Below are 72,089 nucleotides of genomic sequence, written 5' to 3'. Positions count from 1 at the left end.
TCACTGCTTGATATTTTCCATCTCTCTGGATTGAAGGATGAACTTTTTTTCACTCGAGCCCCAAATGTGCTTCGGAGGTATGTTCTACTCTCGTGCAAAGAGGGCTTTGGTGGGATGCCATTACTCCATTTGTAAGATGCAAAGCACCAGTATTATTTGTTTCTGTTTTCCCGTTATCTCTTTTCAAGGTAAATTGTCAGGAAAAGACATTACAGAAAATTAATTGTTTACATTTTAGCAGATGCTCTTATTCAGAGCGACTTACAGTTAGTGAGTGCATACATTTTCATACTGGCCCCCCGTGGGAATCGAACCCACAACCCTGGCGTTGCAAACGCCATGCTCTACCAACTGAGCTACACAGGACTATTTAATTGAAGGGATTTTCTTAAACTCCTACAATTAGATGTTACTATTGTGAAATGTAAACTAATCTGAGTGCCCTCATTTGCTTTTTTGTTCACAGTACTATGTTTGCTGTGGTTTATTTCCTGAACGAAGATGACAGTTTAGCTGTCATCTCAAAAACCTGGTGCACCAAGGACAAATGTTATTGGCCTCCATACAAGAGTCAAGAGAGTTTTTATTATTTTATTTTTTCACCTTTATTTAACCAGGTAAGCCAGTTGAGAACAAGTTCTCATTTACAACTGCGACCTGGCCAAGATAAAGCAAAGCAGTGCGATAAAAACAACAACACAGAGTTACATATGGGGTAAAACAAAACATAAAGTCAAAAATACAACAGAAAATATATATACAGTGTGTGCAAATGTAGCAAGTTATGGAGGTAAGGCAATAAATAGGCCATAGGGCAAAATAATTACAATTAGTATTAACACTGGAATGATAGATGTGCAAGTGATGATGTGCAAATAGAGATACTGGGGTGCAAATGAGCAAAATAAATAACAATATGGGGATGAGGTAGTTGGGTGGGCTAATTTCAGATGGGCTGTGTACAGGTGCAGTGATCGGTAAGGTGCTCTGACAACTGATGCTTAAAGTTAGTGAGGGAGATGAGAGTCTCCAGCTTCAGAGATTTGTGCAGTTCGTTCCAGTCATTGGCAGCAGAGAACTGGAAGGAAAGGCGGCCAAAGGAGGTGTTGGCTTTGGGGATGACCAGTGAGATATACCTGCTGGAGCGCATACTACGAGTGGGTGTTGCTATGGTGACCAATGAGCTAAGATAAGGCAGGGATTTGCCTAGCAGTGATTTATAGATGGCCTAGAGCCAGTGGGTTTGGCGACAAATATGTAGTGAGGACCAGCCAACAAGAGCGTACAGGTCACAGTGGTGGGTAGTATATGGGGCTTTGGTGACAAAACGGATGGCACTGTGATAGACTACATCCAATTTGCTGAGTAGAGTGTTGGAGGCTATTTTGTAAATGACATCGCCGAAGTCAAGGATCGGTAGGATAGTCAGTTTAACGAGGGCATGTTTGGCAGCATGAGTGAAGGAGGCTTTGTTGTGAAATAGGAAGCCGATTCTAGATTTAACTTTGGATTGGAGATGCTTAATGTGAGTCTGGAAGGAGAGTTTACAGTCTAACCAGACAACATGGTATTAGTAGTTGTCCACATACTATAGGTCAGACCCGTCGAGAGCAGTGATTCTAGTCGGGTGGGTGGGTGCCAGCAGCGTTCGATTGAAGAGCATGCATTTAGTTTTACTAGTGTTTAAGAGCAGTTGGAGGCTACAGAAGGAGTGTTGTATGGTATTGAAGCTCGTTTGGAGGTTTGTTAACACAGTGTCCAATGAAGGGCCAGATGTATACAAAATGGTGTCGTCTGCGTAGAGGTGGATCTGAGAGTCACCAGCAGCAAGAGCGACATCATTGATATACACAGAAAAAAGAGTCGGCCCAAGAATTGAACCCTGTGGCACCCCCATAGAGACTGCCATAGATCCAGACAACAGGCCCTCCGATTTGACACATTGAACTCTATCTGAGAAGTAGTTGGTGAACCAGGCGAGGCAGTCATTTGAGAAACCAAGGCTATTTAGTCTGCCAATAAGAATGCGGTGGTTGACAGAGTCGAAAGCCTTGGCCAGGTCGATGAAGACGGCTGCACAGTACTGTCTATTATCGATCACGGTTATAATATCGTTTAGGACCTTGAGCGTGGCTGAGGTGCACCCATGACCAGCTCGTAAACCGGATTGCATAGAGGAGAAGGTACGGTGGGATTCGAAATGGTCGGTGATCTGTTTGTTAACTTGGCTTTCAAAAACTTTCGAAAGGCAGGGCAGGATGGATATAGGTCTGTAACAGTTTGGATCTAGAGTGTCACCCCTTTCCAATCTCTGCGGATCTCAGACGTTACGAAAGAGAGGTTGAACAGGCTAGTAATAGGGGTTGCGACAATTTCGGCGGCTATTTTTAGAAAGAAAGGGTCCAGATTGTCTAGCCCAGATGATTTGTAAGGGTCCAGATTAAGGAAGGCAGTGATGTCGCACGAACGGCCGGACATTGATACATGGGAGGTGTATTCAATTCAATTACTGAAGGCAAAGAGTAAGTACTTTAACTGAATATTAAGATACTAAATGTCTCATTTGCAGACATTTACAGATGAACTGATAAGCTCCTGTTTCGTGATGTTTTCAGATTCATATGAGAAAGCCCATGAGTGCTTGGTTCGGGCAGAAAAAGGCTCAAGCCTGGAAACAGTGCCAGAGTCTCACCAAAGAAAGAGAAAGTAAGATTTAGAGTTTGAAATAAAAGGAATCTAAACACTACACTACTACTCTGAAAACTTCATGCTTGCTGTCATTCCTAGGCGAAATCCTAAATTTGATCTGAACAGGTCCTCAGTCCTCTTCGTCACAGGGGCCAGCTGCTCACCAGTCTGAAGGTACCAGATCTTGCCCATTATATTATCTGAGGTGTAAAGGGAGAAATGCTCTACAATGTTAATCTTTAAAAAATAAAAAAAATAAAAAAATCTTCTGTCAGCAAGTTACCACAGGTGTGTTTCACTATAATTATTGCTTTCATGCAACGATGTTCAACACAAATAATTTGTTAGATTTAATTCAAACAAATTTTAACAAGTAAGATATAGAAATAACGGAGAAATGTGACAGAAAATGTAACGTTAATTGTCTTGTTCACTCCATGTGTTCTCTTGTGAAACACGTCAGTTGACTGATTAAGATTGCATGTGCTTCATTCCTCCAGCAGTAGCTAACTTCCGCTATTTTAGCGCTAGTAATGCTACTACATACGGCCAGTTGCAGTTTGTGGGAAACATTGTTGCAAAGGGGGTTTCCCTTTGCCTTTGCGAAAGTGGTTTCCCTTTGGGAATATCTAGCCAAGTCACTGAATCTGAATACTTTTCTGGATACTTTTCCCCAGTTGAGATGTGGGCGCTACTTACTTTAACTGAAATTCTACATTTGTGTATTGTGCTCAATTTGCAACAGAATCATCACGACCCTGTTCCCGTGCCTCTTCTTCATAAGATTTTCTGGCACCAGTCCACGGTAATTTAAAGTATTCCACTGTACACTTGTTACTGCATACAGCCTATTAGAAAAGCAAAGTCTGGCTACTACCAGCAGCAATTCTGTAAAGATAAATTCAAATAAAAATAAGACGTATTCTTATTAGCTGCATTCTTAGGTAGTTATTTTGAAAATTCTCATCTCAAACAGCTCAATCCTCTTCATCACTGGGCCCTGCTGCTCGTCAGTCTGAAGGTAACTGCAATATGTGCTACTTAGTTGTAGTGTGAGGGGCTCCATAATTACATAAAGTGGAATGTTATACAATGTTGATCTTAAATTTTATTTTATTTTTTTACTGTAAATGACACTGGCTTACACTGGCTTACAGTGTCAGCATTGGTTGTGCATGTTTGGCCCATGCGTTCCATAACTCAGAATCAAACCTGTTTTCATAGAGCTTTTATCTTGTCATTCGAAAGGAATAGGTTTCCAAAGTTTATTACTTGCCCACTGTCATATGTTAAGATTTCGACCGGCTGATTCTTCAGCACCTGAGGAAATTGGCAGAGGATGTCAGAGAGTTGCAATACCAGACCACAGTAAACAGGAACCTCTTAATGCAACTGACCAATGGGTCTCATGGGGACATGGTTCTGCCAGAGGACATTGTGCTTCCTCTGAAGGACAGGCTGATGCTGGAGGAGCTTGAACATCGGCTTGCTGGGAATGAGGAGCTTCAGGAGAAATTGATAATTGGCAAGAACATGGTATCACACTACATACAGTTAACACCAGAGGTTTTTGGACAACGACACTTTTTATCATCCTTAGGGCTCTGTCTATGGGATTAAATTAAGCGCAGACTCTTGGGGGTATTGTACATGTTAAGTAATTGGGTGCGTATGAAGTCTGTGACTCGGAAGAGCTCCCTACTGCTTTTCTTTGGAGGGACTTTAGACCTGTAGTTTCTGTATGGTTCACTGCTCTATAGACCACTAACTATGGAACATTTATTTTACAGGTGAGGTTTTTGGCTGCTAAAGGGGGCAAGTCCGTCAAAGACTCAGTAAGGAGGATGTTTGCCTGCCTTTTCTCCAACGACCTGTCCAGGCTTTGTAACTGGACCGGCTTGGGACATAAGATCTCTTTCAGGCAGTTAGCTTTAAAAAGCATTGTTCACAGTAAGTTTTTATTAGTCTATGAATTCACTTTCTGGTAATATAGATATCTTTGATTAAACCTGGAGACAGTTTTGAATTTGAAGCGTGATGTGTTTAAATAGTTCTTGACCTTGTTCGTTCATGAAAAACAAATATTGATAAGTGTCACGATCGTCATTTGAAGAAACGGGCCAATGCGCAGCGTGGAATGCGAACATCTTTTATTTATCTTTCACCACACTAACAAAAACAACAAAACGATACGTGAAGCCCTTGGGTACATACACAAACCAACACGGAACAAGATACCACACCACACAAATGCCAAACGACTACCTAAGTATGGTTCCCAATCAGAGACAACAAGCAACAGCTGATTCACGTTGCCTCTGATTGAGAACCACCCCGGCCAACATAGAAACACATCCACTAGATCCTGAACATAGAAACACAAAACATAGACTCTACACACCCTGGCTCAACATAACAGAGTCCCCAGAGCCAGGGCGTGACAATAAGAATTGTTCTGTGGTTTCAGGAGTGATAAGAAAGAACCCCTCTACAAAAGAGGCAACAGAGGGGAACCTCCATGAGGTGGTCACAACATTTCTGAAGGGAGCAGCTGACAGAGAAGGGGGTAGGAAAGAAAGACAGGCCAAATGTTCTGTTTGTCTGTGTATATTGTATTGTACTGTACATACTCATTATTTTCTGTAATAACAATTTGAAAGCCTAAATCTATATATTTATTTTATTATTATTACTAATTGTATAATACTTACACATTTTTTAAATAAAATTTATAAAATGCTCATTCATTGTTACCATGTATTCAACGTATGTTTTTTTGTATTGTAATGTGTTTTACAATAAATTTGCAACGATTATTGAGAGTGGTGTACATTATTTTGGATTCATTACTGTGTGGAAAGAAACTGATAATATGAACGGTGGACCGATCGTGGACCGCCAACAAATACTTACAGTGGGGAAAAAAAGTATTTAGTCAGCCACCAATTGTGCAAGTTCTCCCACTTAAAAAGATGAGAGAGGCCTGTAATTTTCATCATAGGTACACGTCAACTATGACAGACAAAATGAGGGGAAAAAATCCAGAAAATCACATTGTAGGATTTTTTATGAATTGATTTGCAAATTATGGTGGGAAATAAGTATTTGGTCAATAACAAAAGTTTCTCAATACTTTGTTATATACCCTTTGTTGGCAATGACACAAGTCAAACGTTTTCTGTAAGTCTTCACAAGGTTTTCACACACTGTTGCTGGTATTTTGGCCCATTCCTCCATGCAGATCTCCTCTAGAGCAGTGATGTTTTGGGGCTGTCGCTGGGCAACACGGACTTTCAACTCCCTCCAAAGATTTTCTATGGGGTTGAGATCTGGAGACTGGCTAGGCCACTCCAGGACCTTGAAATGCTTCTTACGAAGCCACTCCTTCGTTGCCCGGGCGGTGTGTTTGGGATCATTGTCATGCTGAAAGACCCAGCCACGTTTCATCTTCAATGCCCTTGCTGATGGAAGGAGGTTTTCACTCAAAATCTCACGATACATGGCCCCATTCATTCTTTCCTTTACACGGATCAGTCGTCCTGGTCCCTTTGCAGAAAAAACAGCCCCAAAGCATGATGTTTCCACCCCCATGCTTCACAGTAGGTATGGTGTTCTTTGGATGCAACTCAGCATTCTTTGTCCTCCAAACACGACGAGTTGAGTTTTACCAAAAAGTTATATTTTGGTTTCATCTGACCATATGACATTCTCCCAATCCTCTTCTGGATCATCCAAATGCACTCTAGCAAACTTCAGACGGGCCTGGACATGTACTGGCTTAAGCAGGGGGACACGTCTTGCGCTGCAGGATTTGAGTCCCTGGCGGCGTAGTGTGTTACTGATGGTAGGCTTTGTTACTTTGGTCCCAGCTCTCTGCAGGTCATTCACTAGGTCCCCCGTGTGGTTCTGGGATTTTGCTCACCGTTCTTGTGATCATTTTGACCCCACGGGGTGAGATCTTGCGTGGAGCCCCAGATCGAGGGAGATTATCAGTGGTCTTGTATGTCTTCCATTTCCTAATAATTGCTCCCACAGTTGATTTCTTCAAACCAAGCTGCTTACCTATTGCAGATTCAGTCTTCACAGCCTGGTGCAGATCTACAATTTTGTTTCTGGTGTCCTTTGACAGCTCTTTGGTCTTGGCCATAGTGGAGTTTGGAGTGTGACTGTTTGAGGTTGTGGACAGGTGTCTTTTATACTGATAACAAGTTCAAACAGGTGCAATTAATACAGGTAACGAGTGGAGGACAGAGGAGCCTCTTAAAGAAGAAGTTACAGGTCTGTGAGAGCCAGAAATCTTGCTTGTTTGTAGGTGACCAAATACTTATTTTCCACCATAATTTGCAAATAAATTCATTAAAAATCCTACAATGTGATTTTCTGGAAATTTTTTCTCTCAATTTGTCTGTCATAGTTGACGTGTACCTATGATGAAAATTACAGGCCTCTCTCATATTTTTAAGTGGGAGAACTTGCACAATTGGTGGCTGACTAAATACTTTTTTCCCCCACTGTATTATGAACCAGCGGCCCAGTAGCGGACCTCTGTCGGAAAAGTGGCGGCTGCCGCTGGTGGTCCGCTGGAAAAACGATGAGCAAAACGCCACCGGTGGACCGCTACTGGCCTGCTGGCCATTTGTTTGCTGGGTAGTTTGAAGATGTAATCCGGAGACAGGTGTTTTATACAACAGCCTTCTTCTGTGTGTTCTCTTTCATTATTTGCAATCAAACGCCAGAATTTTCTCCATCTCCTTAGCTATCATGCTCTGCTTCCACCGGGCATTCCACTGATTTTAAAACTCAGTCCTCCAGAAAGTGGAGAACATTGGCAACACTTATGCAGTTCTTCGTGATGTCTTTCAAAAAAGCTATGTTAGAAAGGATTACCTATACATACTGAGCAGCTCATGTTAGACAGAAGCCTGCTACAATCTGAACTCTCTCTCGGCATGTCCAGCCCATCCATTATCTCAGCCAATCATGGCTAGCGGGAAGGTTCCTATCTTTTCCCGTGGATAAACCAACTAGGCTCGTAATTTAAATTTTTGATTTGTATTTACAGATGGCATACAAATTTATTATTAAGGCACATGAAAGTTCACATGTTTCAGAAGGCATTTGTGCCAAAAAATGCATTTTGAGAAAAATAAATGTTTACGTTCAAATGCCTCTCCTGTGAAGTAGTGACGCGCGACATACAAGTCCCATTTATAAACCATGATTCAACCAAGCTTACAATTTGGCAAGCACAAATGACAATTTCACAATTTTAACCATAACTGTTTATTAATGTGTCTAAAAAATTTTTATTGATGGTTAAAGCAATTGACCCATTGTCAAATACACCGTTAAATGATTTAAGATGTGGATTTTTTTGTTGATGTGAACCGTTTGTGAACCCGTTTTTGCCATTGCGCTCATTCGCTTCCATAAATTTGAAACAAAAGCTTGGCCTGGGAATCAGAATCCAGAGCCCTTTACAGGCTCTTTGCAGAACATTACTTGCGTATTTAGTCAACAGTACCCACTATTTCTGGTGCAGCCGGAAGTCGTCGCTCAGTGCGTAGAAATGGCGGTGTTTTTCTCTCGGTGCTTTCAGGAGTTGCCGAAGTTGACCACAGAATTGCCCGGGCCACAATGTCAGTGCCGAAAAACAAATTGGAGAAGGGCTTTAAATTCTACGTGTTGTCCTATTTAACCGATTATGAAGATATGTATACTCATCATTAATAGCAAACTAGTTAGCTAGCTAGGCTAGCTCAGTACTTGCCAGTGATAGCGTTAGCCAGCTTGCTAAACTAGTAAACAAAACAACCAAAGTGAACTTACTACCTGGCAATCTAAGCAGAGTTGTGTCAATGAGGAGATTGGTTCTCAGTTGGCAAACACATATCACAGGGTTTGTGCAGGCTGAAATATGGTGTGTTGGGATGCTATCAGCAGTGGTGTAAACTAAAGTACCAGTACTTAAAGAGGCACCCCAGGATCTTAAGCACAACAAATGTGTAACATATACTGTAGTATGAACTGGATTCGTAACAACATATCATAGGAATTGCACACAAAATAATTGATGACGTAGTACACCATTTTCACACTTATCAAGACAACATCCCTGGTCATCCCTACTGCCTCTGACCTGGCAGACTCAAATGCTTTGTGTGTAAATTATGTTGGAGTGTGCCCCTGACTATCCATAATATTTGTTTTATTATTATTGTGCTGTCTGGTTTTCTTAAAATAAGTAATGTGAAATTATTTATACTTTTACTGTTGATACTTACAGTACCAGTCAAAAGTTTGGACACACCTACTCATTCAAGGGTTTTTCTTTATTTTTACTATTTTCTACATTGTAGAACTATGAAATAAGACACATGGAATCATGTAGTAACCAAAAAAGTGTGTTATTTCATAGTTTTGATGTCTTCATTATTATTCTACAATGTAAAAATAAAGAAAAACCATTGAATGAGTAGGTGTGTCCAAACTTTTGACTGGTAGTGTAAGTATATTTAAAACCAAATACTTTCAGACTTTTACTCAAGGAGTATTTTGGGTACTTTTTCCACCACTGGTTATTGGTACACTATAATTACAAGTAAGTACCCCTCAAGATAAACTTAATTATAACTAGCTAAATCCTGTGTAACACCTAGTAATTATATTGTACTTGCTCAGATATTACATGTACTCTGTGGTGTACTCGTGTATTTATTCTCCCACTTGGATCTCGCTTCCACAAGCTTTAAATTGAGGGAAAGGTTGTCAGTATGGGTAATGTACTGTATAAGTACACATTAGTTTAGTTACAAGTAAGTACTCCTCAAGATACACTTCATTTTAACTAGCTAAATCCTGTGTAACAATTAGTAATTACATTGTACTTAGGTAAACATTACATGTGCTTTGAAACAGTGTCTTATTCTTCATCTGGGATGACACTCCTATTCCATCTGTTTTTGTAAACTCAACCAAGTTAACCCAGATGGTACGCTTTATTTTAGGTGCAAGTGCTAGCAACAACGTTGCTAGCAACAACGTTGACTGGAGATATATTTTGAACAGTGCACATTCATGATTAATTAGAGCCTATTGAACATAAACTATAATCTCTCAGACACCCAGCACATCCACTAGGGATCCCAACCTTTGTCACATTTGTTAATGACTCGGATGCAGCTGAGAAGAAGCAAAACACTAAGTTGGTGAATTTAGTGGAAACCTGCACATTTGTAACAAGCATTACATTTACATTTTAGTCATTTAGCAGACGCTCTTATCCAGAGCGACATACATTTTTTGTTGAATTTAGTGGAAACCTGCACATTTGTAACAAGCATTACATTTACATTTTACATTTTAGTCATTTAGCAGACACTCTTATCCAGAGCGAATACATATTTATTTTTTTATACTGCCCCCCCGAACCCACAACCCTGGCGTTGCAAACGCCATGCTCTATCAACTGAGCTACATCCCTGCCGGCCATTCCCTCCCCTACCCTGGACGACGCTGGGCCAATTGTGCGCCGCCCATGAGTCTCCCGGTCGCGGCCGGCTGCGACAGAGCCTGGATTCGAACCAGGATCTCTAGTGGCACAGTTAGCACTGCGATGCAGTGCCTTAGACCACTGCGCCACTCAGAAAACATAGCATGTTAAGCATGTTAACAAGCATTTGTTGTTATACGTCTGTAATTACAGACCGCAATTACAACCAGGTACATGTTATTACATTGTTACTATAAGTCGTTACAGTTAACTACAGTATTGTTACAGTGTAATTACAATAAGGACCCCTTAAAAGGAAGTGTTACCATGTTTTGCATTTACTTTCCGAACCTAAATATGCTGCACTTTCCGCAAATTCTAAAACATTGTCTTCTCTGAAAAAAATTACAACTACAGTAGGACTACTTACAGTGGTAGCCTACACACGTCAATGCAAAATATAAACTGTCTGTTCACCTGTTAAATTCTACTGTATGTTATAAACCACGCTCCCTTTTGGATGCATAGAGCAAAAACTTGAAATTATAATAGCCTATCTAATAGGCCCAATTAAATGAGAGCGCATGGTAATTTGTTTTTTGGCTACTTCGGGAATATGAACTCATCATGGCCAGAAAAGGTGCAATGGTTATGATATACAGTGGGGAGAACAAGTATTTGATACACTGCCGATTTTGCAGGTTTTCCTACTTACAAAGCATGTAGAGGTCTGTAATGTTTATCATAGGTACACTTCAACTGTGAGAGACGGAATCTAAAACAAAAATCCATAAAATCACATTGTATGATTTTTAAGTAATTAATTTGCATTTTATTGCATGACATAAGTATTTGATACATCAGAAAAGCAGAACTTAATATTTGGTACAGAAACCTTTGTTTGCAATTACAGAGATCATACGTTTCCTGTAGGTCTTGACCAGGTTTGCACACACTGCAGCAGGGATTTTGGCCCACTCCTCCATACAGACCTTCTCCAGATCCTTAAGTTTTTGGGGCTGTCGCTGGGCAATACGGACTTTCAGCTCCCTCCAAAGATTTTCTATTGGGTTCAGGTCTGGAGACTGGCTAGGCCACTCCAGGACCTTGAGATGCCTCTTACAGAGCCACTCCTTAGTTGCCCTGGCTGTGTGTTTCGGGTCGTTGTCATGCTGGAAGACCCAGCCACGACCCATCTTCAATGGTCTTACTGAGGGAAGGAGGTTGTTGGCAAAGATCTCGCGATACATGGCCCCATCCATCCTCCCCTCAATACGGTTCAGTCGTCCTGTCCCCTTTGCAGAAAAGCATCCCCAAAGAATGATGTTTCCACCTCCATGCTTCACGGTTGGGATGGTGTTCTTGGGGTTGTACTCATCCTTCTTCTTCCTCCAAACAAGGCGAGTGGAGTTTAGACCAAAAAGCTCTATTTTTGTCTCATCAGACCACATGACCTTCTCCCATTCCTCCTCTGGATCATCCAGATGGTCATTGGCAAACTTCAGACGGGCCTGGACATGCGCTGGCTTGAGCAGAGGGACCTTGCGTGCGCTGCAGGATTATAATCCATGATGGCGTAGTGTGTTACTAATGGTTTTCTTTGAGACTGTGGACCCAGCTCTCTTCAGGTCATTGACCAGGTCCTGCTGTGTAGTTCTGGGCTGATCCCTCACCTTCCTCATGATCATTGATGCCCCACGAGGTGAGATCTTGCATGGAGCCCCAGACCGAGGGTGATTGACCGTCATCTTGAACTTCTTCCGTTTTCTAATAATTGCGCCAACAGTTGTTGCCTTCTCACCAAGCTGCTTGCCTATTATCCTGTAGCCCATCCCAGCCTTGTGCAGGTCTACAATTGTATCCCTGATATCATTACACACCTCTCTGGTCTTGGCCATTGTGGAGAGGTTGGAGTCTGTTTGATTGAGTGTGTGGACAGGTGTCTTTTATACAGGTAACGAGTTCAAACAGGTGCAGTTAATACAGGTAATAAGTGGAGAACAGGAGGGCTTCTTAAAGAAAAACTAACAGGTCTGTGAGAGACGGAATTCTTACTGGTTGGTAGGTGATCAAATACTTATGTAATGCAATAAAATGCAAATTAATTATTTAAAAATCATACAATGTGATTTTCTGGATTTTTGTTTTAGATTCCATCTCTCACAGTTGAAGTGTACCTATGATAAAAAATTACAGACCTCTACATGCTTTGTAAGTATGAAAACCTGCAAAATCGGCAGTGTATCAAATACTTGTTCTCCCCACTGTATATGCGTAATCAGGTGCTTGTCCTTACTCAAGATTGACAGCAGCGCTCCAAACAAAAGACAATGAATAAATTGACAACTCATAAATGGAATGAAATAAACCAAAAAGTGTAGCATAGGTAAGGCTTAAACAATGTGTCCACTCCTACAATGACAACTGTAAGACTGTAATAATAATATATTGAATGCATTAACAGAAATTACCGTAACCAAACAAACATTGTAGATTGGAAATGATGGGATCGATTGTTCTCCCCACTGTATGTATTATGTTTATAAATGAAATATTGTCTACTGAATAAATTTGTGTGAAGGAAATGTTATGTTTGTTTGTATCAGATCGTACACAGATCGCATGTTTAGCATAAATGCTGCTTTTCTAATAACCAACTCGGTTGGGTTCATGCAAGTGACTGATTGATTGTGCACGGGAGGAATCCTCACTATCACTGTATAAGCAATTTGGCAGTATGCCTAGAACATTACTCTGGGAATCAAAAGGAGTATCTCAGTTTCAAGGTCTCAGCTTTGAGAGAAGAAGCCTCGTCAGTCACATGCAGGAACCAACATTAATAATTAATAATGTAAACCATGCTTATATGACTTGTATGTGTAGCAGTATATTAGGACTGAAAGAGAATGCCCTTTTCAGAGTTTTCATCAAGCTTGGATTGAATTTGTGAACCTCTCCGACCGTGATAATTAAGATTGATTAATTTACATTGAGTTCGAGTCCTTAGTGGTGAATTTCCACAACATTTGACATTACATTATTCAGACGTAGCCTACAAATGTCAATGGCAAAGGTGAACCGTCTGTTCTATTGTTAAACTGCACTTGGATCGGATCGCATAGTGCAAAATACTTTAAATAGCTTATCTATTTACTACTGTGAAGTGGGTTCAATTAAATGATAGATAGGCTACCATTCATCCGATTCATCCTAACTTGTAGGCCTACAGGCTATTTCGCGAGTATGAAACCATCACATTCAGAAAAGGGGAGGAATTTATTCTGCAATGATCAGGGAAATTAAATAAATAATCGGAAAAAGATGTATAATTATTTTAGAATGCAACGATTTAAAAAAAATATTTTGCTCTTCTCACTTGCTACTTGTTCCCCATTTGCACAAGGCTACTAAGCTACTTTTGCGTTCTTGCAATGCAATACTTCAACCAGTAGAAACTGTGTGTACGCATGGTCTAAAGTTTGCGATAGAATAAGCACATTCTCATGTCAAATTCAGTTTTAATAAATGCCTACTTTTACCTACAAAAATGATGCACGCAACTTGCTCAATTTCCACATTATTTATTACAAGATTAAGTTGAGGTTTGGGTTTAGTGAATGATTTGTCCCAAATTCAATGCTTTTAGTTTTAGAAATATTTAGGACTAACTTATTTCTTACCACCCACTCTGAAACTAACTGCAGCTCTTTGTTAAGTGTTGCAGTCATTTCAGTCACTGTAGTAGCTGACATGTATAGTGTTGAGTCATCCGCATACATAGACACACTGGCTTTACTCAAAGCCAGTGGCATGTCGTTAGTAAAGACACATAACACATACGTTTTTCCAGCAGCAGACTATGATCGATAATGTCAAAAGCCTTTGCATGTGACAAATAAACTTTGATTTTATTTGATATAGTGTGTGTTTACCAGAGACGGTAATGTGAAGAACAACATGTCCTGCACCAGAGTCAAATTAGGATATAACGTTAGGCCAACGAGACAGTGTCCATGTTCTAAAATTCTCAGGTCGAATGCCCTGCTTTTATTTTGTCACACTCACAACCGTAAGCTATTTTCTGTAATTAGCTCGCCAATAACTTGTAAATAATGATCTTGTTCTGTTAATACAAATTAATACAAATTAATACAAATTAGCTAAAGTTAAGATGTTGTCAGCTATATGATATGGTCATTATTTGATTTGGCTAGCCAGCTAACTTAAAGTTAGCTAGCTAGCTAACAAGCTCGAAATGAACCAAAACATTGTTTAGAAAGTTGCTTTTAGTTGCCTGGTTTGCTAGATTGACATATACTAAATTCATTTTTAAACGGATGGGGTTATTGGTGTTGAAATACCCCAGTTATACTATTTTGGACCACCAGGCTGCTTATGTCATGCAGCCTGTCGTTTTTGTGTTTATACTTTTTCATAATGACAACGACAAGTTTGATATCGGACGACAATAGAATGTTAATGAAGTCACTGCGACAACTGTATACAGACATGTCAATAGATGTAGTATAAACCAGCCATTAGTCTTGAAATCTTTGGTTGTTTAGTACACTGCTGTACTCACTCTGTTTAGCACATAGCCTCACATGTGAATCCTTAAAGAGATGGATGGGGCTAAGGCTTAAGAGGGTGTGAACAATGTTGAATGGGTGTAGACAAAGAAGAGCTTTCCAGTCGGTGTATCAAAACATTCAAAAGCCATTTTCTTAAAAGTGGGGTTACTAGTTTATCAACTTTCAAAGCAGAATTACGTTCCCATTGTTCCTCAACTGTAGTGTACCATTTTCTGAGTCTCTACTTTTATACACTGTAAAAAAACTATTTCAAATGTTGCTACATAAGACCAAATTGAGCCGGTTGGTCACATATGTAAGTGTTTAATGTTGAAGTCAGAGTCCTGTGCTTTTGTGTATTTTTCAGGGACATTGTAGCTCAGAATCGACTGGCTGTCATTGACTGCGCTTGGGCTAAACTCAAGGAGACGCCCTTCATCAAGATGATAGGTAATCATCCTCAGTTGCAGCCAACCTAGTGAACTACGGCAAGCCCTGAAAGCTGTCTTGTGTGGAGGCTTTTGCTGCACATTCTGCATTGTAGGTAAGGCTTGAGCTATTCTGCAGTTAATTCAAAACCTGTGGTATCGTATCGCATGAACCATTACATTTACCTGGATAGAAGATTTTACGCAAAGATGCTCATCTATACAAATGAATTGTTTTACCATCAGATTACCTTAGTAGTGGTAAATGTTGGCAGCGTTATGATCAATCAGGAATTAGCATGTCTGAAATGCAGGCTTTTGGGACATGGCCGTGATTCTGCTGAGGAAGTTTAAGTGGGGGACAATGTTTCTGGATCTGAACAAGACTCTGCTGGAGTGCTATGCAATTTGTCAGTCAGAGGAGGAGCTGCTGGCTGTGGAGAAAGCGTACCTCAATACCCCTCCTGAAGAAGAGGAGTTTAGTAAGTTACTGTAAGAGAAGTTTTGGGCCAAATCACAGGAAATCTCTTGCTCTCATCTGAAGGCACCTGTTGACTCGTCTTAGGTTGAGAGGTGATCGGTTAACCATACAAGGGTTTAAGAAAACCGTGATATGCCTTTAGAGCGAAGAGCACTATAGCTTTAATATATTTTACTTTGAGTGGAAATAATTAATGTTTGTGTATTTCTAAAGTTCTAATTCAATGTCTTTGCAGAGCCATTCGATGTTGACTGCATAAATCTCAACAGACCCCGTCGGTAATAAGACATGTTGCTTTGTATTACATTGAAAATCATTAATATGTTTAATTGTCTCACATTTGTTGTGACAACTATGTTGGGAAATTGTATTACATACAGTGGCGGCTCCTCAGAGGAGGAAGGGGAGGACCATCCTACTCAGTGAATTTCATAAAAATAAAAATAGTGAAACATTTAACGTTTTTATTTTTAGATAAAACTATACGAAACACTTCACATGTCACCAAATAACTGATTAAAACACACTGTTTTGCAATGAAGGTCTACAGTAGCCTCAGAAGCACCCTCTAGGATAGCAACATGGTGTACTCGGAGGACAGCTATTTTTCGTCCTCCTCTGGGTACATTGAGTTCAATACAAAACCTAGGAGGCTCATGGTTCTCACCCCCTTCCATAGACTTACACAGTAATTATGACGACTTCCGGAGGACGTCCTCCAACCTGCCAGAGCTTTCGCAGCATTAACTGACATGTTGTCCAATCAAAGAATCAGAGAATGAATCTAGTACTGAAAGCATAAGCTAGCTAGCACTGCAGTGCATAACGTGTGCTGAGTAGTTGACTCCGAGAGAAAGACAATAGTTGAACAGTTTTGAACAAAATAATTTATTCAAGAAATGTAGGAGAAGCAGCAGAGAGAGAGAGAGCTATATTTACTTGTATTTTTTCTTCTTAGTTTACCTTTCACTTACATAGCCAGCTAATGCAGCTAATTTATCCTCCTCAACAACCTGACTCAAAGAGAGGAATGCTAGCTATTTATGTTAGCTAGCTGGCTACGGCTATCCAACACCGCAACTCTTCCAAGTCAAGGTAAGCTTTTGGTTTGATTAATTTATTGCCACTGGGGCCCGCTGGTGTAACTGCTAAGCTGCTTGCTGTACATTGTACACAAGGATTGGATTGTGGGTTGACTAACACATTAGTTCTAGTAGCTATGTTGACTATGACGTTAGCTAATATGATGACAATGATATAGGCTGTGTAGTGGTTATGGTATGAAGGTTTGGCTTGGAGAGGTTTTTTCTCCTGGTCACAGACAGCTGTTGTGTTTTGCGCTGAAGTCCACAAGCGAAGGGAAACGGTGAGAGGAGGAGAGCATGTAGATGCAGGAAGGAATTATACAATGAGCAACGTGATGATGCTGTATGTGGCTGCTATGAAGGTGAACTGTGTGTGAGGGTGATCAACGGTGTAGTCATTCCGCCGATTCTGTTGCAAAACATTTCTTAAACGGAACAAAACAGGGATGGACCTACCTGATTTTGTCCAACAGAAACTCTTGTTTTAGTTGCAAAACTGAACTTTTTGCTGGGTGAATGGAATATGCATGACAATCATCCAATATGCTGTAATACATATATATAAGGCCATGCTCATTTTAAAAAAGGTCCTCCCTAATCTTAAACGGCACCCACCGCCACTGATTACATATCATCTTTGTTTAGTATACTTGGGACTTTGAGGAGAATGGCAAGACTGATTCACTACGTGAAAGTCAAGATATTGAGGTAATTTGTTTACTTCACATTGTCTGTACACACTCTTAATTCAGTAAAAGTGAATTCATGATTATTACATTGAATTAAATGTAATGCAATAAGGCATCTTAATCCATAGTTATGTAAGTGAAAAGACTGAAGATATGAACAACAAAAGCAGCAGAGATGGGTATCATGCAGCATTCACGTGCTAGTCGGAACTAGGAAACTGACATTTCAGACTTGCTACCTGGTTGTAGTTATACACGTGCCGCGTTCAACCATTTAGCAAGTCGGAAATGTCAGAGTTTCCTAGTTCCGACTAGCTTGTGAATGTGGCATTAATGACAGGCATCAATAGCAAAAATAATAGATTTAGTATGAAAATGAATGTGTGTGGATGATAGAAAATATATTTGAACATGGGATGTACTTGGACCCATGTTAGCTGCTCCTGTAGACTTCCAGTCATAACGCTAGTTAGCAATGGATCCAGAAACTCCATTCAACTCCCTTCAAACTGCACACAGAAATGGTATCCATGAGTTCATCTGACTCTGGGTAAGTAACAAAAAAGGCTTCATTGCCAAAATGTCATCACTTTAAGGTAAATGTTTGAAAGAGAAGATCATGACATGGAGTATCTACAGTGTGAAGAGTATACAGTATCGGCCTATTATTCTTGAAACATAAAAAAAAAATTATGCTGAGTGTACAAAGCATTAAGGACACCTGCTCTTTCCATGACATAGACTGACCACGTGAATCCAGGTGAAAGCTATAATCCCTTATTGATGTCACTTGTTAAATCCACCTCAATCTGTGTAGGCGAAGGGGAGGAGACAGCCTTGAGACAATTGAGTCATGGAGGGTGAATGGGCAAGATAAAATATTGAAATGCAACACTGCTGGGTTTTTCACGCTCAACAATTTCCCATGTGCATCAAGAATGGTCCACCACCCAAAGGACATCCAGCCAACTTGACACAACTGTGGGAAGCATTGGAGTCAACATGGGCTAGAATCCCTGTGGAACGCTTTCGACACCTTGTAGAGTCCATGAGCCGATGAATTGAGGCTGAGGCTGCAAAAGCTGGGGTGCAACTCAATATTAGGAAGGTGTTCCATATGTTTGGTATACTCAGTGTATGTCTGTGTTGCCTGCCAACATGGAACAACAATTAAGACACAATCATGGCAGAGGACAAAATAATAGTTATGCAAAGGCGTTTGAAATAGGGGTTGGATGACATTTATGACCTTTCCTAAAACGACCGTCACGGTCTTCATTTTTATAAAGTTCCTTTGAAACGCGAAGGGGGCAGATACAGGAAGTAGATCCTCTCCTGTCTTTGCGAGGTTAGTTATAAACATATTTGGTAACATCAGAGTTTTCAAACCCAGGCGCAAAATCGATATATTTCCAGGAACGCGTCGTGAAGCAGACTCGACAAACCAGCCCGGGGGACCAATCGCCTTGCAATGGGAGAAGTGAAACTTCGTCCTTCGTTGTTAATGTTATCGAATTCTAAAGGCAAAACCTAGATTCGAGAAAATATCTTAAGCAGCTGAACCTGTCATCACTACAACGTCGTGAGAGTCACAAACTGTCACGTTTGAATTTTTGACAATAAATAAACTTTATATCGACGGCCTGCAGAGGCGCAGTTCGGCGCGACACGACCTTTAGACCCGATGACGTTTTTCTGCGCATGAGCAATGCTAGCTAACGTCGCAATGACATCGTCTACAAGTGTGATCGGGGATTTCTATTAGAGAAGCAGTTTCTGCATATCTTCATACTGTACTGTCTTTGGTAACATTGTTGTGGAACGACGTCACAGCTGGAAAATGAAGGCGCAGAGGCAGCCATTGCTGGAGGTTCTGTAATCATTTTATTCCAAATAAATACTCGAGGTAAACTTCCATGGCAAGAGCCACAAGTCAGATTGTGAGTATTGCAACGTTCATCCAAATGTCGATTCGAAGCCGTTGCCCAATATGTATTGTATGGCGGCAGTTTGACAACATTTTCGATGTGTTACTGTTAGGCCCTCATTTCAAACAGCGGTAAGAGGTCCTCTCTGACTGACTAACGCATTAGCTACGCGCAGTCAGTCGATGAAGCTATCTAGCATGCTAGCTCGCTAACGTGAGTTGAAATTCCTGGTAATTAATTAACTAGCTAATGTAACGTTAACTAACTAGCCAGCAAGCCAACTTGGCGGTTACGCCTTTTGTAGTTAAAAGTTTCTAGCTAGCAAAGGACGTTACGTTAACTGGCTAACTGTAATCGTCAGTGAAAGGGATTGCGAACAAATTAATGTATTCATTAACGTTATTTACATTACAAACTAGCTCACTAGCTATGTATTTGGCTAGTAAATTCATATCTAGGTAGCTACTGTTAGTACTGTACATAGCTCTGGTACTAAATTATTACTATGAGGATTTATGGGTAAATTAGCTAACGTTAGCTGTGTCAACTTGCAATCATCAACTTGCAGTCATCATTAGCTACTGTAGCAAGTTAACTTGTTGTTGAATACCTGAAGCGTCAGCTCTAGAATTAGCTGAGGATGCTAACAAGATAACGTTAGTTGGTAGCAGACTGCTGAGACTTTCCCGTGAAGTTGCATCCCTAGCTAGCTACATGTCCTAATCAACATTATGTAACGTAAGCAAACTAACGTTAGCTAGTTTACCGATAACAATTACTCATGGATTAGGACCAATCTGGCCACACCTTGTGCCACAATTGTGGATCGCCGTTGACTACCGTTGGCTAGCTCGAGATTTCACCTGACCGTGTTTGACAAACAATCCAGTTTCCTAAACTGGCTAGCTAGCTACAAAACAAACGTTCGCTAGGTAGCTACCTAGCTTCTCATTTCCCAGGCCTAGGATGGTAGCCTGCTAACGTTAGCTAACTAACTCAGTTTAATATTTTGGCAGTGGATTCAGAATCTAAAGCTTTTCTTTTGGCCGGTGGTAGGTGTTTAAATCGTGCTTGTATGTTTAATGTCCTTTTAAGCGGGACTGGCTTGCTAATAATTCATGACGCTTGCTGCTCACTAAACGAAACCACCTTTTTTTGCGTTGGCGTCCTTGCTCACATTCACAAGCTGTTAGCCAATGCATATTTCCTTGTTAACATTCGTTAACGACATGATGCCATCTAGTTACTTGCTAACGAAAATGCACCACATAATGTATTTTTGTTTACCAGTCAATCAACTGTGTTAATATTGTCTGTAATTTAACTTAAGTATTGGGTGTCTGATTGGAGGACGTAAATGGGATTTTTCATCCAGGGAAAGGGTTGGGTCAGGAGTTTTTCCATCTACTTCACGTTGTCTTGTCCACAAGATTAATCTCCACCCCAAGTTATTAAATTGCTCCATAGTGAACACAAGGTATGAGGTCACTTACTGATCATGATGACTTAAATAGCTAGATGATTCAAGGCTGAATGCCCACATTGTTAAATGAATACGTTGACGTTTTGCCTCATCCTCAACTAAGCATATATTGTCTGGAGTGGAACATGCCCTAGGTTGTACATAGAACAACATCATATTTAGTTAGGTTAAAGATATGCCCAAGCCCCACAAAGCTATTCTTTCCCCTCAACTTCCCATCTCAATTCTCAAAACATGGGCTGCTCTCTACCTGTGCTCTTACTTGGGCTGGGAGCCCTGCCAGCTATCTTCAAGAGGGAGTCAGTGATTTGTTTGTTTTCAAACACCTACCAGACATACAAATTTGAGAAACAATATGAAGGATGACTCAAAGGTGCTAAGGGAATCGTATCCCCTGGCATTTCTGATTTAAAATAGTTTAGACTCTATATGAGAGAGAAGGGAGGGGGGGGTTACCTAGTCAGTGGCACAACTGAATGCATTCAACCGAAATGACTTCCGCATTTCCTACACGTGTAGCTTGAGTTAGCCTTCCTCCTCATGGGGCCCTCAGTCCCTCCAGAGAGCAGCACTTGAGCTTTTTGTTCACACCTAAATTCTTAAAGGACTGTCTGTGACTGAACATGGCATAGCCTATGTGTTTACTCAATGTTTTGTCACAAAGTACCCAGAGTTTAGGGACAGAGTAATGCCAGAATGACAACCTACTGTTAACTGAAGACAAGACATTAGAAATAACTGAGAATGATTGAGCAAAAAACTTTGGCCCAAGTCTAGACAAATAATTATGCCCAGTACGTTCCTCCACCTGTTCACCCCTCTCTCATTTTGTAGTAGTAACATCACCTAATGCCCCCCCCCCCCTCTCTCACATACAGTATGATGTTGTGCCCATTCAATCCAGCGTGGTCATCTGTTCCTGCCCACATCCATCAATGGTAAGAAATCAGCCCGACTCCTGCTCGCCACTTGCCATCCCAGGCGCAAGTAGCAGCCACTATCCCAGCATGGAGGGCCCCACCTCCGAGTCCAGGGCCACGGGCAAACCTGCCAGCCTGGGTGCCGAGCTCCGGGCACAGCAGGCCCCTCAGCCCCGCAAGAAGAGGCCAGAGGACTTCAAATTCGGCAAGATACTGGGAGAGGGCTCCTTCTCAACCGTAAGTAGCCAGCATTCCATTTCACTTACGAATTAGCCCTAGATAAGTGTTGTTGCATGTAAGCATTCTTGTGGTCATATATTCCAGTGACTCATCTTCAATTCATGCTAGTTGATCAGGAATGACTGAGTAGTTTCAATGGATTTTAAGTTAACCTGGCACCTAATTTACTATGGGGATGAAGTGGTCTACTGCGTGAGTTTTAGAAATATATTTTCTTCAAACTATGTACAGTGCATTCGGAAAGTATTCAGATCCCTTGACTTTTTCTACATTTTGTTACATTACAGCCTTATTCTGAAATGGATTAAACTATTTTTTTCCCTCATCAATCTACACACACGATAATGACAAGCGAAAACAGGTTTTTTGACTTTTTTGCAAATGTATTAAAAATACTAAACAGAAATACCTTATTTACATAAGTATTCAGACCCTTTGCTATGAGACTCGAAATTGAGCTCAGGTGCATCCTGTTTCCATTGAGATGTTTCTACAACTTGATTGGAATCCACCTGCGGTAAATTCAATTGATTGGACATGTATTGGAAAGGTACACACCTGTCTATGTAAGGTCCCATAGTTGACAGTGCATGTCAGAGCAAAAACCAAGCCATGAGATTGAAGGAATTGTCCATAGAGCTCAGAGACAGAATTGTGTCGTGGCACAGATCTGGGGAAGGGTACCAAAACATTTCTGCAGCATTGAAGGTCTCCAAGAACACAGTGGTCTTCATCATTCTTAAATGGAAGAAGTTTGGAACCACCAAGACTCTTCTTAGAGCTGGCCACCCGGCCAAACTGAGCAATCGGGGGAGAAGGGCCTTGGTCAGGAAGGTGACCAAGAACCCGATGGTCACTCTGACAGAGTTCCTCTGTGGAGATGAGAGAACCTTCCAGAAGGACAACCATCTCTGCAGCAATCCACCAATCAGGCCTTTATGGTAGAGTGGCCAGACGGAAGCCACTCCTCAGTAAAAGGCACATGACAGCCCACTTGGAGTTTGCCAAAAGGGACCTAAAGGACTCTCAGACCATGAGAAACAAGATTCTCTGGCCTGATGAAACCAAAATTGAGCTCTTTGGCCTGAATGCCAAGTGTCACGTCTGGAGGAAACCTGGCACCATCCCTACGGTGAAGCATGGTGGTGGCAGCATCATGCTGTGGGGATGTTTTTCAGCGGCAAGGACTGGGAGACTAGACAGGATCGAGGGAAAGATTAACGGAGCAAAGTACAGAGAGATCCTTGATGAAAACCTGCTCCAGAGCTCTCGGGACCTCAGACTGGGGCGAAGGTTCACCTTCCAACAGGACAACGACCCTAAGCACACAGCCAAGACAACGCAGGAGTGGCTTGGGGACAAGTCTCTGAATGTCCTTGAGTGGCCCAGCCAGAGCCCGGACTTGAAACTGATCGAACATCTCTGGAGAGACCTGAAAATAGCTGTGCAGCGACGCTCCCCATCCAACCTGACAGAGCTTGAGAAGATCTGCAGAGAAGAATGGGAGAAACTCCCCAAATACAGCTGTGCCAAGCTTGTAGCGTCATACCTAAGAAGACTTGAGGCTGTAATCGCTGCCAAAGGTGCTTTAACAAAGTACTGAGTAAAAGGTCTGAATACTTATGTAAATGTGACATTTAAATTAGTATTTTTTTAAATTTAATGTGCAAAGATTTCTAAACCTGTTTTTGCTCTGTCATTATGGGGTGTTGTGTGTAGATTGGTGGTGGGGGAGGGGGGGGAGTAATTAATCAATTTTAGAATAAGGCTGTAACAAAATGTAGAAAAAGTCAAGGGTCTGAATACTTACCGAATGCACTGTCTTTTTTTCTATAGGTTGTCCTTGCAAGAGAACACGCAACGGCAAAAGAATATGCAAGTAAGTTCTAATTTAGGCATTAGGTTAGAACTTGGCTTCCATGGATCATACTTGTTGCTCTTCAATGTTTAAAAAAAATGTTGTTTACGGATTGTCATAAGTGCAAAGTTGCTGTTTATCACATTTGATCTTTTACCCTTAACTCTACTTGTAATTTTTCTCTCTTCCAGTAAAAATTTTGGAGAAGCGGCATATTATGAAGGAGAACAAGGCTCAGTATGTGAAAAGAGAAAGGGATGTAATGTCGAACCTAGATCATCCATTCTTCGTCAAACTGTACTTTACATTTCAAGATGATGAGAAGTTGTGTATCCTTTAAAAACAGACCATGATGACTTGGAGCCTGACTGTATCACCAACTTGTTTAGCAACTTATCTTGTCTTAGTTGTATGGTAAACATGTTTTCTTGTGTTTGTTTGTTCCTTTGATATGTCGTTTTTCTTAACTTGCTATTAGATTTTGGCCTTAGCTATGCTAAGAATGGAGAGCTTTTGAAATATATTCGCAAAATCGGTTCTTTTGATGAGACCTGCACTAGATTCTACTCGGCTGAAATTGTTTGTGCACTAGAATATTTGCATGAGAAGGGGATAATTCACAGGTAAGAAATGTCAGAACTGGTATGTCTGTAATGGTATGTTACAGGTTATCGTAGTTGAATTTATATCCTGATCATCAATTTTAATAAGAAATGTACAACATTTGTATAAATAAGTTGACTTACAAACTTGCTTCCACTATGTTTACGCAAATTAGTCCTTCTTGCTATGCTAAATTCAGTTTTTGAAAATGTAGGTTGACTAGGTTCCCTCACATGTTTCTTTTGTCTTTCAGAGACCTTAAACCTGAGAATATTTTACTGAGCGAAGACATGCACATCCAAATAACAGACTTTGGAACAGCAAAGCAGTTATCTTCAGATAGCAAACAAGGTACATGTATAGACTTTTATCAACATAAAGCATTCATTGCGATTTATTTCTCCCTGAACATTCCCCAATTCTATAATGTTCTTACTTTAATACACACATTTGTTCTCACTTTACAGTTTTGATCAGTCTCACGTCGAGTGTGTTGTCTGGTTCATACCCCCTTATTGTTTTGCAGCGAGAGCAAACTCCTTTGTAGGAACTGCGCAGTACGTGTCTCCAGAGCTGCTGACAGAGAAATCGGCCTGCAAGAGGTAATTGGGACTCTACAATTTGAGTACCTTGGAGTGTTGTGCCAATGCATGATTTTTCTATGCAGTTAGTGAATATGTCTGTCCTTCTCCGATAGGATATTATATTGATGTCAACTGGTTGTGTGTTTCAGCTCCGACCTCTGGGCCTTGGGATGCATAGTCTATCAGCTGGTGGCTGGGCTACCACCCTTCAGAGCTGGGTAAGGAGAGCACGACGTCTGCTCTTGGCCTCTTTCACCTTTTTTTGTTTTAGCTTCTGTGATAGGCTTACAGCTTATTTGGATATTAGGACGTTTTATGGGGTTGCTCTTACCTCCACTTCACTCACTGTCCTTTCTCTGGCTTCCTTCACCCCTCATGACGTATCTGTGCTTACTTCGGACCAGAAACGAGTACCTAATATTCCAGAAGATAATCAAGCTGGAGTATGAATTCCCTGAGAAGTTCTTTCCCAAAGCCAAGGATCTTGTTGAACAGCTTTTGGTAGGTCATGTTTTCATCAATATACTCAATGTAATTCTGTAATATCAAATTGTATTTGCATTTTACATTTACATCATTTAGCAGACGCTCTTATCCAGAGCGACTTACAAATTGGTGCATTTATTTGTCACATACACGTGTTTAGCAGATGTTATTGCGGGTGTAGCGAAATGCTTGTGCTTCTAGCTCCGAAAGTGCAGTAATATCTAACAAGTAATATCTAACAATTTCACAACATATACCCAATACACACAAATCTATGTAAGGAATGGAATTAAGAATATATGGATGAGCAATGACAGAGCGGCATGGACTAAGATACAGTAGAATATTATAGAACACAGAATATACATATGAGATGAGTAATGCAAGATATGTAAACATTATTAAAGTGACTAGTGTTCCATTTCTTAAAGTGGCCAGTGATTTCTATAGGCAGCAGCAGCCTCTAATGTGCTAGTGATGGCTATTTACTAGTCTGATGGCCTTGAGATATAAGCTGTTTTTCAGTCTCTCGGTCCCAGCTTTGATGGACCTGTACTGACCTCGCCTTCTGGATGATAACGGGGTGGCTTGGGTGGTTGATGCCCTTGATGATATTTTTGGCCTTCCTGTGACATCGGGTGCTGTAGGTGTCCTGTAGGGCGGGTAGTTTGCCCCCGGTAATGCGTTGGGCAGACCACACCACCCTCTGGAGAGCCCTGCGGTTATCAGCACTGCAGACGAGGATGCATGTTGTGGTGTGTCCCTCCATCATCCACACACTGGTTTAGTTAATTGTAGTAAGAGTTGAAGGCTTTGGGTCAGTGAACGTGATTCTGTTTCTCTTACAGTCGCTGGACCCTTCCAAGAGAATTGGTTGCGAGGATATGGGAGGGTACGACCCCCTGAGGGGACACCCGTTCTTCGAGACCATCTCCTGGGGAGACCTGCATGTGCAGACGCCACCCAAGCTCACTCCATACCTGCCAGCCATGTCCGAGGATGACGAGGACTGCTATGGAAACGTGAGACACTTCCACACATACATTGAACATGGCAACATGAAACGGGTCACCACGTCATTGTGGCTTGTGATGATTTTTCAAGAATCCTGTTCATTAAGGGATCCATGTCTTTGTGCCATGCAAAAGCCCATGCTTTAAGCCAACTTTACTACCTTCTGCCCCCATCTCCTGTCTTCCCCCAGTACGATGACCTCCTGAGCCAGTTCAGCAGCATGCAGGTGGCCCTGTCCAGTTCGTCCCACTCGCTCTCCACGCCTGAGACCATTCCCCCAGCGCCACAGAGGTCCAGCAGCAACATCGAGCAGTACATCCACGACCTGGACAACAACTCGTTTGAGCTGGACCTGCTGTTCTCCGAGGAGGAGAAGCAGCTGTTGCTGGAAAAACAGACCAGTGGGAACCCCTGGTAAGCCCCACTCTGAAGCATTCTCGCCTATTCAAATTTGTTTAATAAGCGTTGACCATGAAAATGTGATGTTGAATTGATAGTTTGAGAGTTTTGTAAAGACTTTGTTTACATTGCTTTGCTTTTATTTGCTTGGAAGTACTTGCTCGTAACCCTTACTATTACTGACTTACACAGGCACCAGTTTGTTGAGAATAATTTGATCTTGAAAATGGGCCCAGTGGATAAAAGGAAGGTGAGTGGAAGCCAAACCAGTGGTATTGAATCTTTACACCACATCTCATAAGTTTTTAAACTCAAAGTAAATAAGTTCATAAAAGTGGTGTCACTTTTGACTTACCAAATGTTTAGTTGTTGACAATGAGGAGCAATGTTTGTATGTAGTTTCACTTGTTAGAGCTGAAGAAAGCTGATCCTAGGTCAGCAGCAAGGGGGAATTCCACCTCTGGTGTGGAATGTCACACTTGGCACTAGCTCCCTCTGGTGGTCAACTCATGCCATGTCTCATGACTCCATTGCAGGGCCTGTTTGCTCGGCGGAGGCAGCTGCTCCTTACTGAAGGGCCACATCTGTACTACGTGGACCCTGTCAACAAGGTCCTGAAAGGGGAGATCCCCTGGTCCCCTGAGCTGCGCCCAGAGGCCAAGAACTTCAAGACCTTCTTTGTCCACACGGTAATTGTGAACTGCAATTAACACTTATTCATGACACTGAAATGGCAGAATCATATTTCAAACTGACATTATTACATAACCTCTGGTTTCTTGTCTAACAATATTGACTTTGTCTCAGCTTTGGATGTTTTTATTTCATCTTTGTTGTGATTCGTTTACAGCCCAATCGAACATACTATCTGATGGACCCCAGTGGCAACGCTGACAAGTGGTGTAAGAAGATCCAGGAAGTGTGGAGAAAGATCTATCACAAGCAACAAAATCCTGGCCTATAGGAGAGCAGTTCCTCCTGCGGCCACTCCTTCCTCCAAGCTCTGAGGCCAATCACAGAGAAACATCCTCTTTAGTGCCCTTCATCACCGCAATGTAAACAAACTCTTTTAGAGACGCTGGCATCTAGACCTTGTTTATTTTCCTTTTCTGAAATTAGCAGAACCAATAGGAAAAAAGACACCATGGGATTCAGGGTTGCTTTGCTTGTTCTTTGTGCTCTGTGAGGCTTTTAAATGCGTTTTTTTTTTTCATGTGTGGATGATGACTTCCATGCACATCGGCATCTTATACATTCTGCAGGGGAACGAGAGGACAGGCTTGTTTGTAGAATTTCACTGGTGTAGGTACCATTAGGGCCATCTCAGTGCAAGGACTGGTTTCCTTCTTCAACCATAACAAAACACAATCCAGCATTGCTTGTACACCAGAGCTTATCCCAATACAGTATGATACTCAATCCAGATCCTAATCCAACATTGTATGCCTCTGTAATTTTACCTGAACTCGACACACACATACTCCAGACTATTGCCTGGTTCAGTATCACACTGCAAACAGGCGCTTACCCAATAAAGTATATTTTTGTCAGACCCCCATTGTCCACATAGTATATATGAATTTGTTCTCAATACTCTTGGTACTTACTGACTGCAGTCCGGTTTGGGTCTGTATGTTCATGTTTCAGGGCAGAGCGCTGGTCCCCAAAGTGAGGCATAGATATGAATAGCACTCAATTGCTTCAGCGTGGGTTCTCCATAGACAGACTGTGAGGACAGTCCCTAATAGTACATTGCAAATAGGGGGTGGGTGAACATGCCACTAGCTTGTACTCTTATCATAAGACTCGCTTAGCTTTCCTGCACGGCCAGTTTTTTAGCTTAGCCTTGTCTGCTTCTCTCCCAGGGCACTGGAGATATAGTTTTATTAAAGTTAAGGTGGGTATTTTGACTGCATTGGCAACCATGGATAATAATATTGAAATATTTGGCTGTTCTTTACCATTCACTGGCTATTTCTTTGTGGTTTGAATAATTTTAGTTTTCTTTTGGTGGGATTGACGGTTCATCTTAAGTATGTCCTGTTTTAAAACAAAACAGAATGCTGACCACCCCATGTTGAACCGCTTTGGCGATAAGGAAAGCTTCAAGAGTTACATCCGTAATACAATACTATACTATCATTTATTGGAAGCAATCACAATACAGCTGTAGTCCCAGGGAAAGTTGTCTGCTTTGCCTCGTTGGGTTATCAAGGTTCATTAGGAATGTCCCTATGGGTTTTCTACAACATGACACCTGGCCCAATATGTGTAGATTGATTTTACTTTTGCTCTTTTTTTTTTTTAGAGATATATAATAGTAATACTTTTAATTCTGACATTACCTAAAGGTCCTCTCAAGATATTCCTCCAGCTCTTAGTCTGTGTGTGACTGGAGCAGGTGAATAATAGCCTCTGGCTTGGGCTTAACTTGCTTGGACGTCAACTAAAGGGTATCTGATCCAATTAAGATGAAATTGCTGTATCTGTCTCTAAAGTAAGGAAACACTATAGAAAGTGTTTGCTTATCTCTTGCTAGAACATTTTTTAAATCAAGTTGGGCGGCAGTCGGTTACATTGTATGTAATACTCTACCTGGTTTGTAACCGACTAGAACTGTGATGTACAGATGATGTATTATTGAAATCTGAAGCAAGTAATGCAATGATATTAGGATACAGTTTTTGTATTTTTATTCTTGTATAAGGTTATTTGATGGCTATTGTTTAGCCTCTAGTTCATTCTGTGTTATTTAAATTCTAATATATGAATCATATTTGGATTGAAGTCATGTTCAGGGGCCATGTTGTGTATGTATTGAGATGTAAAGCCTTTGAATGTGAATAATTATTGTAAACTATAATATTTTACAGCTTTTTTCTTACTATATCATATACATTTTCTATTTGCTCAGTGATTTAATCATATTTCTGATAATTTAATGATTCTGTTCATTCTCTCTCTGATTGTTTGTGCGCTAGGTCAGTTGTTGAATGATGAATTTTCCACGTAATGCTTGGTAGTCCAGTAATTAAAGCATGTAGGGATTTAGGCATACAATAAAACCATGCCTCCTGTCTTCTGTTACAACCTGACATAATACTTGACTGCTGAAACATTACAAATGTATCTTTCCATCAGTTTTCTGCATAGTGTTAAATTGATACAATATAAAGGCTTGTAAGAAAGAGTACATTTCCATTCAAACATGGCTAGCTGTTCAATCTTATAAGTAGGTATACTGTATCCACCTGATTTTAATGTTGTGTAAAAAAAAGTTTAACAATATAAATTGTAGCGATTTTATGCGTTTTGTCATATTTTATATAATGTTTGAAATTATTCTGCTTTTGGCCCAATGCATATTCTGTTATTGTTGATAAAGTGGAGTGGTAGGCAGCTAGTAGGTGGAGGGAAAGGAGTGGTATCGCCTGTGCATGGAGTGGGGACAGCCTACTTAAATGGAGAGGAGATGCTTCCTGTCAACTGCTTCAGTCATACCAGAGGGCGGAGAAGAGGGGATGGCAGAAAACAGCGCCGATACTTGTGGTTCCGTTTATCGGAGGTGTTTGACTCATTCTCCCTGGGAAAAACCCCAGTCAACCAGTAACGGGGCTTCCAAATGGGTTCGCTTGAACGTGGGGGGAACCTATTTCTTAACAACACGACAGACGCTGTGCCGAGATCCGAAATCATTTCTGTACCGACTGAGCCAGGCTGACCCCGACCTCGACTCTGATAAGGTAGCTAAATTAATGTTAGCCGAGCTAGATAGCCTTCTCCGGGTCTCGTGTGTGAATGGTTGATTGTCTGTGTGGGTTCGCATAAGTTGTTTTCTCAGCAAATGTAAGTAGTAATATAATGCAGTAAAAAGTCATATTTTAAGACCGACTATAAAACTGCTAGTTTACTAATTCCAGATGTCGACAGACGTAAAACGACGTACGGCTAGCTAGTTACAGTAGCCTGTTAGGTAACCAGCAACATATCTGGGCCCGGTTACCCAAAAGCATCTTAAAGCTAAGAACTTAGCCTTAAGATGCTTGTGGGTAACCGGGCCCAGATACCCTGGTTCACTATCAAGTAAGGAAGGTTAGCTACGTTAGCTAGCTAGTGCAGATAGCGAAACATTGTAAATAATTGGTTGCTACTATAGAACGACGTAGCAGTAGCTCACAACGAAATGTAATTATTATCCACTTTAATTTGATGCACTTTTCAACTCCAAATAGCATATTAACGTTAACTTCTTGCACTATGTATTTTCAGTGCCAAAATTGAATTAGGTCATTTTGGTCTCTGTGACCATGACCAGTTTGAATTGAGGATACAGGGTGATTCAGACAAGTCTGGTAATAGGTGGTGGGCCATAGCAAGCATCTCTGCTTTAGTTTTTAGAGATTATCGATCTGTCGAGGGAGGAACTGGTTTTTACAAATTGTGTATATTTATTTCTAATGAGCACATTTCCGTTTTGGCAATGTCAATTCTTGCAAATGTTTTCTAAATACGTACTTTTATGTTCGCTAGCTGGACCGGCAAACGCTGCCAAGTACTAAACTTTACATACATTTACGTAAATTCGCTCTGGCTATCTATTCCGATTTCAGAGCACTCTCGTCTGAGTGTGCCAGAGCGCAGAATAACTGATGAATTTAGGAATGATCAACACGGGTTGAATATGGCCGGTGTCAGTAAACGAGCCCTGAATGGCTGGAAGTCGTCATATACCATGGGTATGACACAAGTTATTTTTACTGCTCTAATAGGCCCTTTTCACGATGACGTCATCTAACTTCCGCCTTTCCGCGTAGCAGGTTAACTTCACTTCCGTTCGCCCGTAACCTGAGACTTCTCTTCTGAGGTACGTTTAAGTTAAATTAGTAAAGTTAAGAGTAATAATGTTTACGTATATGCAATGGTTTGTAACTTGCTAACGTTATTGTTAATTCATAATTGTTCACTGCCTTAGTTACTTAAAAGTGGGCTAACGTTAGCTAACAACAACTTAGTACCAGATACCGATAACGTTAAAAGGTAGCGTTACATTGCTGCCTGGCTGTAATGTAACAAGTTTACTTAGCTAGCTATCTAACCCTTTGTTAGGCAGTTAGTTTATTCATGAATGTATAGTAACTCACCTATTCAAATACTGTTGTGCATGATAGCTAGATAAATATTGATTCCTGGTCAAAGCTGAATGTTAATTTAGCTGTTTCTTTTCTCCCGGTGTCTGTATCGCAACAGTATCCCATCCAACACCGAAGCATGGCACAATCTTCGAGAAGATGCTATTGCAGTGTACCATTTTGTTCAAACAACAAACAGAAATTCCCGTATCTTCCTGTAAAAATCTCCTCAGCTCAGCAGGGAGGACACTCTTAAGACCCAGGCCATCGCCCGGCTGAGGATTTTAGTCGAGAGGGCCATACGGAGGGTGAAGGAGTACCATATCTGGGATGGGCTTGTTCCTCTTTCCACAGTGGGTTCAGTGAATCAGCTGTGGGCCATCTGCTGCCTCATGTCGAACTATCAGGGACCTCTTGACATTAAAGGAGACAAACCAGTCTGATGTTTTTGTCAACTGGAAGTTGTATATTTCCTGAGTAAGCTAGATGGGCTGTAAATAGAAGTACTTTTATATTACTGTATTGTATGTACAAAAAAATGTAAATATGAATTAACTTTGTTGGTAATTTAATTGATCTAATGTTATACTGTATGTTTTTGTTAAGGGTAATAACTTTTTCATAGCTATTAATGAACCTAATGTGATATATTGTAAAAATATCCAACTATTAACCATGTTATGTGCTTATGTGTCATGGCACTGATGGAACTATTAAATATATGTTTGCAAGCAACTGCTTCCAATCCTTTTTGATTTTGGTAAGAGCATTTACAACATCGCAATCCTTTTCAAAATTTGTATTTCAATACATAGATATACAGTATATAACACAATTAAGTTCATTTGCAGTTAAAGAAAAACATGTTGACATTTACATCACAATCCTTTTCAAAATGTGTGTTTCAGTACATAGGAGATATACAGTATATGACAAGTTAATTTGCAGTTAAAGAAAAAAATGTCAAAGGTTCACCTTCCACATTTACCTTAACACTATTTACACATAAAATTCTGCCTTATGTTTTATAACTTAAGAAGACATCCATGTAGATGTTATAATAGAAATGATCAAGCTTCTGTCGCATTGAGTGGATAATCTCCTCATCCCTAAAGATTCTCTCAACTGTGAAGTCAGTGCGGGTATCTGTAATGAAGTCACACCACTGAAGTCCGCTTAAGGCGAGTTGGCCTTGAACCTGATAGTAGTATTTGTGGCTCTTAAGGCAGGCCTGGCCTTTAACTGTGATCAGGTGTTTAACTTGGGTAACATTTTCAACATCGCAACTCTTAACCTCAGCAAGACCAAATGGTGGTGCTTCTGTTGGGCAGAAGACTTTAGCATCCGGGCTGGCTGCAAGGTGAGGTGAATCAGGGTGGATGATGACCCCGCATTGTTTCAGAGAGACATCACAAAAATCAGAATATTGCCTCAGTATCTCAGGTTCCAGATCCAACCCTCTTCTCATAGCAGCTGTCTGAGGAGTTCCTCTCAGAATGCGGGTTGCCAAAGCCTTGGCAGACAACTCCCCCACGAACATGGCATATTTCACGGAATCTGCTGGCTGTCAGTCGGGGTTTGCGTACCTGGCTCCACAGCTGGCATTCTGACTGCATTCTTGTTTCTGCTTCAATAGCAGCAGACATCTCCTCTGACACAATCAGGCTGTCCAAATGACATTGTTGTATGTAGTTGGGCTCAAAATCAATGGGAAATTTAAAGTTGTAACCTTCAATAGGCAACTGAGGAAACTCATTGGCACCAGGGTGTTTAATAATATCTCTACTTAATTCTAGAGGGCACTGGTAAGAAAGCACAGACCCAAATGGCACAGGGCCAAATTTAGAGTCCACCAAATTAAGGCCCTCAAGCCCGTGCAGCAATTTGCAAATCCCTGGTTGTGGACGGATGTCTTTCAGTTTCTCAGCACTGGCCATGACGTGAGGATCCGGAATAGGCCCTGGCATGAAAGTGAGATATGTCAAGTTTAGATTTCATTAAATGCCACCTTATCTTTTTTCACTAAAAAAGACAACCACACTCATCCAGTCTCGTACATGCTTCTAATACAAATAAAAAAATATCCACTGAAAGTCTATATAAAAAGTAACAAATAATAATCACTTTTATGTTTGTATTATTTTAGAAATGCACTAAAGTCTTTGTGCTCTAGTACAGGCGGGGGCTCATTCAGACTCACCATCATAGGCTCGGTACAGTGTGCACTTCACACCAGCTCTGACACTTGTTTTTTTCTTAGCCGCTGGTTTACACACCGCCATATCATTGGTGGCCTCTGGTACAATTCCCTGTGATATAATAATGATGAACAATACATTGTCAAAAGTCAATACAAACTGCAAAGTTCTGCATCAGTGTAACAAATAATGTCTGACCTGTGTCCTAGGCCGGTGCCAGGTCTGCAGTGCGCTGGTGCATGACAGAGGCAATGGCACTGTCTTAAAGCCCATGGTAACATAGTGAGCACTTTGAAAAAGAAGTGCTACTATGTGATTACATAGTGCTTTCCCAGCAGAGCAGGAACATGACATGTGATTGAGTACCACAGGAACCTCTGCAGAGTCTAGTGTAACCTGTTCATAGAGACATAACAATTAGTGCTGTACTTACAAAACATTTTTTCTGCGTTTCATTATAAACTACTGTACACAATTTTCAAAACCCAATTTCTTTTTTTAATTAAGAAAAATTGGCTGTTCTGAAACCTTTGACAAGTAGTGCCAACACTTATCGAAAATTTGAACATTTTGAGTTATCACAGAATCTTTCCCAGTCTTTATTGCCGTCAACAACCCACATCGGTTTGTTAGAATTTCGTTGTGTATTAAGTTTAATGATACAAAATCAGAGCTCAGACTGAGAAACAAACTGATCCACAGTGGAACATTGTGGAATCATTCTTATTAAATCTGCAACCGCAGCAAAACACAACAAAAAGAAAACTTATCTATCTTAACCTATCTTATCATAATGTTACACTGCAGCGCAGTGTAAGCTGTGTCACTAGAGATCCTGGTTCGAATCCAGGCTCTGTCGTAACCGGCCGCGACCGGGAGACCAATGGGGCGGCGCACAATTGGCCCAGCGTCGTCCAGGGTAGGGGAGGGAATGGCCGGCAGGGGTGTAGCTCAGTTGGTAGAACATGGCGTTTGCAATGCCAGGGTTGTGGGTTTGATTCCCACGGGGGACCAGTATAAAAAAAATAATGTATGCACTCACTAAACTGTAAGTCGCTCTGGATAAGAGCGTCTGCTAAATGACTAAAATGTAATGTAAATGTTATCTGAGAAACCTGAAGCCGATGAGCCTCCTCATTTTTCTTCATGGACCTGTAACATCGCCCTCTCACTGTCACCTCACCGTTAACTACACTTGAGACTGTTTCAATACAGTGATTGGGAGAAAGGGCGCAGCATTAGCCATTAATACATTACTGACTCTTATCTTACGGTCGATACAAACAGCAGTAATATTAAAAAGAGGCTGCAAAACAGAAACTCGTCAGCTCATAACCTTCGCTAGCATAGGGCTAATTTAAGCTAAATAAAGATAAACACGTACCTTCATAATCAAACAGGTAACCTTCAACGAAGAACTTGTAGCCTTTATCAAGCTTCGATCTTGAAGTAAGGGACCACTTGTCAGCAAGTCGTTCTACGTCGTTAAGTCGTATTGGTGGCAGATGTGAAAGGGACTGGGTGAACTCCATAATGATGTGCTACTAGCTAAGCGTTCCTAAGCGACACCGGATGTAAACATAACCTGCATCGCGGCAGAACGGAAGTTGTCTGACGTCACGTGAAAAGGGCCTATTACGTTGGAAACCAGTTTATAATAACAGTAAGGCACCTCCGGGGTTTGTGGTATATTGCTAAGGGCTGTATCCAGGCACTCTGCGTTGCGTCATATCTAAGAACAGCCCTTAGCTGTGGTATATTGGCCATATACCACACCCCCCCGGGCCTTATTGCTTAAATAACGCACAGTATATCAGAAGGGTAGAATTCAATGTCTATTATTCATTCTTAATGTTCTATTGAGCTGCTTTTGAATTGAAAAGATTATTGGCATTGTTCAATTCGATTTTCATAATGGCAAGCTAGGACTGATGATTAGCTAAACTAGCTAGTCTGTTTGGTTACAAAAGCAACTACTGTAGTTATCTAGTAAACTTGCTAGCTACTTCAGTGGATGTTGAACACATTTCTATCTGCAAATGAACACATTTCTAGTGGTAAATGTGTTAAATTATAGCCATGGCATAAAAAGGAAAATCAACTCGGGGCTCTATGCGTTCTCTGGAAAGTAATGCAACTCTGTGGAAGGTTAGTTCCACTCTGCTAGCGGATCGTGGATAACACCTTCCACGTCGTTCATTATTTTCCAGACAACGCATAGAGCCCCGAGTTGATTATCCCTTATGTAAACCACTCAGAACTTGTGTACTGTCTCTGACGATCACGTCTGCCAATCACGTTATCCGTATCAAAGGTAGTGGAGAGATCGCCATCCGACAAACTGCTAACAGGTAAAGTCTTAAAAAATGTATTTATTTGTAATCTAACTATTTAGTTATAGAAACGTGATACCCAGCAACCTTAGTAATGTAGCTAGCTTGCTAGTTACAAGTAGATCTGTTGCTAGCTAGCAGGAGCAGATAGCTATCACTTGCTAGCGTGTCATTTTGGGACAAGGAGCGTTTCTGTTTATTCCAAGTAATTATTTAAGACTACAAAAATCTATAGGACAAGTCAGCAGTGTAAAGCTAATAGTCATCAAGGCAGGTCCCACTAATTTCATTCATACTGACAAATACAAAATGCCACATTGTCCCTGTCCAATAGTAGGATGATTGCAGAGCAGACTCTCAGGATGTTCATTTTCTAGCTCACAAATAAACTTTTTTGTTGTTGTGATGATTTTCTTTTATAGATGGGTTAGCTGACAACGTAACGAAATAGATGTGCGCCAGTGTTTCCGTTTGCCGGTAATGGCCTGTGTGTGTACCAGTCAAAAGTTTGGACACTTACTCATTCAAGGGTTTTTCTTTATTTTTACTATTTCCTACATTGTACAATAATAGTGAAGACATCCAAACTATGAAATAACACATATGGAATCATGTAGTAACCAAAAAAGTGTTAAACAAATCAAAATATATTTGAGATTCTTCAAAGTAGCCACCCTTTGCCTTGACAGCTTTGCACACTCTTGGCATTCTCTCAACCAGCTTCAGGAGGAATGCTTTTCCAACTGTCTTGAAGGCCCGGGACCGAGTTTGGGGAAACCCTGGCCTAGGCTACATCTAAAAAGCAATGAGGCTCATACAACACATCAGAACATTTAGCTTAAAATGTTCACATAAGTGTAGCAGTGTGCACAAGGCAGTAGACTATGTGCAAATCTTCGTTCCATAATTCAATTAGCGTGACAATACCATTGTGAGTGATTTCATTGTCACCGAGATGACAATATCTATTAGAAATGTAGAAAGCGGGGATATCTAAATATGCAGCAACTAGCATGGGTTGCTAATATGACTAGGATTGTTCCTTTGAAAACCAATATAATATCAGAGAAAATGGCTACTTGTTTCAATGGCATATGGAAGTCTTTATACAGTAATTGCCTGCACATTTGGTTAGATTTTGGCTAGGCTACTTCGAAGCAAGGTAAGACATGCCTCATATGCAGCCACGGTGCGTCCTTTATTTAAAGGGGGAGATCAAGGTGATCCTAACTGTTATAGGCCAATTTCTATTTTGCCCTGTTTATCAAGTGTTGGAAAAACTTGTCAATAATCAACTGACTGGCTTTCTTGATGTCTATAGTGTTCTCTCTGATATGCAATCTGGTTTCTGCTCTGCTTATGGATGTGTCACTGCAACCTTAAAGGTCCTAAATGATGTCACCATTGCCCTTGATTCTAAGCAATGTTGTGCTGCGATTTTTATTTATTTATTGACTTGGCGAAAGCTATTGATATGGTAGACCATTCCATTCTTGTGGGCCGGCTAAGGAGTATTGGTGTCTCTGAGGGGTCTTTGGCCTGGTTTGCTAACTACCTCTCTCAAAGAGTGCAGTGTATAAAGTCAGAACATCTGCTGTCTCAGCCACTGCCTGTCACCAAGGGAGTACCCCAAGGCTCGAGCCTAGGCCCCACGCTCTTCTCAATTTACATCAACAACATAGCTCAGGCAGTAGGAAGCTCTCTCATCCATTTACAGTGAGGGGTAAAAAGTATTTGTTGTTGTCCCTGACATCCTTGGAGAGCTCTTTGGTCTTGGCCATGGTGGAGAGTATGGAATCTGATTGATTGCTTCTGTGGACAGGTCTTTTATACAGGTAACAAGCTGAGATTAGGAGCACTCCCTTTAAGAATGTGCTCCTAATCTCAGCTCGTTACCTGTATAAAAGACACCTGGGAGCCAGAAATCTTTCTGATTGAGAGGGGGTCAAATACTTATTTCCCTCATTTAAAATGCAAATCAATTTATAACATTTTTGACATGCACTTTTCTGGATTTTTTGTTGTTATTCTGTCTCTCACTGTTCAAATAAACCTACCATTAAAATTAGACTGATCATTTCTTTGTCAGTGTCAAACGTACAAAATCAGCAGGGGATCAAATACTTTTTTCCCTCACTGTATATGCAGATGATAATCTTATGCTCAGCTAGCCCCTCCCTGGATTTTGTGTTAAATGCTCTACAACAAAGCTTTCTTAGTGTCCAACAAGCTTTCTCTGCCCTTAACATTGTTCTGAACACCTCCAAAACAAAGGTCATGTGGTTTGGTAAGAATGCCCCTCTCCCCACCGGTGTGATTACTACCTCTGAGGGTTTAGAGCTTGAGGTAGTCACCTCATACAAGTACTTGGGAGTACGGCTAGACGGTACACTTTCCTTCTCTCAGCACATATCAAAGTTGCAGGCTAGGGTTAAATCTAGACTTGGTTTCCTCTCGTAATCGCTCCTCTTTCACCCCAGCTGCTAAACTAACCCTGATTCAGGTGACCATCCTACCCATGCTAGATTACGGAGACTAATTTATAGATCGGCAGGTAAGGGTGGTCTCGAGCGGCTAGATGTTCTTTACCATTCGGCCCCCTCAGATTTGCCAACAATGCTCCTTTATAGGACACATCACTGCACTCTATACTCCTCTGTAAACTGGTCATCTCTGTATACCCGTCGCAAGACCCACTGGTTGATGCTTATTTATAAAACCCTCTTAGGCCTCACTCCCCCTATCAGAGATACCTACTGCAGCCCTCATCCTCCACATACAACACCCGTTCTGCCAGTCACATTCTGTTGAAGATCCCCAAAGCACACACATCCCTGGGTCGCTCCTCTGTTCAGTTCGCTGCAGCTAGCAACTGGAACGAGCTGCAAAAAATACTCAAACTGGACAGTTTTATCGTATCTCTTCATTCAAATACTCAATCATGGACACTCTTACTGACAGTTGTGGCTGCTTCACGTGATGTGTTGTTGTCTCTACCTTCTTGCCCTTTGTGCTGTTGTCTTTACCCAATAATGTTTGTACTATGTTTTGTGCTGCTGCCATGTGTTGCTACCATGTTGTCATGTTGTGTTGCTACCATGCTGTGTTGTCATTTGTTGCTGCCATGTTATCTTAGGTCTCTCTTTATGTAGTGTCGTGATGTGTTTTTGGTCCTATATTTTATTTTTTATCCCAGGCCCCGTCCCCGCAGGAGGCCGGTTGGTAGGTCGTCATTGTAAATAAGAATTTGTTCTTAACTGACTTGCCTGGTTAAATAAATAATAATGTAGTAAAGCTTCCAGATTTCAAACAATATGTTTTCAAAATACATATTGCCTTCAGCTCATTAAAAAGTGGCGTGATGCGCTGAAGCCTGCCTAGTTGCCTATGCACCTGAATGGCGACTGGGAAGCGCTCTTCAATTACCAATTGAGGAAGAAAATAATTAAGAGCTCATTTTTAATAGTGGCCACTTATTTTTATTTTTTACACGTGATTGCCTTTAAGCCCAATCATTGCATAACAGTTATATTCTTATTGCTATGTCATAGAAGCCACATTTCTGCCTGCTTGAACGGCAATATCTCAGATACACATAACATGAATTGACCCGGGGAATCAATAGAAAATGGGTGAATCTTTAAGATGAATTACCATAAACTAAATGTGATTTCTGGCATTCTGAGCACCGTGGGTGGATGCTCTATTCAGGTTTGCGCAACCAATGCATATGGAACTGTAACATTTCTTAAATGTCCTTTAAATTAAAATGCTGCCGGTCAAATGTCCGGCGCCACATTTTCCTAAAGGAAACCCGGATGTGCGTGCTTCCATGGTGAAGAAGTTGTTGTGATTCTGGATGGCCAGATTGCTAGCAAGAATGACAAACTGCCATGTGGGGAATCGTAAGTGTCTCGTTTAATCTTGTTCTTGATACCATGTCTTGTCATAGTCAGTAGAATAATGAATGGATTGGCAAGATGTTGGTACTGTCAACTTTTAGAAGGTTAGTAGGAAAGTTGATCATATAAACCACATAAATTTACTGAACATTTAGTATTTGAAACGCAAACATTCATTTTCCCAACTGCTTTTTCTGTAATCCTACAGGCTCTTTATCATTCTCCATACCTTATATTCCAATACATCCAACATTATGGCTGACCACCATGGTATTGGGCAGCTGCTATTTGAGAACTCATCTGGTTTAGAAATCAAACTATTTTTATCTGCATGCTTTTATTTGGATTTCTATGCAAAGTATATGATTTGAATGTTTCTTTAAGCCTGCAGCTAGTTACTTGAAATGAGACATAATCATGCCAAAACCTGATTTAAAAAATTTAATTCACTGACAGCGGGAGGGCTAGCTAATGAAAAACAAATGGCCATTTACAGTAGCTGGCTAGGCTAGTCAAACTAACATTGGCTAGCTTTCAATAAATTGGCTAAATGGTCAACAGAGTTACCTCTTTTTATATGATCAAGACCATTTTGTATTCCATGAGTTTCTTTTGAATACTTCTCTACTAACTTTGCACACCTAGACTGTGCAAGATTTGCCCATTCTTCCTTGCAGAATTGTTCAAGCTCAGTCAAATTGCATGGTGACCGCTCATGGACTGCACTCTTCAAGTCATTCCACAGATCCTCTAGGCCACTCAAGGACATTTACCTTGTCCTTCAGCCACGGTTGCTTTGGGTCACCATCTTCCCATTTTCAACTTCCTGGCAGAGGGCTGCAGGTTCTCCTCAAAACTGTCAGTATTTTGCACTGTCCATCTTCCCTTCTATCCTGACAAGCGCTCCAGTCCCTGCTGAAGAGAAACACCCCCACAACAGGATGCTGCCACCGCCGTGCTTTACTGTAGGCATGTTGTTCTTTGGGTGGAAAGATGTATTGAGTTTTCGCCAGACATATTGTTTTGCATTCAGGCCAAAATGTTCAATTTTGGTCTCATCTGACCACAGCACCTTTTGCCACTTGGCCTCGGAATCTACAATGTGCTTTTTGGCAAAGCTAAAACGAGACTTGATGTTGCCTTTTTTGAGGAGTTTTTTTCTTGCCACCCTCCCATAGAGGCCAGATTTGTGACGCGCTTGTGATTATTGTGGTCACATGCACACATTGACCAGTCTTTGCCATAAAGGCCTGAAGCTCCTTCAAAGTCGCCATTGGCTTCTTGGTAGCCTCTCTGATCAGTCTCCTCCTTGCCCGGTCATCCAGTTTGGAGGGAAGGCCTGATCTATGCAGGGTCTGGGTGGGGCCATACGCCTTCCACTTCTTAACAATGGTCTTAACTGTGCTCCGAGGAATAGACAAGCCTTTTGAAATCTTTTTATATCCATCCCCTGACTGGTTTTTCCACAACTTTATCTCGTAGATATTTTGAAAGTACCTTTCCGCCCATAGTGGATTATTTGCTTTGAATTGCACTACTAAGCAGTGGAGTGCTTTTATTCTTAACTAATCAAAGTCACTACAAATGATCACAGATGGAAGCCAATTAGCTTGATTTTTGATCTGGAAGGTGGTTGGTTATACCTCAGCAAGTTTGCAATTGTAAGGGGGGGGGTTCACTTATCCAAGTTGGGGTATTTTACTGTTTTTAATTTTAAGATTAAACTTTTAGATTTTCCCCCACTTGGATATTGTTTTTTATGTCTTCATTTCTGGCTGTAAGGCAACAGAAGGTGAACATTTTGAAAGGGAGTGGTGACTTTCTATACCCACTGTATTTAACTCCAGTCTTTGGGAACTAGCTATCTGTTCCTCTCCATCAGCAGCTCACGTTTTTCCACAAGTCTGTGTTTGCATCATAGATAGAAGCAGGGAATTGGCTGCGTTCATCACAAGGGATATGTACGGGAGTTCTGATTGGTATCCAAGTTTAGCAGTTCAGCAAATTTGCCAGAGCAGACAGTATTGAAATATACTTTATGAGAGTGCAAGAATTGAAGGTACCAACATTTTATAGTCATCATACGAATGTTTTGCTGTCATATAGAAAAAATGAGCCCCTCCCTCGACAGGGACCGATCAATTTCACTCTTTTCTGCTTAAGCCCACCACCTATATGGTGAGGAATTAACCATTAGTGCCCAATGATGCGCTGGCTGACTGTTCTATAAGAAGGGTTGGTTGTTTAGCCCCATAGCAACAATGGGGCAAAACAGATTGTTTGCTTAGATTGTTGACAACATCAGTGTAAACAATATTTAGTCTCAATGTTTATTGAAAACAGATACAGTTGTACAATGAGCACTTGTCTCTCAAATACATGGTTCAATGGTTGGTTAGCTAGCGAATTTTAGACGTATAGACATGACATGAGTCAAAACGACATGTTATCAATAACAAGATACAACGAGCTGAAACTAGCCACCTACTATTCCCCACATTGCTAGCTATACAGTTGAAGTCGGAAGTTTACGGACACTTAGGTTGGAGTCATTAAAACTTGTTTCAACCACTCCACAAATTTCTTGTTAACAAACTATAGTTTTGGCAAGTCGGTTAGGACATCTAATTTGAGCATGACACATTTAATTTTTCCAACAATAGTTTAGACAGATTCTTTCACTTATAATTCACTATATAACAATTCCAGTGGGTCAGAGGTTTACATACCCTAAGTTGACTGTGCCTTTTTAAACAGCTTCTGATTTAGGCTAATTGACATCATTAGAGTCAATTGGAGGTGTACCTTCAAACTCAGTGCCTCTTTGCTTGACATCATGGGAAAATCAAAAGAAATCAGCCAAGAAATTGTAGACCTCCAAGTCTGGTTCATCCTTGGGCGCAATTTCCAAACGCCTGAAGGTACCACGTTCATCTGTACAAACAATAGTACGCAAGTATAAACACCATGGGACCACGCAGCCGTCATACCGCTCAGGAAGGAGACGTGTTCTGTCTCCTAGAGATTAACGTACTTTGGTGCGGAAAGTGCAAATCAATCCCAGAACAGCAGCGAAGGACCTTCTGAAGATGCTGGAGGAAACGGGTACAAATGTATCTATATCCACAGTTAAACGAGTCCTATATCGACATAACCTGAAAGGCCGCTCAGCAAGGAACAAGCCACTGCTCCAAAACCGCCATAAAAAAGCCTGTTTGGCCATAATGACAATCGTTATGTTTGGAGGAAAAAGGGGGAAACTTGCAAGCTGAAGACCACCATCCCAACCGTGAAGCACGGGGGTGGCAGCATCATGCTGTGGGGGTGCTTTGCTGCAGGAGGGACTGGTGCACTTCACAAAATAGATGGCATCATGAGGAAGGAAAATTACGTGGATATATTGAAGCAACATCTCAAGACATCAGTCAGGAAGTTAAAGCTTGGTCACAAATGGGTCTTCCAAATGGACAATGACCCCAAGCATACTTCCAATGTTGTGGCAAAATGGCTTAAGGACAACAAAGTCAAGGTATTGGAGTGGCCATCACAAAGCCCTGACCTCAATCCTATAGAAAATGTGTGGGCAGAACTGAAAAAGCATGTGCGAGCAAGGAGGCCTACAAACCTGACTCAGTTACACCAGCTCTGTCAGGAGGAATGGGCCAAAATTCACTCAACTTATTGTGGGAAACTTGTGGAAGGCTACCTGAAATGTTTGACCCAAGTAAAACAATTTAAAGGCAATGCTACCGAATACAAATTGAGTGTATGTAAACTTCTGACCCACTGGGAATGTGATGAAAGAAATAAAAGCTGAAATCATTCTCTCTACTATTATTTTGACATTTCACATTCTTAAAATAAAGTGGTGATCCTAACTGACCTAAGACAGGGACTTTTTACTAGGATTAAATGTCAGGAATTGTGAAAAACTGAGTTTAAATGTATTTGGCGAAGGTTTATGTAAACTTCCGACTTCAACTGTAGATGCGATTTAAAGAGGTCAATGGAAAGCAGACTGTGGGGGATAAAAGGACACCAGATTGGCGCACATTCTACAAATCTGATCTAACAAAGTGGATATTCGTCATGATTGTGGGCCTGTGACAATACATCAATGTGGTTACTACAATCCGATTTGGGTATGTTTTTGGCTGTTTTTTTGGTGCGTAACATTTTATAAGTTGTCCCTTTTCAGGTTTAGAAAAAGTGACCACTTAACTCCTGTTCGTATACAGTGCATTCAGAAAGTATTCAGATCCCTTGACCTTTTCCACAATTGAACTTACAGCTTTATTCTAAAATTGATTTTTTTTTTTTATAATTATCCTCATCAATCGACACAAGCCTATAATGACAAGGTGAACTCTGGTTTTTAGAAAGTTTTGCACATTTCTTAAAAATAAAAAACAGATACCTTATTTACATAAGTATTCAGCCCCTTTGATATGAGATTCAAACTTGAGCTCGGGTGCATCCTGTTTCCATTGATCATCCTTGAGATGTTTCTACAACTCGATTGGAGTCCACCTGTGGTCAATTCAATTGATTGGACATAATGTGGAAAGGCACACGCCTGTCTATATATGATCTCACAGTTGACAGTGCATGTCAGAACAAAAACCAAGCCATGAGGTCGAAGGAATTGTCCATAGAGCTCCGAGACAGGATTGTGTCGAGGCGCAGCTCTGGGGAAGGGTACCAAAAAATGTCTGCAGCATTGAAGGTTCCCAAGAACACAGTGGCCTCCGTCATTCTTAAATGGAAGAAGTTTGGAACCACCAAGACTCTTCCTAGAGCTGGCCGCCTGGCCAAACTGAGCAGTCGGGAGAAGGGCCTTGGTCAGGGAGGTGACCAAGAACCTGATGATCACTCTGACAGGGCTCCAGAGTTCCTCTGTGGAGATGGGAGAACCTTCCAGATGGACAACCATCTCTGCAGCACTCCACCAATCAGGCCTTTATGGTAGAGTGGCCAAACGGAAGCAACTCCTCAGTAAAAGGCACATGACAGCCCGCATGGAGTTTTCCAAAAGGAACCTAAAGGACTCTGACCATGAGAAACAAGATTCTCTCGTCTGATGAAACCAAGATTGAACTCTTTGGCCTGAATGCCAAGCGTCACATCTGGAGGAAAAGCTGGCACCATACCTACGGTGAAGCATGGTGGTGGTGGCAGCATCATGCTGTGGGGTTGTTTTTCAGCAGCAGGGACTGGGAGACTAGACAGGATCGAGGGGAAAGAGCGAGGCTATATACAGGGGGTACCGGTACAGAGTCAATGTGCGGGGGCACCGGTAAGTCGAGGTAATATGTACATGTAGGTAGTTATTAAAGTGACTATGCATAGATAATAAACAGAGTAGCAGAAGTGGGGGAGGGGGGACAATGCAAATAGTCTGGGTAGCCATGATTTAGCTGTTCAGGAGTCTTATGGCTTGGGGGTAGAAGCTGTTTAGAAGCCTCTTGGACCTAGACTTGGCGCTCCGGTACCGCTTGTCGTGCGGTAGTAGAGAGAACAGTCTATGACTAGGGTGGCTGGAGTCTTTTTAGGGCCTTCCTCTGACACCGCCTGGTATAGAGGTCCTGGATGGCAGGAAGCTTGGCCCAAGTGATGTACTGGGCCGTACGCAATACCCTCTGTAGTGCCTTGCGGTCGGAGGCTGAGCGGTTGCCATACCAGGCAGTGATGCAACCAGTCAGGATGCTCTCGATGGTGCAGCTGTAGAACCTTTTGAGGCTCTGAGGACCCATGCCAAATCTTTTCAGTCTCCTTAGGGGGAATAGGTTTTGTCGTGCCCTCTTCACGACAGTCTTGGTGTGCTTGGACCATGTTAGTTTGTTGGTGATGTGGACAACAAGGAACTTGAAGCTCTCAACCTGCTCTACTACATCCCCGTCGATGAGAATGGGGGCGTGCTCGGTCCTCTTCTTTTTCCTGTAGTCCACAATCATCTCCTTTTGGCTTGAGCACGTTGAGGGAGAGGTTGTTGTCCTGGCACCACATGGCCAGGTCTCTCACCACCTCCCTATAGGCTGTCTTGTTGGTGATCAGGCCTACCACTGTTGTGTCATCGGCAAACTTAATGATGGTGTTTGAGTCGTGCCTGGCCTTGCAGTCATGAATGAACAGGGAGTACAGGAGGGGTCTGAGCACGCACCCCTGAGGGGCCCCCGTGTTGAGGATAAGCGTGGCGGATGTGGTGTTACCTACCCTTACCACCTGGGGGCGGCCTGTCAGGAAGTCCAGGATCCAGTTGCAGAGGGAGATGTTTAGTCCCAGGATCCTTAGCTTAGTGCTGAGCTTTGAGGGCACTATGGTGTTGAACGCTGAGCTGTAGTCAATGAATTGTATTCTAACATAGGTGTTCCTTTTGTCCAGGTCTGAAAGGGCAGTGTGAGTGCTACGGTTCGGTAGTCATTTAGGCAGGTTACCTTAGTGTTCTAGGGCACAGGGACTACGGTGGTCTGCTTGAAACATGTTGGGATTAGACTGACAGGGAGAGTTTGAAAATGTCAGTGAAGACACTTGCCAGTTGGTCAGCGCATGCTCGGAGTACACGTCCTGGTAATCCGTCTGGCCTTGTGAATGTTGACCTGTTTTTAAAAGTCTTACTCGCATCGGCTACAGAGAGCGTGATCAAACAGTCGTCCGGAACAGCTGATGCTCTCATGCATGTTACAGTGTTACTTGCCTCGACGCGAGCATAGAAGTAATTTAGCTCGTTTGGTAGGCACGTGTCACTGGGCAGCTCGCGGCTGTGCTTTCCTTTGTAGTCTGTAATAGTTTGCAAGCCCTGCCACATCCGACGAGCTTCGGAGCCGGTGTAGGACGATTCAACCTTAGTCCTGTATTGACGCTTTGCCTGTGATGGTTCGTCGGAGGGCATAAAGGATTTCTTATAAGCTTCCGGGTTAGAGTCCCGCTCCTTGAACGCGGCAGCTCTACCCTTTTAGCTCAGTGCGGATGTTGCCTGTAATCCATGGCTTCTGGTTGGGGTATGTACGTACAGTCACTGGAGACGGCGTCATCAATGCACTTATTGATGAAGCCAGTGACTGATGTGGTGTACTCCTCAATGCCATCGGAAGAATCCCGGAACATATTCCAGTCTGTGCTAGCAAAACATTCCTGTAGCTTAGCATCTGCTTCATCTGACCACTTTTTTAATTGACCGAGTCACTGGTGCGTCCTGCTTTAGTGTTTGCTTGTAAGCAGGAATAAGGAGAATTATGGTCAGATTTGCCAAATGAAGGGCGAGGGAGAGCTTTGTACGCGTCTCTGTGTGTGGAGTAAAGGTGGTCTAGAGTTATTTTCCCTCTGGTTGCACATTTAACATGCTGGTAGGAATGAGGTAAAACGGATATAAGTTTCCCTGCATTAAAGTCCCCAGCCACTAGAAGCGCCACCTGAATGAGCGTTTTCCTGTTTGCTTATGGCCGTATACAGTTAATTGAGTGCGGTCTTAGTGCCAGCATCGGTTTGTGGTGGTAAATAGACAGCTACGAAGAATATAGATGAAAACTCTCTTGGTAGATAATGTGGACTACAGCTTATCATGAGATGCTCTACCTCAGGCGAGCAAAACCTCGAGACTTCCTTAGATGTCGTGCACCAGCTGTTGTTTACAAATATACATAGACCGCCACCCCTTGTCTTACCAGAGGCTGCTGTTCTATCCTGCCGATACAGTGTATAACCTGCCAGCTGTATGTTATTCATGTCTTCGTTCAGCCACGACTCTGTGAAACATAATATATTACAGTTTTTAATGTCCCGTTGGTAGGATATTCGTGCCTGTAGTTCGTCCACTTTATTATCAAGTGATTGTAAGTTTGCCAATAGGATCGATGTCAAAGGCAGATTAGCCACTTGTCGCCGGCTCCTTACCAGGCACCCCGATCTCCTTCTGCGATATCTCCTTTTCTTTCTGCTGCGAATGACGGGGATGAGGGCCCTGTTGGTTGTCTGGAGCAAATCCCTCTCGTCCGACTCATTAAAGAACAATTATTCGTCCAGTTCAAGGTGAGTAATCGCTGTTCTGATGTCCAGAAGCTCTTTTCGGTCATAAGAGAGGGTAGCAGCAAAATTATGTGCAAAATAAGTTACAAACAATGCGAAAAAACACACAATGGCAAGTTTGGTTAAGAGTCCATAAAACGGCAGCTATCCCCTCCGGCGCCATCTTCCTCTGGAGGGAACTGAAAATAGCTGTGCAGCGATGCTCACCATCCAACCTGACAGAGCTTGAGAGGATATTCAGAGAAGAATGGGAGAAACTCCCCAAATACATGTGTGCCAAGCTTGAAGACTCGTAATCGCTACCAAAGGTGCTGAAACACAGTACTGAGTAAAGGGTCTGAATACTTATGTAAATGTGATATTTCAGTTGATTTTATTTTTAGTTAATTTCTACGCTTGTTTTTTGCTTCGTCATTATCGGGTATTGTGTGTAGTTTGGGGTGGGGGGGACAATTTAATCCATTTTAGAATAAGGATGTAACATAACAAAATGTGGAAAAAGTCAAGTGCTCTGAATACTTTTTATTTTTTAGGGGGTAGATCAGCTTTATTGCAGATAGATTGTAACTTCCATCAATGTAATTGTCTGCATCACTTCCAATCCCCCATATGTTTTTTTTCTCTCGCATATATATTTCCCTTTATTACTTTCCAACCCCACCATCCCTTCCCTAATTGGAGTAAACTAGTGAACAGGGCTCTGAATACTTTCTGAATGCACTGTAAGCTGGTAGCATAGCTAGCGTACAGAAATCGGTGGCAGTAGTCAGTCGTTTTTAACTGTAATCCTGTTGATTGGTGACGATGGATTGAACATTTTTTTTTATTTGGGTTGGCGTCCATACAACCATTACACTCCATTTCTTTCCTCAACATGTGAAATACACATAAACAATAGGCTAAATGTAGTCTAATATCGCACACGGCATCTCGTCCCCCACACACTTCCATTGTTGTGGTTGAGTTCCATTGACTTCTTTACTGCATCTATTTGACCGTTAAGAATCATAACACTATACAGCCATCTGCCTCATCGACGCGTGCGTATCATTTTTCGTGACGTTGTCAGCCAACCCGTTTATAGACTTCAGTTTGAGTGCTTGCATGAATGAAAATTCTGGCCAAGTGTGGTGAATTTCCTATTCGTCTGTTGGGCATAGAGTAAGAAGCAGTTGTGTACATGGGCAGCTCCAATTAGTGGGATGCTGCTCACACATAATGATAATGATGATAATAATGAACTGTTTTTCAAAGTTGACTTGAGTTAAAAGGTCCAATGCAGCTGTTTTTATCTCAATCAAATCATTTCTGGGTAACAATTTGAAGTATCCTACTGTGATTCGTTTTCAATTAAAGTGGTCAAAAAGAAACAAATACAGTACCTTGCAAAAGTATTCATCCCCTTTGACGTTTTTCCTATTTTGTTGCATTACAACCTGTAATTTAAATGGATTTTTATTTGGATTTCATGTAATGGACATGCACAAAATAGTCCAAATTGGTGAAGTGAAATGAAACAAATTACTTGTTTCAAAGAATTAAAAAATATATATAATGGAAAAGTGGTGCGTGCATATGTATTCACCCCTTTGCTATGAAGCCCCTAAATAAGATCTGGTGCAACCAATTACCTTCAGAAGTCACATAATTAGTTAGATTGCACACAGGTGGACTTAAAGTGTCACATGATCTCGGTGTGTGTATATATACACCTGTTCTGAAAAGCACCAGAGTCTGCAACACCACTAAGCAAGGGGCACCACCAAGCAAGCGGCACCATGAAGACCAAGGAGCTCTCCAAACAGGTCCGGGACAAAGTTATGGATAAGTACAGATCAGGGTTGAGTTATAAAAAAAAGAAATCTAACTTTGAACATCCCACGGAGCACCATTTTTAAATCCATTATTTAAAAATGGAAAGAATATGGCACTACAACAAACCTGCCAAGAGAGGGCCGCCCACCAAAACTCACGGACCAGGCAAGGAGGGCATTAATCAGAGGGGCAACAAAGAGACCAAAGATAACCCTGAAGGAGCTGCAAAGCTCCACAGCGGAGATTGGAGTATCTGTCCATAGGACCACTTTAAGCCGTACACTCCACAGAGCTGGGCTTTACGGAAGAGTGGCCAGAAAAAAGCCATTGCTTAAAGATAAAAGTAAGCGAACACGTTTGGTGTTCGCCAAAAGGCATGTGGGAGACTCTCCAAACATATGGGAGAAGGTACTCTGGTCAGATGAGACTAAAATTGAGCTTTTTGGCCATCAAGGAAAACGCTATGTCTGGCGCAAACCCATCACCCCGAGAACACCATCCCCACAGATGGTATGGTGGTGGCAGTATCATGCTGTGGGGATGTTTTTCATCGTCAGGGACTGGGAAACTGTTCAGAATTGAAGGAATGATGGATGGTGCTAAATACATGGAAATTCTTGAGGGAAACCTGTTTCAGTCTTCCAGAGATTTGAGACTGGGACGGAGGTGCACCTTCCTGCAGGACAATGACCCTAAACATACTGCTAAAGCAACACTTGAGTGGTTTAAGGGGAAACATTTAAATGTCTTGGAATGGCCTAGTCAAAGCCCAGACCTCAATCCAATTGAGAATCTGTGGTATGACTTGAAGATTGCTGTACACCAGCGGAACCCATCCAACTTGAAGGAGCTAGAGCAGTTTTGCCTTGAAGAATGGGCAAAAATCCCAGTGGCTAGATGTGCCAAGCTTATAGAGACACCCCAAAAAACTTGCAGCTGTTATTGCTTCAAAAGGTGGCTCTACAAAGTATTGACTTTGGGGGGGTGAATAGTTATGCATGCTCAAGTTTTCTGTTTTTTTTTTTGTCATTTCTTGTTTGTTTCACAAGAGAAAATATTTTGCATCTTCAAAGTGGTAGGCATGTTGTGTAAATCAAATGATACAAACCCCCCAAAAATCTATTTTAATTCCAGGTTGTAAGGCAACAAAATAGGAAAAAATGCCAAGGGGGGTGAATACTTTCGCAAGCCACTGTAGCTTCTTAGCTGGTGGTCTGAGTGGGGAAAACTAGCTGTTCTTGGCAGAGGTTTGGAACTCTCTTTCCTATTGATCTATGAACTAATTTACCGCCTGGTGACGTCACCAGTCAGTCTGTATGGATGCCTTCTCCCTCCTACTGGCTTAGTGTTCCAGCCTTTTCCAAGTGTGGTGAGGCGCTAACAACTGGTAGCCAAGGGATGAGGTCACTCGCCTCCCTGAATGGGCTGTGTTGGGCGAGAATCAGGGGCCTCTGTTCGTCCATCTGCCAGCAGCAGTGTGTATTTCACTTCTCCCTGCCTCCCGGCACTGCTTCGTCAGTTTAAAAGCAGCCGTGTGTGTGTTTCTCTCTTACTGCTCCATCACAGTCCATTGCTCTCATCTAGCCTACTAGCACTGTTAATCTCCATTACCCCACATTCCCTGGATTTGCTGTTGTCTCAGTTCCTTTCATATTTAAATGTATCATGCAAATCTCCTAATCTCTCAATAGCCTAAATCGGTGTGGTTTACCCAAATGTGAACAGCTGATCATAAATGGAGCAGGCCAGCCCAATCCCCTGCCTAAGTGCAGATTGGGCTCTTAGGCTAATGCGCTGCATATACCTGTCTGGCGGAAGGTTTGACTAATAGTCTACTTCAATATAAAAATATATATTCCCGACAACCATAGTCAGCCCTATAGCCAACACCTATTAAAAAAACAAAAAACAAAAACATGAATTAGTGTGAGGCAAGGGTTTTTTGTCACGTTACACAACCCTGCATGTATGAAAAATTTATGTACTCACTAACTGTAAGTCGCTCTGAATAAGAGCATCTGCTAAATGACTCAAATGTAAATGTGAACAGGAAGCACCAAAGATTGATGGCTAATTCAAGTGCTCGGTTTTTGGCCGACGCAGTATTGTTTCCCACCTCAGGAAATGAGTGGCTTGGTCTTCAGTCATCCAGGCTGACTTGCTTCAGGATGAGCTCTGCATTATTCATGTTAGCTAGACTGTTTTGCACATTGTGGGGTAAGCCAGGGAGAGAGTGTGTGGAGGGCGAGTAGTACACTCATGCAGTCAGGACAGAGGGATTGAGCCAGCAAAGTGTGTGTGTACAGTACCAGTCAAAAGTTTGGACACACTTACTCATTCAAGGGTTTTTCTTTATTTTTACTATTTTCTACATTGTAGAATAACAGTGAAGACATCAACAACTATGAAATAACACATCGAATCATGTAGTAACCAAAAAAGTGTTAAATCAAAATATATTTTAGATTCCCTTTGCCTTGACAGCTTTGCACACTCACACCAGCCTCATGAGGTAGTCACCTGGAATGCATTTCAATTAACAAGTGTGCCTTGTTAAAAGTTAATTTGTGGAATTTCTTTCCTCCTTTAATGCGTTTAAGCAAATCAGTTGTGTTGTGACAAGGTAGGGGTGGTATACTAGTGCTCTGGACAGCCCAGCCATTATGGAACTCTTAACGGCCTCGTTATGATGGGAAAGCTTTCAGGGGCTTCTAAAAGTAGCTGTTAATTTGAAACCTTAATGAATGTGTACCTTGAAAATGGTCAAAGAAGCAGAGGAAAAAACCCCAGAGGCAAGGTCCGACTACCCAAAAAAATGACACTGTTTAATGTTTTGAAAATTGATATGGTTCAACGTAGTTTTAATGTCACGTGCACAAGTACAGTGAAATGCCTTTCTTGCAAGCTCTAAACCCAAAGATGCAGTTATCAATGTAGTACAAAAAAAACAAAACAAGGTAGGTGTACAGGATGTGTGGATTATTTAGCAGTTCTATTTGACAGTGAGTTCTTAGTTGTACTCCTAAGGGGCATCAGCTCCTACCCTACAATGATCAGACTTCCACTAAGTGCTAGCTTCAGTCTTGTGACTTCTAGAAAGTATATTCCCCTGTTCAGTTCTGATATCTGTAGCTGCTTACTCTGATTCAAGTTCTCTAGCTGCCTTTTTATTTTTTTATTTAACTGATGCTTTAAATGTTGGTGCAGCGATATTTGAACTTCTACTTTGAGCTTTCAAGATCTAGGCATTTTTTTAAAAGCTCCAAACGTTTGACTTTCATGTCGTTGAAGGGTGGGCCACAGTGGTATTTCCTGCAGGAGGATATGTATTGTGTATGGGAGAACGATTAGGGAATACTTTAAGGCTTTCCTCTCAGATCTGTATTCCCCCCTTCTATTTACACATTGTTTTCCCTCCTTATGTATTTGGGTTTGTTGTTAAGCACTTTGGTCTTCTACACTGAACAAACATGTAAACATGCAACAATTTCAAAGATTTTACTGAGTTAGTTCATAAAGGAAATAATAAATTCATTAGGCCCTAATCTATGGATTTCACATGACTGGGAATATAGATATGCACCTGTTGGTCACATTGTTTTTTTGTTTTTTTAAGTAGGGGCAAGGATCAGAAAAACAGTCAGTATCTGGTGTGACCACCATTTGCCTCATGCAGTGCTACAGAGTTGATCATGCTGTTGATTGTGGCCTGTGTAATGTTGTCTCACTCTTTAATGGCGGTGCGAAGTTGCTGGATAATGGAGGGAACTGGAACACTCTCGTACACGTTGATCCAGAGCATCCCAAACAACATGCTCAATGGGTGACATGTCTGGTGAGTATGCAGGCCATGAAATAGCTGGGACATTTTCAGCTTCCAGGAATTGTCTACAGAACCTTGCGACATGGGTCTGTGCATTATCACGCTGAAACAGGAGGTGATGGCGGCGGATGAATGGCACGACAATGGGCCTCAGGATCTCGTCACGGTATCTCTGTGCATTCAAATTGCCATTGATGAAAGGCAATTGTGTTCGTTTTCCGTAGCTCACTTTGACATCAGCAAACCTTTCGCCCACACGACGCCATACGCGGTCTGTCACCTGCCCGGTAAAGTTAAAACCGGGATTCATCCGTGCAGAGCACACTTCTCCAGCGTCTATTTTTATCCAATGTAAAAACCACAATTTCAAATATTGGTACATAAGACCGAATTGAGCCGGTCACATATTACCACCACACAAAAATTCCATGTGACCGTTGAGTCAAGGTAAACTTATTTTATGCACTCTGGACATGCTTTGGTAGTACCCAACATGCTAACTACCATCAGGTCCTAATGGCCTGGCACTAAGGGCGCTATTGTCCCTCTAACCACTCTGACATAAATGCAAACGAAAATCACATCAAACACTTATCAAAACAGCAGGCTTATCATACTTTTAAAACTCACATCACTGTGATGATCAATTTGAAGAAAGAAATTCAACAGCAGGTTGAAACAGTGTAAAACATGGTTGTTGTGGATGTTGTTTCAAAGCCTAACACAACGAAATGGACAGCGCTTTCTAAGTTGATGATTAATTCAAAACACCCATATTAGCGCTTATGCATAGACTTATGAGCCCAAGCCTAAAAAAAAACATGATTGTGCGGTTATAGAATATAGTCTACGCATATTACCCATAGCAGAAAAACATAAAACAAAACTGATTTTAAGATGTCTTTGGTACATAATTGATCTAGCCTTTACACCAAAATTAAACAAATTTGAGTAATCGCCTTTTGAGTGTGGACCGTATTATTATGCATACTGGATGGACTGGTTACCTTATGCTACGCTCCAACATGTATATCCATGAGTCTGGGAGATAACGTATAGCCTGGTCAATGCTGTTGGTTCATTGATTGTGCAGGGCGGCTTACAGTTCACAATTAGTGAATTTGTGTTTTGAATGGCATAGTAATGGAGAATATATTTTGTTTTCATAATTAATTGGGTGACACATTTACCTTCAGCTATACAGAATATTTCACCACCATGCGTTGCCATTTCCTTTCTCGAGTGCGTAGACTGGCTGTCAACAGTTTAGTGAAATATGTTTCGTTGCGAAAACATGTTGCTATCGATGTTCCCGAACAGATTTCACTTGGTTGCCATATTAAGCACTGGGTAGCTACAGGAACAAGTTTGGAGAGCCCATGGCATATAGAGTTTGGGCGGAATATCACGTGTCGGGCAGCGAGAGCATGCTCCTCAAACAGTGGTTGATGCATGGAGGTTAATAAGTGTTCTTTATATTTATTTCTCAGCTGCTCATTAAGCACATGCTTCGCTATAAACCCGAATTAGCCTACAAAACGGACCGGTGGGAAAGCCCAGCCTCCATTCGCTATTAGAGTGCATACAGATGTCATGTAATTTTTTCCCCTGCCCATTTGATAATGGGCCATTCTAAATCTAAACAAATTGTACATATTCGGAAAGACAAGATTCAATTGAGAATAGTATGAGAACAGCCGTGCAGCCTGAGGGCAAGGAACAGAGCGCAAGCTTATTTTGCTACTTTATCAAATCATCAATAGCCTAAAGTCGCACCATGCAGCCCATATGTTTTGATTTCTAAGACCCAGGTCTGTATCATTCACAACTAAAGTTGCCAAATAACTACATCTAGCATATAGGACCGGGTTATTTTTTTTATTTTTTATGTTCACTTTTACGCTCAAAATAGCCACTTCATATGCGCACTCGCTCAGTAGGTCTAATGGGAAGAATATCCTTTATTTTATTCAAGCTGACAAGTTCAATTCTATTCTTCTTACTATAAAATAAAATAAAATGTCACGGGACTTTATAAGCATATCTTGTCAGCTAAATTAACAAGCCAATGGCCTGGAGCATAACCAGATAACGTAGTCCCATGTAGCTCAGTTGGTAGAGCATGGCGCTTGCAACGCCAGGGTTGTGGGTTCATTTCCCACGGGGGGCCAGTATGAAAATGTATGCACTCACTAACTGTAAGTCGCTCTGGATAAGAGCGTCTGCTAAATGACTAAAATATAGGCCTACAGTAGGCCAGCTCCTGTTCTGTTCTTCTGAAATAAATGTTCTTAATATCATGTTTCTTTAGACATGACTAAAATAAATAATGGATTTATTGTGATGGTGTATATTAAATTGATTTTATTCAAGTTTTTTTTTAAATGAAGATGTTCCGAAGGCACGCATCAGAGGCTTGTATGTGTGGAGGCCTGAAGATGCTAAACGTGTTTGTTAATTAATGTTCAATTACAGTGAGACCAGCAGGCTTTTGCATGACAAAAACCAGCTGACAAATTTCATGACCCCCACAGCTTTATATCTGGCCTTTCTTTAGATGAAGGTGCAGCCATTGGGGACCTCAAATGGACTGGGCATACATTAATAATGTTTTCTGTCCTTCAAGAAGGTTTGATGGGAGTTTTAAGTTACTCCCACAATTGCATGATGTTGCATTATTCATTAGACTTGTCATAGTCTTTCTTTGAATATCCTTGTGCGTTTTCCACCCGAGCTCATTCAAATGTCATCTTAAGTGACTTTTATGGTATCACCTACCCAACGTTCTTTGATGCTCCCCATCAGCATCTTACTCTTGCAACAACAGCCACTTGTGATCACTTAATTTAGCTGATTCAATGATTTCCCATCCCATTCTATATCACTACTCGTCCTCTGTTACTCCCTCTCTCCATTTCCCTGTGGTTTTCTCCCTATTCTCTCGTTCTTTCCTCCCCTTCCCTGTGTTTTGTTGATCGGCGCTCCCCCAGCCCCCCAGAGAGAGGCTCTTGTTTTTCATTAAAACACTGTGCCCTTTGTGTGTTTGGTCCACATCAATCACGAGCCACTGCTCCTCTAATCACCACTCTCCCAGGAACAGGGTCACTCCAAGTGGGGCCTCACCCATAGGGCCATGAGGACCCAGAGGACCCAGCCCAAATGAACCAACTCAAGGCGGTCCCAGCAGTGGGTTAGACAGAAAGAGGAGTGTGGAGCTCGCCTCATTTGCAAATGTGCAGCATAGAGCTCACACACCGACGAGAGACAAACAATGTACTTATATGGCATCGCTGAGGCATGCTTCTACATCTAGGTGGCCTGTCTTGAAACTTTCTAATGAACCCTCATGGTTGCACATCGACAAAGTACAAACACGGCAATCGATGTATTCACTATGGACCTGGCTCAGCACTTAAGTCAGGAAGTGTTGTGGCAGTGCCGCTACACCAGAAGATGGAAGTCTTAACTGACCTATTTCTGTTCTCCTGTACTCTCCACCTGTACCTGTAGTTAAACTTTAGTGTCTGCAGAAGAGGAGTAAGAAACTGACTCACAGAGCATTTAGGCTAGTTCATAACCCATGGGGTCCAGTGGGGTATTTTTTGCCATGGAAAGGAGGCCAGTCAGCCAAGAAGGTTCAGGTTCAGCACCATAGAGAATGCTCTGAGACAGTTTCTCATTATAGGAAAGACTAATTGGGTTTCACAACGTTTGGTGCCAGTCTATCTGGTGACGGTAGCTGTGAATAGATGCCTCTGTGTCGGTTGGAGTTTACCTAGGTTTGTTAGACAGTGACCAAGGCCTGGAAAGTATGAAAGTGAAGCGTGTGTTCTTGCGTCAATTATGTTGGGATAGCTGCCGGTCTAGTGCCTCAGCTAATTTGTCTAGATCATTCCTGAAGCCAAATACTCAACTTCATGCAAAGTCACACATCCTGTTGCATTAAGTGGATTTGCACAACATTTGTTTTGGGTTTCACCCCCCACAAGTTTTTTGTGAATGACATCCACACACCATTTCCATTTAATCCTTACTTGAAATATATTTCTATTCTCTTCTCAGGGAACTGGTGTTAATTGCAGATTACTGACAAACTGTCTCAATGACTTCTGTGTTTTAATGTAATGAAGAGGGTGGTTGTGTAATTTGTTACTTCTTGTAGGCCTACAGTATGTAAGATCGTGTTGGGTTCTGCAGTCGTAATTGTTTTGCATTGAAGAGGGTGCAGTAGTGTTTTCCTCCGGATTCGGCCTCCTGTTCCAAATCTCGTTCTGCTCTAATTGTTTTTTAACCTCCCATTCCCCAAGGAGACTGATGCTCTAATCACAGTACTTACAGGAATATGGGATTGCCCACTGTTTATGAGCGCATGAGGATCAAAGCCCCAGTGATTGTGGGGATATAGGATCGAAACGATCATGGAAGGCCATGGTGTGTGTGACAACCCATGCAGGGATTATGAGCCCAGGCGCTTTCTCCATAATTGATATGCGCTTATGTTAGGGCTTCTACACTGCTCAAAAAAATAAAGGGAACACTTAAACAACACATCCTAGATCTGAATGAATGAAATCTTATTAAATACACATAGTTGAATGTGCTGACAACAAAATCACACAAAAATGATCAATGGAAATCAAATGTATCAACCCATGGAGGTCTGGATTTGGAATCACCCTCAAAATTAAAGTGGAAAACCACACTACAGGCTGATCCAACTTTGATGTAATGTCCTTAAAACAAGTCAAAATGAGGCTCAGTAGTGTGTGGCCTCCACGTGCCTGTATTACTTACTTTTTGTCATTTAGCAGATGCGCTTATCCAGAGCGACTTACAGTTAGTGAGTCATTCTTATTCTTATTATTCTTCTTCTTCTTATTTTTTTTTAAATACTGGCCCCCCGTGGGAATTGGACCCACAACCTTGCCGTTGCAAACGCCATGCTCAACCAACTGAGCTACAGTTGCCGGCCATTCCCTCCCCTATCCTGGACGACGCTGGGCCAATTGTGCACCGCCACATGGGTCTCCCGGTCACGGCCGGCTACGACAGAGATCTGTATGACCTCCCTACAACGCCTGGGCATGCTCCTGATGAGGTGGCGGATGGTCTCCTGAGGGATCTCCTCCCAGACCTGGACTAAAGCGAGACATGATGTCCCAGATGTACTCAATTGGATTCAGGTCTGCGGAACGGGCGGGCCAGTCCATAGCATCAATGCCTTCCTCTTGCAGGAACTGCTGACACACTCCAGCCACATGAGGTCTAGCATTGTCTTGCATTAGGAGGAACCCAGGGCCAACCGCACCAGCACATGGTCTCACAAGGGGTCTGAGGATCTCATCTCGGTACCTAATGGCAGTCAGGCTACCTCTGGCGAGCACATGGAGGGCTGTGCAGCCCCCCCAAAGAAATGCCACCCCACACCATGACTGACCCACCACCAAACCGGTCATGCTGGAGGATGTTGCAGGCAGCAGAACGTTCTCCACGGCGTCTCCAGACTCTGTCACGTCTGTCACATGTGCTCAGTATGAACCTGCTTTCATCTGTGAAGAGCACAGGGCGCCAGTGGCGAATTTGCCAATCTTGGTGTTCTCTGGCAAATGCCAAACGTCCTGCACGGTGTTGGGATGTAAGCACAACCCCCACCTGTGGACGTCGGGCCCTCATACCACCCTCATGGAGTCTGTTTCTGACCGTTTGAGCAGACACATGCACATTTGTGGCCTGCTGGAGGTCATTTTGCAGGGCTCTGGCAGTGCTCCACCTGCTCCTCCTTGCACAAAGGTGGAGGTAGCGGTCCTGCTGCTGGGTTGTTGCCCTCCTACGGCCTCCTCCACATCTCCTGATGTACTGGCCTGTCTCCTGGTAGCGCCTCCATGCTCTGGACACTACGCTGACAGACACAGCAAACCTTCTTGCCACAGCTCGCATTGATGTGCCATCCTGGATGAGCTGCACTACCTGAGCCACTTGTGTGGGTTGTAGACTCCGTCTCATGCTACCACTAGAGTGAAAGCACCGCCAGCATTCAAAAGTGACCAAAACATCAGCCAGGAAGCATAGGAACCACTCCTTTATTGGGGGTGTCTTGCTAATTGCCTATAATTTCCACCTGTTGTCTATTCCATTTGCACAACAGCATGTGAAATTTATTGTCAATCAGTGTTACTTCCTAAGTGGACAGTTTGATTTCACAGAAGTGTGATTGACTTGACTTGGAGTTACATTGTGTTGTTTGAGTGTTCCCTTTATTTTTTTGAGCAGTGTATTTCTTGATATACTTTGTGGTTTTATGTATTCTACGAACAGCTGTCCAGTGGATTTACTCTCTTTACTCAACTCGGTCTTCATCGTCCAACAACGGTGAATTGTGAGTCTTGACTTAATTATTTTCTTTCTGTTCCGTTTTCAGGATGACACTGGTGCATATCTCATAGACCGAGACCCCACATACTTTGGGCCGGTGTTGAACTACCTGAGGCATGGCAAGCTGGTGCTCAACAGGGACCTGGCTGAGGAAGGTAAGACTGGGCATGTGCTATGCATATTACTGCCAGGGTGCAATGTGAAGCAGTTGGTTTCCAATGTCAGCTCTCAAGTATCCTCTGTAGCAGTCTATTCAGTATGTTGATAATTTTTGCCAGGATAGATTCTAAACGTGTGTTTTTGAAGGTGTCTTGGAGGAAGCCGAATTCTACAATATCACGTCATTAATAAAGCTCCTCAAGGAGAAGATCAGGGAACGTGACTGCAAAACATTACAGGTGGGTGAACTTCTGAATTGACACATCCCACATTATTGATTTTGTATTCATTTATTTTAAACCCGTTATTTTATCTCTTTGGGGTTCCTGGCCTTGGCTGAGGCCACTGTTAGAATAAATGCACCTGCTCCATCCCATGCTTCAGTTCCCCACTGTGTGTGACGGGTTTCCATTGGCCTGCAATTGCTGGCAAAAAAAAAAAACCCAAGATGAAAGCCGATTTTAAATAAAACTGTTGCCCAAAAATGACCGGGAGAAAATAAATCCCATTGCGAAATGCTTTTTATTAATAAATTGCAATACCAGTCGATGGAAATACATTTGACCGTCATGCTTATTGGTCTATAGGTTAATTTGCATAATTTAGTGGAATTAAATTGGCCTGTGTGTATTTTCGTTAGTCCTCATGTAGGCCCATCTTATTTATCCAACACATCTATCACACCCGCACAGCATACAGAGCCTATTTTGAGCGGAATTTCTCCTGCAGTGCCTCAGCTGGTTGCTGCTGGAGTAAAACTTGCTTATATAAGCACATTCATTGCGGAACTATTTTAAATGCAATCGTGTGTTAAATGTTTTGGTGCATGATTAAAAAAAAGCTATACTTTTTATTTCTCAACTGGTAATCAATTTGTAAGTCGCTCTGGATAAGAGCGTCTGCTAAATGATGTAAATGTAATTGAAGCGGGCCTCCCATCCAAGTGCAGGACCAGGCTATCAGCGTGTCACCTACCACTTTACAATGTGAGCTGGAGGCAGTATGCATTTTGAAAACATACTTAATTGTTTGAAACCTGAATGTTTTTCATTTCATATTATGAGGCATGTCTTGCGTCAAAGTAGCCTATAGGCAAAATCTGACCATGGAAACGTGGAGGCAATTATTTCATGAAGACTTCATAGGCGGCTCGTGCTTTTCAAGTTTGGGGAAGGTTACAATTTGTCCTACCATTTCTACCGTTCTGCATGCCAGTTATGATTTTCATATGCGCATTTTCGTGGAACAGTTTCATTTCGATAAAAATGTTTTCGTTTCTCAAAATCATTGTCATGTAGTTAATCAAAGAAATCAGAATTAAAATGATAAAAAGTCAACTAATGGGCCGATTGTGCGCCGTCCTATGGGACTCCCGGCCATGGCCGGTTGTGGCACAGGCCGGGAATGAACCCGGGTCTGTAGTGACGCCTCTAGCACTGTGATGCAGTGCCTTAGACCGCTGCGCCACTCGGGAGGCTCAGGAACTATGATTTTAATATCATTCGCAATGGATGTTAAAAAAAACAACACTTTCCTACATTTCTGCTCAGGCGCACGCACTCCCTCAACATTATCAGGACATAGAAACCAGACACATGTTCATTGCTCAAATGAAGCACTCCAAAAAAATTTTGACAAATCTCGCAAACGTACCTTTACTTCCCTTTTGGACCCACCGCTATGCCATTTCTCTCCTGTTCTATTGTTTTTCATATCAACTTTCTTTCATTGTCCAGAAGCCAAAGGCACAATTCGAGTCATATTAGCAACCCATCCTAGTTGTTGCATATGGAACCGATATCCGGTGCGTCGTTTAGAATGGGCTTTTCCCGCGAATTGCATGTTGGCAAATGTTTGAAAATGACGTTTTATTGGCTGCTTCATTACATGAGTTGCATGTTCTGTTTCGCACATTAGCATAATCAAAATGTTTCTTCTGTCATTCTGAGCACCATGGGTGGACGCCCTAATGGGTTATGCACCCAATGCATATGGGTCCGGTAAATGTCTTAAAAGGCCGGTAAATAATAAACAAATAAAAAATCCTGGTCACGTTGGCCGGTGCCACATTTTCCTAACAGAAAGCCTGGTGTTTGTGTGTGGGGGTAGTGGAGCCAGAATGCACTCAACTCAAAAAGCCTCTTATTTTCTGCTCACTCTCTCTCTCTGCTCTCTCATCTCTTCTCCCTGCTCTCTCCCCAGGCTCCAGTGAAGCATGTGTACAGGGTGCTGCAGTGCCAGGAGGAGGAGCTCACCCAGATGGTGTCCACCATGTCAGATGGCTGGAAGTTTGAGCAGGTAACGCTGCCTCCCGCCACAAGGAGACAAATGTCCTGCTTTATTTGTACTTCCCTCGCCCCGTAATCCTCACGTCACCCCAACAATACAATCCATTAATTGGAAAAAAAAAAAAGTCTAAACAAATGTCAGTGTTTTATACGTAATCTGGGCGTCCCTCTGTGCTCTGATTGGTTGTTGCAGCTTGTCAGTATAGGTTACGGGCGGGCCCAGCAGTCAGAGTTTCTGCTGATTGTGTCAAGGGAGGTGAAGGGGGAGGAGTCTACTTTCCCAAACCACAGCGAGGTGTGTCCCACAATGTTCCGTCCACGGGCTGGTCACTGCATGTTTCCTATGTACCCATTCACAACCCTTTTGGCCTCTGTGTGTCCCAGCTCTATGCTCAGGAGGTGGCCATTTTGAGTTGATTTTAATTTTAAGATGTGTACTGTTTGTCCGACAAAGGACCCAAATGAACACGGCACCCTTTCTGTGTCTGTTGTTTGACTATCTCCTCCACCTTCACATTTTGTTTTCAAGTTGCTGGTAATACGCCTTGTATTTACATGTTTTTCTTGACGGTGTATTGTCTTAAGAGGATATTTTTGGGTCCATGTTTATTCTTTAACATAAGCTAGATGATGAGCGAAGGAACAGATTGAAGCCTGATTAGGCTATACGTTGTCATTTAACATGGATTGTGTTAGTGGTACGTTCCAAAGCACTTCGTTTTCCAGACTCACATTTGTCATTTTTGAGTTCAGCTAAAATGGTTAAGCACTTAAACACTCTTGAAAGAATTTGGGCTGTAAGTGTGTGTGCAAGCTGTAAGTGCAAGCTATAAGCGTGTGAGTGGGTACGCACTGAATGAGTCTCCCCTGGCCCCACTGTCCCTGTGGGGAGGGATGAGGGATCACTGGATCTCCCTGAGTGCTGGAATGATACTAATCGTCTTACAGGGGTCAAATGGGAAACCCCTTAAAACACTTACTTGACCTAAGCTTAAGGCTTTAACGCTCAGCAGCAGTGAGCCCAGTCATCTGGGGATATTTCAGAGCCACTCAGTCCTGGGTTGTGTTCATTAGGGAATGTTTTGCAACAGAAAATGAATACTTTTTTTTTTTTTTTGTAAATTTTATTTTACCTTTATTTAACTAGTCAAGTCAGTTAAGAACAAATTCTTATTTACAATGACGGCCTACACCGGCCAAACCCGGACGACGCTGGGCCAATTGTGCGCCGCCCTATGGAACTCCCAATCACGGCCGGTTGTGATACAGCCTGGAATCGAACCAGGGGGTCTGTAGTGACGCCTCAAGCACTGAAATGCAGTGCCTTAGACCACTGCGCCACTCGGGAGCCCAACTTATTGGAGAAGTTCAGATGGTACCGCCCAGTTTCACTCTATTTCTGACCTTTTTCTTCAATTCCGTGCTACCTAACCCGATCCTGGGCTGCCTTGGGGTTTCTAAATTCTCTTGCTGTGTCCACCGATCATCCACGCTAGATTGGTTGAGAAAGGTTCTTGAATCACATTGAATGTGTGTATGAATGCTATTTCAAAGTTACCTCAGAAAACAAGTGATTTGCAAGTTGACTGCACTTTAAAAGACACATTTGAGTTCAAGTGAGGTTGAGGTTTTGACCATATCGTTGGGCTTGAGTGGGTATTGCGATGGGTGAGAACTGAGAGACTGGTTGTACTTGGTACAGTAGCAGGTAGCTATAGTTTTGTGTGTATTGGGTATATGTTGTGAAATTGTTAGATATTACTTGTTAGATATTACTGCACTGTCGGAGCTAGAAGCACAAGCATTTCGCTACACCCGCTATAACATCTGCTAAACACGTGTATGTGACAAATAACATTTGATTTGATAACATTTAGCATCAATATAGAGTAGCTTAAAACTCTTGCCTCACACAGGAGGCATCTCTTGGCAACAACATGGTTCCTGCAGAAGTGGCTAATGAGGCTGCATGTCGAGACATGCACACCCACAGAGAACACTGTACAGTACACATACTGACTGGCTGAACACCAAAGTTAAAAGCATTCGACTAAGAGGAGGAATAGTTTGTCTGACGTTGTCAAATATGTATTTTGTAGGCCGAAGTACTCCGTGTTGATTTGCATGACATGTCACCTCACCGTCTGCATGTTTAACAATCTGTTATCCCTGTCGAAGTTGCTTTGTGTCCTTTTAAAGACCAACTCCAGCTATTTGTGAACTTTCCTGTTGAAAAATATATTCCAAGTATAAATACAGTACACTCACTTAATGGTAAATAAATTGGGTTGGTCTGATGGGTGCACTCTGACGTCTTCCCCCTCCCCCCTTGCTTGCGGGAACAATAAAGGACAAAAGAGGCAAGGCCCCAACCCCCCCCTTGATCCAGGAGGTGTTCTCTGCTGTTACCAAGCGAAACTTGATTTTGGAAGAAGCTAACCACTTAGCTAGATGGCTAACTAGGTACTAAATTAGCAAACGAAATGCACAACTGCGGAACATTTTAGCACATTTTTTTGACTGTTTAACTTAATAGTTATAGGATATCTAGCTGGCAAACATTTAGTTGTGAATTCCATACTGTAACTAGATCAGCTGGCTGCACAACAGTGAGGGACTCAAGGCTCCGGTCTCTCGTCATTGTGTGCTTGTAAACAAACACCACGTGATTGGGGACTACCGGTAAGCTTCATGATGAAACATTGTGACCGGTGAAATGAAGAACGCAATCTTTATCTCCTTACGTATTGCACAAGTTGACTGCAGGTATTTACTTTAAATGTAGCTAGAAATATTCAAATTTTATTTTTAAAAAACTTCAAATAAGTAGTTTTGACAGTATTGAAAAACCTTCCAGTGGTTAATTCCAAATACCCCGGTATATTGCCCAAGCCTATAGCCAATTCACCTTTTGTGTTCTGATCTGTTTCAAGGTCTGTGTTATGTGTTTTCTACCTATTATCTAATGCTTTTTATTACTGTTCAAACTCTTCACTTTTCTGTTATCTAAGTACACTGTAACCCACTTTCTGTCCTCATTTTGTCTCTGAAGCTAATTTTCTCTCTCTCCCTCTCTCTCCCAGCTGGTCAGCATTGGCTCCTCTTATAACTACGGAAACGAAGACCAATCTGAGTTCCTGTGTGTGGTCTCCAAGGAGCTGCACAACCAATCATACGGCACAAACAGTGAGCCCAGTGAGAAAGCCAAGGTGAGTGTAAACACCGGCAGTAAGCAAAGTGAGAATTCCATGACGAGCTTGTATGAATGGTGGCTTGTTCTGGATGTCTAAATGACCATATGGGACAGTGATAAATGGCCTTGGTTTTCTGATGTAAACGCTCATAGAGGAGTCCATTTTAAAGGAAATAGGCTTGGACTGCTGCACAGAGTAATTCATTGATGAATGAGAATTTTGGTATTTTCCAAAAAGTATAAAACATTGGTCAATTAGTTAGGTATTGAATTAGCCTTCAAATAATCTAGCCAAGTCCTTTTCATAGCAGTTCATTTTAACTTTCAACAATTTTGTATCTAAATCAAAAGGACAGTTCTGTAATTGTTAGTGTAAAGTTAAAGTCAAAGACCACACGCAGGCCTAAATGCATTTCTCCAGTTTTACAAGATTGATGTAATGTTAGATTTTACCTTCGACTGAAACCACCCCCCCCAAAACAATTATCCACATTAGGAGGACCTTGAGCGCATAGGCTTGATGATTAGTGGGGAAGTTCAGAGCAGCAGGCCTAGCTGTGGGAATTACTAGTCCCATCTGCAGGTCCCCATGTGGGCCCAGTCCTCCAGGGCACGCTTCACACTCACTTATTTTAATCAGGCTCCTTCCAATCCCAGACTTGGTAATTCTATTGAATTGTTGCAAATAGGCTGAGATTAAGGCCGTTTTCACACATAGTTTTGAGCTATAGTTCGAATCAGAGTTCAATTTATTTGTTGTATTGTATTTTCTTCATTTGGTTCGGTTGGTTTCATATTGCCAAATGTAAAACGAACTAAAATGCCTAAACAAAACCACATGTTCATGCAAGTCATTTGTTTATTGGAGAAAAATGCTAACGTTAAATCTGTCTGACTATCAAGAAGCATAACTTGTGTCCCAAACTTCATGACTTTCACTTTGGTCTTCCAACAACATGCGGGAGAAAACGGCAGAATAGCCGCTCTAACTGAGATTAATAGGCTATATTCAGTAGCCTGTATCCCAAGTAGGCTATAGCTTCAGTCTCCCCTAATCTGCATCGGATGCGCTCATAAATGCGGTGCTACTCAATGTTTCAGAGAGATCAAGTTATGGTAGGCTACTGCTTGAATTTCATCAAATGCTTGCAGTCAAACAACCAATAATAGGCCTACAGTATGAAAAATGTATGCACTCACAAAAATAAAACTGTCGCTCTGGATAAGAGCGTCTGCTAAAATGTAAATGTAAAATGTACTGCACGGACTGCATTCACACCTGCAGCGAACCGCACCATGGTACAAATGGAATCTGACCAAGACTGCCATTTTTGCGCAAACCACGGTGCGTTGTTTAGTGCGCTCCGGATAGTGTTCACACCAGTCCAAACGAACCGAACTAAGGGGGAAATCGATCCAAAACAATTTGGTGTGAAAGCCCCCTAAGAAGTCTTAGAATTCATTCAGATTTAAATATCACATGCATGTAATCTAGTTAATACCTGTTTTAGAGATGTATTTTCTATTGATAGGAATTTCAATGCATTTACACCACAGAAAGAGGCTTTTGACTTGAGTTCTTAAGAGGTTTATACACCTATTACATTTTTAGACTGAATGGACTTTGGTACGGTAGCAAAGCAATCACAGAGACCTCTTGAGAGAGGGCGTATCGGCTCGGTTGCAAGTGAATCTTACTAGATATGAAAGTAGCCTACCCTCCAACCCGTCAATGTCCAAATGTTGTGATTGTGTGTTGGACTAGTAATGGTCAGCAGCTAGGTTTCCATCCAATTGGTGACCGTTTATCATGCGAATATTCTAGAATCTGGAAAAAAATGAATTTTCCCATCAGATGTGTTTTTCATCAAACTAAAATGCTGTGCGTGATGACGTTGCGATAAATAGCAAACGTGCCCCATCTGGTTTTGGTGCATGCGCTCTTGACAACAGTTCACTGATAAAGTGGACGGGGTAGGTTATATGATGAGAGATGGATAAGAGCAATATCATTTTTATTTGATAATTGGCAGCCAAGCATAGCTCTTGTCACCAGCATTCAAATAATACCCTCTGTATTTATTAGAAAATGTGCATCAAGCTCATCACCGTCCATCACTTATCCACCATGAAGTTCATCATACCTTATTTCATCTGCCTATAAACTCTTAATGCTTTTGCATGTGGTGGTGGTAGTACAATGTAACATTTCATTGCGTGACTCCAAGTTTACTACTACATTATGGATTATTTATATCAATATTTGCGCGTTGAGTTTCCACCGCAAATGTCGCATAAAGTATTTCACCGACCAAAAAATTATCCCACTTTGTCTAGCATGTTTTGTCGACAATGGGACATTTTACACACATCTGCTGTTTCCATCTGCCCTGTTGTGAGTTTTTATGCGTCAGGTAATTCATTCGCATTAAATGGTTTGATGGAAACCTGATTTTAGAGCATAAAATCTTCCTTGGACTGATGTTAGTTAGTTAGTTAGTTAGTTAGTTAGTTGGAAGGTAAATGTTTTGTAACATTTACACAACCCCATCTGTAGTTCTTTACCCCTGACATTTTCTCCCCATTCATTTTCATTCTTGTAAGACTTGCCTTCTTCCTGTACCATTTTGCATGCTGCATGTTGCTCAGAGCGAGGACGACGAGACGGATTATGAAATGAATGACTCTGATTAGGGTTGAGCACTTATGACTCAACGGTGAGAGCTCAGCTCTGCTGCCCTCCTGACTCTCCTTTCTTTCGACTCCCTTACTCGTACCTTTTTTCTTTCCATAACTCCCCCATGCGTCTTTGCCCTGGTGTTTGCAACCCTGGCCCATGAGAGGATTGTGTCTGGGATTTTGATCCTGTCAGACTTTAAATCGCTTCGTCTTTCACACACACTCTCTAGGACCACGGTTGACTACACCTGTCAAGCTTTTCATTTAGCATGAGCAAATACACTGCGCATACCAAACATTAGGAAAACCTAATATTGAGTTGCACCCCCCTTTTGCCATCAGAACAGCCTCAATTTGTCTGGGCATTGACTCTGCAAGGTGTCAAAAGCGTTCCACAGGGATGCTGGTCCATATTGACTCCAATACTGCCCAAAGTTGTGTCAAGTTAGCTGGATGTCCTTTGGGTAGTGGGACGTTCTAGAAACACACAGGAAACTGTTGAGCGTGAAAAATCCAGCAGCATTGCAGTTCTTGACACAAACCAGTGCGCCTGGCACATACTACCATACCCCATTCAAAGACATTTAAATATTTTGTCTTGCCCATCTCCCTCTGTATGGCACATATACACAATATATGTCTCAATTGTCTCAAGGCTTAAAAATCCTCTAATTTGTCTCCTCCCGTTCAACTACTCTGATTGATTGACGTGGATTTAACAAGTCACATCAATAAGGGATCATAGCTTTCATCTGGTCAGTCTGTCATGGAAAGAGCAGGTGTCCTTAATGTTTTGTACACTCAGTGTATTTGCTTTGTATTGATGGCATGGTTAGCTTAGAAAACCCCTAAACATATCCTTTCGCCCTACTCCATTTTGTGTGTGTGTGAGACCCATTCCCAGATACCAGACTTAAAGATCACGTTCATTACTAATATACTGTATGCCTGTCATATTTAACTATGAGCCTGCTGTAGTCTAGTTTCTTATTTAGTTAGGTAATTGCAGGAATATATTTTTACATCTGCAGGAATATATTTTTACATCATTAACTGATTGAATTCCTTTTGCCTTTGCAGATTCTTCAGGAGAGGGGATCCCGAATGTGAAGGATCAGTATTACAAGCTCCAGGTATAACGATGCAAACATATCATTGACGAGGAAGAACCTTTCACACAACAGAGAAGACATTAGTCGAGAGGGACACACATTTGTTTGTTTTTCCTCCATTTTATTTTATGTAAATAAGTCTGTTTACAGACTTGTTGTGCCTGTACAGTTAAACTGGATTTTTTTTTTTGAATTAGTGGCAAGTTTTTTCCCCAACAAATTATGAATTATAATCATTTAAATATTTTATGCTATAAAACATGGCCATGGTCATACACTGCCAATGATTCACTCAGGGGCTACTTTTGAGTTTTTATTTTACCTTCTAACTCAAGGGAATCTTGTAAGGCAGGGTTCTTCAATTCCGGTCCTGGAGGGCCGAAACACCTCTGTTTTTCATCCTCTCCTTCTAATCAGGGGCTAATTCAGACCTGGGACACCAGGTGAGTAAAATTAACTACCAGGTAGAAATAAAAAAAACAAGTGTTTCGGCCCTCCAGGACCGGAATTGAAGAACCCTGCTGTAAGGGATCATGATGGTCTATCTATATTATCAAGCATAAACCGCTAAAACCTGTACTGTCAGTAGATGAAAATATTTTTTAGAAGGGAATTAATTGTAATGCCTCCTTAACTGGTTTATCCTCTGTATTCTTAGAGTGTACATTTTGTTTAATAAAGTGTTTATTTGGGGGTAAGCAATTTTTGGGAAGGTTGGGGTTTGCTAATGTTTTTTTTTATTTTTTTTTTAAGGTAATGGTGAAGGAATGTCTTTTAATATCCTTATGTTTTTTAATGTACATAATCTAAAAAATCCAATATTCATATTTAACTCAAACTGCATGTTTTGTACACTGTATAGTTAAACACAATGACTTCAAATGGAAGTTGTTGTACTGGATCTTACAAGCTAGAAAGTCTTGACAATGAAATGATGGTGACTCGAGTTTTGCAATTGTTTGTACAGAGGTCTCTGCATATTAAGATTTGTAAATCAGGATTTAAATTGTTGATGCTCAATATCTGTTTTACTTAGAACACACCTGGAACGTCTTTTGATATCCAATAAGAGGAAATATACCTTAGCTCAGACGTTGACTGTTATGTTGTACAAAGATGTATTTGTCTTGCAAGGCTACACATTCTTTGAGGCATTTTGTATTGTGTAGACTTCATACACAGCATTTCAAGCTCTACAATAAGAGGAACACTGTGCACAATGCTTTCCTTATCCTGCAACACTGTTAAGGGTAAATTCTGCATTTCAGGACACATTTTTTAATACAGAGAATTGTTTCTGGCCTGGGATGCGGTATTGCTCTGTTCGATATTTCTTTCACTTCTAACTTTTGATAGTGTTACCTTTTCCTATGCAGTGATGACCAAATACAATGTCTTATGTGCAGCTTAAACATGAACTTTTAGTGTCGGGATAAGAAAACATTTCGGGCGGCAGGCGCACACACTATATGCAGCAGGACACACATATTGACACTACTCCTTACCCACACTCTATCCACGTAACAAAGTTTAATATAATTAAAGGTTATATGCTGGATACATGTTTTTTTTTATACACACACAAGGGCTTTTAAAGTGGAGATGATGAAATCTGCAAAGAAGTTCAATCAAATAAGAGCGGGTGTTTGGCTGGCGCTAGGCTATGTTTACATTTGCTATAGTATGCTGACGCCTTTCAGAGATCTTGCACTCCCTCACATACCTTAACAGAGACTGACTTGTTTGACTGGAGCAAAGAAAACAAGCACTCCCCATTCCAGATTAATTTTAAACGCTTGTTAATAGTTACTGTTGTTAATTTATGTGAACATATCGTATGCATTTCAAAGTGGTTTGCTACCACTTCAATGTTAAAGTGCAGGTAATCTCTTGTGGACAGACTATGTAAACTTAAATGGTACTGCCCAAATTATGTGATATTTTAGTTTTTGAGACAATCTTATTTTTTTTCCTGTGATAGTGATTCTCAGTGGAATGGTGACTAGCTCAGTCGGCTTGATGAGGAGACTAGTTTTGTTCTCATGAGTATTGTTGCAGTGAGATTCTTAGTGTGTTTTTAGTTTAGTTTGCTTGGTTCCATCTTAATCTTAGCAG

General features: G+C 41.7%; 2 protein-coding genes across 5 annotated transcripts; both read left to right on the top strand.

Annotated features, from left to right (window-relative positions):
* Positions 1 to 18,883: 18,883 nt before the first annotated feature.
* On the top strand, positions 18,884 to 28,501 carry LOC121547217 (3-phosphoinositide-dependent protein kinase 1-like). Of its 3 annotated transcripts, none has more exons than XM_041858370.2 (14): positions 18,884 to 19,374; positions 21,724 to 22,002; positions 23,842 to 23,884; positions 24,055 to 24,192; positions 24,342 to 24,486; positions 24,720 to 24,817; positions 24,993 to 25,068; positions 25,200 to 25,268; positions 25,455 to 25,551; positions 26,385 to 26,558; positions 26,741 to 26,964; positions 27,142 to 27,199; positions 27,486 to 27,638; positions 27,800 to 28,501. In XM_041858370.2, the coding sequence occupies exons 1-14, from the start codon at positions 19,351 to 19,353 to the stop codon at positions 27,911 to 27,913; spliced, it is 1,692 nt and encodes a 563-aa protein (XP_041714304.1). In that variant the 5' UTR covers positions 18,884 to 19,350; the 3' UTR covers positions 27,914 to 28,501. The 3 variants fall into 3 exon arrangements, with proteins under 3 accessions (XP_041714304.1, XP_041714305.1, XP_041714306.1); XM_041858371.2 differs by having other exon boundaries at positions 18,885 to 19,340; XM_041858372.2 differs by lacking the exon at positions 18,884 to 19,374 and adding an exon at positions 19,557 to 19,575.
* Positions 28,502 to 30,381: 1,880 nt separating this feature from the next.
* Positions 30,382 to 70,382, top strand: LOC121547219 (BTB/POZ domain-containing protein KCTD5). 2 transcript variants are annotated; one of them, XM_041858373.1, is made up of 7 exons: positions 30,382 to 30,692; positions 60,590 to 60,698; positions 60,850 to 60,941; positions 62,905 to 63,000; positions 63,184 to 63,285; positions 66,074 to 66,199; positions 69,943 to 70,382. In XM_041858373.1, the coding sequence occupies exons 1-7, from the start codon at positions 30,411 to 30,413 to the stop codon at positions 69,970 to 69,972; spliced, it is 837 nt and encodes a 278-aa protein (XP_041714307.1). In that variant the 5' UTR covers positions 30,382 to 30,410; the 3' UTR covers positions 69,973 to 70,382. The 2 variants fall into 2 exon arrangements, with proteins under 2 accessions (XP_041714307.1, XP_041714308.1); XM_041858374.1 differs by lacking the exon at positions 63,184 to 63,285.
* The last annotated feature ends 1,707 nt before the right edge of the window (positions 70,383 to 72,089 follow it).

This window comes from Coregonus clupeaformis, chromosome 31 (assembly GCF_020615455.1).
Source record: "Coregonus clupeaformis isolate EN_2021a chromosome 31, ASM2061545v1, whole genome shotgun sequence".
In the NCBI taxonomy this organism is placed as follows: Eukaryota; Metazoa; Chordata; class Actinopteri; order Salmoniformes; family Salmonidae; genus Coregonus; species Coregonus clupeaformis.
This window is presented reverse-complemented; position numbering and strand designations above follow the sequence as displayed.

What these genes read in the sequence shown, in the direction of transcription:
- LOC121547217 (XM_041858370.2), top strand. Translation starts at nt 19,351, where the DNA reads ATGGCAAGAGCCACAAGTCAGATT. An exon ending in CAAGAGCCACAAGTCAGATT is followed by an intron (nt 19,375 to 21,723) that starts GTGAGTATTGCA and finishes TCTCACATACAG; the next exon opens with TATGATGTTGTGCCCATTCA. An exon ending in ATCTTCAGATAGCAAACAAG is followed by an intron (nt 24,818 to 24,992) that starts GTACATGTATAG and finishes ATTGTTTTGCAG; the next exon opens with CGAGAGCAAACTCCTTTGTA.
- LOC121547219 (XM_041858373.1), top strand. Translation starts at nt 30,411, where the DNA reads ATGGAGAGGAGATGCTTCCTGTCAACTGCTTCAGTCATACCAGAGGGC. An exon ending in CCGACCTCGACTCTGATAAG is followed by an intron (nt 30,693 to 60,589) that starts GTAGCTAAATTA and finishes TTCCGTTTTCAG; the next exon opens with GATGACACTGGTGCATATCT. An exon ending in AGCCCAGTGAGAAAGCCAAG is followed by an intron (nt 66,200 to 69,942) that starts GTGAGTGTAAAC and finishes TTGCCTTTGCAG; the next exon opens with ATTCTTCAGGAGAGGGGATC.